The sequence below is a fragment of the Loxodonta africana genome, chromosome 11, assembly GCF_030014295.1.
Source record: "Loxodonta africana isolate mLoxAfr1 chromosome 11, mLoxAfr1.hap2, whole genome shotgun sequence".
NCBI lineage: Eukaryota > Metazoa > Chordata > Mammalia > Proboscidea > Elephantidae > Loxodonta > Loxodonta africana.
Window position 1 is genome coordinate 37,805,579 of NC_087352.1, and position 72,089 is coordinate 37,877,667.

A 72,089-nucleotide genomic window follows, 5' to 3' on the forward strand; every position below is an offset into this window, starting at 1 on the left:
AAAAACAGGGCCAGAGACCCCAACAAGAAATAGGGAATGTTTTGATAACAAAAATGGACCCAGAAGAAAGTGAAAAGACAACCTACAAAATGGGAGAAAATATTACAAACCAAAAAACCTAGACTGAAGGTTAAAATAACAGACAATAAGGAGCTAAACCTGTTGCCATCTAATCTATTCTGACACATAGCACCCTGTATTGCGCTGGGCAAATCTGCTGCAAAAGGCCTCTTTAAAGTGTTAAAAAAGCAAAGATGTCACTTTGAAGACTAAAGGTGTGCCTGACCTAAACCATAGTGTTTTCAACAGCCTCATATGCATGTGAAAGGTGGACAATGAATATGGAAGATGGAAGAATTGTGTCTTTGAATTAGTGTTGGTGAAGAATACTGAATAAACTATGGACTGTCAGAACCACAAATTTGTCTTAGCAGACGAAGTACAGCCAGAATGCTCCTTAGAAGAGAAGACGGCGAGACTTCGTCTTGCTTACTTTGGACACGTTAACAGGAGGGATCAGAGCCTGGAGAAGGACACCATGCTTGGCAGAGGGTCAGCAAACAAGAGGAAGACGTTCAATGAGATGGACTGACAGTAGCTACAACAATGGGCTCAACAGTGGCCACAGCAATGGGTACTTTGTTATGGCAGCCACAGGAAACTACAACAGAGTTCAAGTTGCAGTTCAACACAGCAACAATTGTGAGGATGGCACAGGACCTGGAAACATTTTGTTCTGTTGTACATAGGGTCGCTATGGGTCGGCCCTGACTTGACAGCACCTAACCACCACAAGGAGCCAAATTCATATGGAACACAAGTTAAAGTATTTTGATTCAGATTGCTGAAAGCCTAGGAAAAATCTAAGTTAATCAAAGTAAATCCTGTGAGGTTTTGTTTTTTTTTTAAAGAATTTAAAGGTGGAGGTGGCAGGGAGTCAGCTTGTCTCTGGTTAGCATGAGGCTGCACTAATGAGGTTCTGAGGTAGCCTGTGTCTTCAATCAATTGCCGCCACAGCAGCAGCTTTTCATCTTCCAGAAGGCTCCAGTTCTCCTCTGCTCCCTTCCCTCCCAAGTGTGGGTTTCAGAGCCACAAGCTTATAGCCTATAAGAAACCCAGCCCGGAAGCCAACTTCCCTATCCCTCTATCTTGTGGAGCGAATGAAGGAAGCTATGCTTAAGAAATTGTCAAGTACAATGAAAATTGAAAGGAAGTGGTCGATGAGAATGAAACAATAGCCTTGTTTAAAAAAGGAGAATTTGATTTACCAAGTTATAAGCTTGTAAAATCTAGTCTTTTATATAATTTATGAGGCCTGACCATTTTCTTCTCAAAATTTGTTTTTCATTAGCACCATTGTAAGCAAAGACTGGACACTAAAGCCAATGTGGTTCATTGATACCAGCTCTGGAAAATGTGGTTAGAACTTCAAGTCATTCGGATTCTACGAATGTCAAAACTTGTGATATACTACTCTGAACAAAGTCAGGTCAAAATTCATCTCTTAATTAGTTATGATATTAAAAAAAGATTTTTTAAAAATAGAACAAAATTTCAAAGAGAATGTTCAACCCAACATGTTTAAGAACTTGAAAGGCATACATTTAAATGCAGTGGATAGAATTAGAATTCTTTCTTATCCATGAAGACATTTCTAAATGACTCTACACACATGGACTTTGACAGCCTCGTTCTATTTCCACCAGATCTGAATAGAGGACATGTCTTTAAACATATCACAACCCAAACATTGCATCAACGCAGGTTAACTTTCTTTCAGTGAGATTTCATTACTGTATTGATTTAGTCTCTTTACTAGACGTTCCAGCAACTCACTCTATCCTTTATGTTAAAAGCTTTAGAATATTAGCAACAGTGACCGATTCCTCACTTGACATCTCCCATGAGATAAAACAAAACCGCAGTGACACCATTCCCCTTTTTACTAAAAGTCGCTGCCCAACTTCCTCTAATCTCAGCCTAGTTCATAGGACATCCAGAAATTACCTAGTTGACCCTATGCTAATTAAAACCCTGGTGGCTCCGTGGTTAAGCACTCAGCTTTTAACTGAAAGGTGGGATTCAAACCCACCAGCCACTCCCCAGGAGAGAGATGTGACAGGCTCCTTCCATAAAGGTTTACAGCCTTGGAAAACACTGCTTCAGGGTATTAAATAGACTACTAGGCAGGCTTTGTGAACGAAATTTTTATTTACATTGTATCTAGAGGCAGATACATAAATTCTTATACAATTAATTTCCAAAAATGTGCAAGAAATACTATAATTTGTTTACAAACCAAAACACATATTAAAATCAATGGACTTTGGATCAATCACACTGTGGTGTTCTCAGTACAAATGGTACACACCTGATTTAAAACATACAGAAAAAGTGTAAACTACAGCAATCTGGATTGCAAGTGTTAATTTCATGGCACTCCAACATGACTATAAAACTTCTTTAACCCAACATGTATATTATTACAAAATTCTATAAGAATTTTTCATCATCTCTGGATGTAGAGTTTGGGACACTTCAGAAACAGCAACTACCACGTTATGATTAATAAAAAGGATGTTTGTAAAAAAAAAAATCTTTATAGGTTTAAAAAAGTATTAAAAGAAATCATATTTTTAATTACTAGAGTACCAATACTTTATTTTAGAATTTTAAAGTTACTTATGGAACTGGCAATTGTTCCTTATTACAGTATTCAACAAAACTCTCTATTGCTGGTAGTGTGAACTCATTTTCTAATTAAGAATTCACATTCGATGAAAAGCAATTAAGATTCAAATGAAAAAAATTTTGAATCATAAAGCAACATCTCTCATCACATAGTGTGAAATGTACTATAATTTAACATTGGCATTTCTGAAAGTATTGTTAAGAAAAATATTTAGGCTTGCAGGACTAAAGAGACATTGCATATAACCTAGTTAAGATTTTAGTTAACTTATCCTATTTTCTTAATACTGGCTCAGAAACTACCAAGTATATTTTATATTTTATTTACTGTATGCCAATGATTTAGCCTTTTGGCACATTATTTTCTTTAAGGGCAAGATGGTTGTTCTGTGTAGGTGGTTTCCTTTAAAACTATTTTTAGCTCTGTGATCATTTCCTGTGATAAACATTTTTGACTTTCTAAGATTTCAGATTATTGCACCAAATAGAAAGAGAATAGTTTTCCTTAGACAGAAAGAGAAACAGTAAGAGATAGCTTTACCAAGTACTTTCTATAGCTTTCTTATTATTTGTAAAAATGCATAATAGTGTCCCAAGTAAGCCTGAAAATAGCTTCTGGCCTCCATCATGTTTTATAATGAAACATTTGGGAAAAAAAAAAACTCTGATCCATTTATTACAGGAAATTGATACAGCTTTCCTGTTTTTTTTTTCTTGCCTTGAGCGCAGAAGCACGTATTTAAAATCATAGGTTGCGTTCATATGTCATCTAAAAAACCATTCAACAGAATTCAAAACTTTTAATCAAATTGTATGTAGACCAAATTACAAAATGAAGACGAACTCTCTTTTTCCACTTCCATTTTTAATCAGACTGTTCTAAAGTCCTATACAGCCAATCCTTCACACTGTGGTGCGCTGTTTACGCCAAAGGGCTATTCCTCTATGCAAAACTAGAAAATATTGCAATATCCTTCTCTTTCGTTTTTAAATTTAATTTCTTGGCAAATACTTTGCTTTTTATCAATATACTATAAGAACCTAACAATTTCAAATTGGATTATAACAGGGCATGCTTAAGTATTTTTATATTATGAATATACGAAAACACATCAAAAATTAGCTTTCTGAATTAGAACAGTATCAAGATTTGCCCTCCAAAAATGCACAAAATACAATTTTAAAAACATTTAGATGAAAACTAGAATAATCTTGACACTAAATTGCTCGATGTTAGACACATGGCATCATGAGGAAAACATGGGGAACAGGCTATGTCCACATGATAAAGCAGGGTTCAGGGCAGCCCAAAGACCTCTGTGCACTATGATTTCACAAAGAGTACATGTAAATGCTTCTAGAAACGTGGAGAAGCCATGCCAACACTTATTATTAATACACAGTGACTCTCTGACAATACCTGCCATCTAATATAGATGCACAGGGACTTTTAACTCACCCTAGATATATTTTAAATTGTTTAAAAATAAATAGTTTTGCAAAAAAAATAGCTTAAATGTCTTGCATTAATTTGATAACAAGTTTACAACTCTGTAATAGTTCTTAATCCAAATAGCTTATAGTGAACATTTATATTATTACAGTATACTCCATATTCCATCTTACTAGGTGAAAACATATCAGAAAATGAAAGAGGAGTCTCCATAACAAGGTACAATCAACAGTCTACCAAAATTAAGTACCTTTTCCCCTTTAAGTCAAAATTTATCACACCACCATGGTGTTATGGCATTACACCTTTTCTTGACATCTCAATTCTGACCCTAAAAACAGAGAAAACAGTGGGGACACGGATATGTTTGAACGACAAAGACCCTTGTCCTTGTGTTTAAATGGGGGTAGAGATAGGAAAACTCCAAGTGACAAAGGAAGAAACACCTCGAATTACATGTTTCATCTGAAATGGAATCATTTTCCTTTAAAGCTGTGTAACTGGAAACACTTTCTGTACAGGGCAACCCAAAATGCTAGAAGACAGTATTGTGCAATGAATAAACACTCCCCATTTCAACTAAAAGTATTGGGATAACCACCACCACCACCATAACGACCAATTCAGACAGAGAAAATGATTAATTACCGATCCCAAATTACTTGAGACTCACCTAAATTAAAAATAAACCAAAGGAAAAAAAAAAAAAAAACTTTTTAAATAGCAGTATATTATGTTAGGCAATAAGACTTCCTTATATCTGATGTGGTTTTAGTGTTTTCCTTGCATCATGCTCAACAATTTACATAATCTTTCAACTAGAGTCATTTTTTTATTCGGGGGGGAGGTTAGGTGGGGTCAAATCTAGCATATTTTAATAGAATAATATAAATCCAACTTAAAAACAATGCTTGCTTTTTATCCAAATGAATTGAAAACTTTATATAAACTTTAATGCTGCAAGAGAATCCAGTTCATTAATGAAAATCAGCTGCATAAGCAAGTTCTACCCAAGAAAATGCTGACTAAGGCTAAATAAATCACAAATAAAACATTTTACCAAAGGAAAGTACAGATGACACACAAAAAAACTGCTATCACAGGAAACTATGATCAACTAGCATTTCTTTAATAAGAGCTCTAGTTCCACAGGGCTTTATATTTATGCCAATTTGTACCAGAGTTTAACGAAAGAAAAGGCAACAATTTCTAAATTGGTGGTATACATTTAAGAATTTTTAATGTAAGGCCATTTTTTAAAATAGACAAACCACAAGATAAAAATGAAAGCAACAGAAAAGTTCAACTTTTCACAACAAAAAACTACTACAATCTTAAAATTAATTAAGAAATGAGTGTTATCAAAGACATGTTGTAGCTCTGCCTTCCATTATCCAAGATGATGTCGATTCATAATTCTAAATAAATCTTTCTAAGGTATGAGATTATAAAATCTTGTTCAGTGTACATGTAAATCCTGTGTTTTTCATGACATGGGTATGCTTCTTCAACACTACCTTTTGAAAACCCGCCATTTCAAGAGACAACAATTTTCTTTCTGTAAGTTTTCATTCAACTTTACTTAGGGTTGAATACACATGAAATGTGCTTTTAATGCATAAAAATCACAGTGGATAGCAGCAAAGGACTTGGAGCGGGGATTAAGGAGAATCTGATCATTCACATTGTGATTATTCTGCACATTGAGGAAAGATAATTCACACTTCTAAAACCTCCAGACTTCCCTTTTGAAAGAACAAAAATAAACCCAAGATACCTTGCCGACACTTCCCCACACCTAGACATGTTGATGACTCTTCTACACAGAAAACTGAAATAATTACGGCAGCAAAAGATTTTGATAGCAATCAAAGTTTGTAAACCGTATTTCAATCTTTCCCTTGTTCCCAAAGTGCAATATGCAGGGTCCTCAATCTTTCAGTAGTGCTTCTCTTGTAGATAGTCCTTCATTTTGTTTGGCAAAGGCAGTTTCTGGATCAGGTCTATCCTGGTGTACTGCCGTATCACGAAACGGCACAGGTACTGCAGGGAGCGCACCTGCATGAACCGCGACACCGGATTGGTCAGCCTGACCGGGTAGGTCGCAGAGCCGGGCAACCGAGACCGCGAATAACAAAAAGCTCCGTTTTCAGAGTCCCTGATTGAATGTTCAATGAGATCAACTATCGACGTGTGTCCTTCCACATCGGGCTGCTCGTAGAAGCTAAACCTACCATTCGAGTGCTCAATCCTAGTGTGAAGTGTTTTGCCATGGGAGCGGAAGCTCAAGCTTAAAAGGTAACGGTCGTCAGAACTGTCCCGGACGAGAAAAGAGCCATCCGGCACGTTGGCTAGCTTCCCTTCTGCTTCCCAGCGAGTAATGGGTCCCCAGTACCATCCTTGTTTCGCAAGTTTTTTCAGCTCCTCAGTCAGGCTTGTCACCACCATAGGACCACTACTCTGCACTGAGTCATAGACTCTTGCCACCCCGGGAGCAGAGTTGGGATCAAAATTCAAATGACAGCGCACACTTTCAGACACATGGGCATCTGTGCCAGGGATTCCGCTGAAGTTCCTTTGGATTTGATGATTCTGCATTGGAGGTAGCAACGGTGAGAGTGGAGGGACATCCTCGTGCCTTGCTCTGGGGCTCTGCAACAGGACTCCCGTGGTGCCAATCAACAAGCCGTTCACCTGCTGGTCCGCAAAGACGTCGGGGGCTGCGCCCAGGTCCTGGTCTACCTGACTCTCCTCTTCAGGGAAAGAGCCCCCTCCCCCTGGAGGAGGGACTGCAGAGACTTCCATGGGGGAAGAGCTGTCCACACAGTAGCTCCGCGACCCTTCCAGGGGATACATCCCCTCATCTAAAGGCACAGTGTACTGGATGTAGTCCTGAGGCACGAGTCCAATAACTACAGGCACATGGTCGTCAAGGTGAAGATGCAGGTCCCCGTTCTGAGAGTCTGCGCTCTTCAGGGAGCTGGTCTGCTCTTGGCACACAGTTTCAGGCTGCAAGTCATGGAAATCCTTCCGGACCCCGTTCAAGGCTGGGGTGGGATTGGAGGAGTGGACCAGGGCTTTGACCCTCACCTCCATCTTGATGCACGTCTCCTCGGAGTTCGTGGGCCGCAGAGGCCAGGGGGTCGGGCTGTAGTGGTGACTGCGGAGCGAGGTCGACCGTATGGGCCTTTGGGCCCTCACGTCTTTGAACACGATTGGGGCTGAGGAGGAAGAGAAGGTGTCCTCATCGACCGAGCTCCCGGAAGGCGCACCACCCTTGCCTCTCTGCTTCTGTTTTGCAGAAAGCCGCCTTTTTAGCGTACCCATGAGGCTTTCACTTTTCGATCTAGTTTTTCCACTTTTTTCATCTTCACTATTGATGTCACAGCTGGCCATATCTTTACCGTAGCAGCTACCAAATAAGGAATCATCTTTCCCAAAATCACTGGCAAGTGAAGGTTGTTGTACTACCATGAAATCAGTTTCTTCTTTACTTTTATTCAAGTTAAAAGATTTCCGGAAGGTTTTAAGACTAATTTTCTTCATTATGACTGGTCACCTAATGCAGGGGGATCAATTTCTCTCTGGGATATTGTCCCCGAACATCTGAAGAGGCTGCAATGCTGCATCTATGTATTTTTCCAGCTTCATTTAACCTCTGGGGCCATTTTCTGAAGGGGAAAAAAAAAAATCACATTAAAAAATACTTCCACAGAAGTTTTACTTTACTCACAGTCTTAATCTTTTAGCTTCTGAACAATGACACCTGAGAGTTTTCTTAAGACTATAAGCTTTGTGAGGAAAGGGGACTTTTTTTCTACTGTCATCCAGCAGATCACTGCCTAATATATCGCTGGCATTCAATAAATACTTGATAGTGCTTAAAGAACAATTCCTGGTGCTGTCTTTTCGCACCTCGATTTTTGTTTTATCCTCAATATAAGGGTCTGCGTCCACGTCTTTCCTAACTCCATCCTATACAGGCCCATGCCCATGGTCAGCACAGATTCATATGCTTCTCTTCTGCCCATTCACCAGTCTACGTCCCAACAAATAGTGAAACACTCACATAGAAGAGCACGCAGACACAGGTAGATCTGGTAGAATCACAAGCATAGTCACTCCTCAACAACGTAAACATATTTTAAAATATTTAAACATCCGTAAAAACAAATAAAAAAGAGCTCCGTAATCTGATGAGTTATCTGGAGAAAGCCTAGACAATTTCCGTCTCTGCTCTTGAGTTCCACCACTTGTCTACCAGCTTGTAGTACTGTGGTGGCTTGCACGTAGCTGCAATGCTAGAAAGCTACACCATTCATATTTCACATGCCAGCAGTGTCACCCATGGTGGACAGGTTTCAGCAGAGCTTCCAGACTAAGACAGACCAGGAAGAAGGACATAGCAATTTACTTCTGAAAAAGATTAGCCACTGAGAACCTTATGGATAGCAGCAGAACACTGCCTGATATACTGCCAGAAGATGAGCCACTCAGGTTGGAAAGCACTCAAAATACAAGGGGGGAGAGCTACTTCCTAAAAGTAGAGTCAACCTTAATGACATGAATGGAATAAAGTTTCTGGGACCTTCATTTGCTAATGTGGCATGACTCAAAATGAGAGAAATAGCTGTAAACATCCATTAGTAACTGGAACGTGGAACATACGAAGTATGAATCTAGGAAAATTGGAAAGTGTCAAAAATGAAATGGAACGTTTAAAGATCTACATCCTAGGCATTAGCTAGCTGAAATGGATTGGTATTAACCATTTTGAATCAGATAATCATATGGTCTACCATGCCAGGAACAACACTGAAGATGAATAGCATCACATTCTTCTTGAAAACGAACATTTTCAAGATCTACCCTGAAGCACAAAGCTGTCAGTGATAGGGTAATGTCCATATGCCCACAAGGAAGAACAGTTAATACAACTATTACTCAAATTTACATACCATCTACTAATGCCAAAGATGAAAAAACTGAAGACTTTTACCAACTTCCGCAGTCTGAAATTGATCAAACATGCAATCAAGATATATCAATAATTACTGGTCATTGGAATGTGAGAGTTGGAAACAAATAAGGATCAGTACTTGGAAAACATGGCCTTGATGACAGAAATGACGCAAGAGATTGCATGATAGAAGACCAACGACTTATTCATCGGAAATACCTCTATCCGACAACATAAACAACAATTACACATGGGGACCTCGCCAGGTAAAATACACAGGAATCAAATCGACTAAATCTGTGGAAAAAGACAATGGTGAAACTCAGTATCATCAGTCAAAACAAGGCCAGGGGTTGACTGCGGAACAGAGCATCAACTGCTTATATGCAAGTTTAAGATGGAGCTGAAGACAATTAAAACAAGTCCATGAGAGCCAAAGTATGGCCTTGAGTATATATCCCACCTGAATTTAGAGACCATCTCAAGAATAGATTTGATGCACTGAACAATAATAACTGAAGACCAGATTAGTTGTGAGATGACATCAAGGAAAATATACATGAAGAAAGCAAAAGGTCATTAAAAAAACAGGAAAGAAAGAAAAGACCAGAATGGATGTCATAGGAGACTCTGAAACTTGCTGCCAAACACCGAGCAGCTAAAGCAAAAGGAAGAAATGATGATGTAAAAGAACTGAACAGAAGATTTCAAAGGGCGGCTCAAGAAGACAAAGTAAAATATTATTATAATGACACGTGCAAAGAGCTGGAGACAGAAAAACAAAAGCAAAGAACATGCTCAGCATCTCTCAAGCTAAAAGAACTGAAGAAGAAATTCAAGCCTCAAGTTGCAACAGTGAAGGATTCTATGGGGAAAATATTTAACGACACAGGAAGCATCAAAAGAAGATGGAAGGGATACACAGAGTCACTGTACAAAAAAGAACTAGACAACATTCAACCATTTCAGGAGGCAGCATATGATCAAGAATGGATCGTACTGAAGGAAGAAGTCCAAGCTGCACTGAAGGCACTGGTGAAAAACAAAGCTCCAGGAATCGACGGAATACCAAATGAGATGTTTCAACAAACGGATGCAACGCTGGAAGCGTTCACTCATCTATGCTAAGAAACGCGAAGACAGCTACTGGCCAAATGACTGGAAGAGAACCATATCTGCACACATTCCAAAGAAAGGTGATCCAACAGAAGGAGGAAATTATCAAACAATATCATTAATATCACATGTAAGCAAAATTCTCCTGAAGATAACTTAAAAACGGCTGCAGCAGTACATCAACAAGAACTGCCGGAAATTCAAACCATATTCAGAAGAGGTTATAAAACAAGGGATATCACTGCTGTTATCAGATGTATCTCAGCTAAAAACAGAATACCAGAAAGATGTTTACCTGTGTTTTATCGACTACACAAAGACATTCAACTTTGTGGATCATAACAAATGATGGACAACATTGAGAAAAATGGGAATTTCAGAACACCTAATTGTGCTCATGTGAAACCTGTACACAGAATAAGAGGCAGACATTTGAACAGAACAAAGGGATACTGTGCGGTTTAAAATAGGAAAAGGTGTGTGCCAGGTTTGTAGCCTTTCACCACACTTACTCAATCCGTGTGCTGAGCACATAAACCAAGAAGCTGGTCTACCTGAAGAATGTGGCATAAGGATCAGAGAAAGACTCATCAATAACCTGCGTTATGCAGATGACACAACCTTGATTGCTGAAAGCAAAGAGGACTTGAAGCACTTACTGATCAAGATCAAAGAGTACAGCCTTCAGTATGGATTACACCTCAACATAAATAAAACAAAATCTTCACAACTGGACTAATAAGCAACATCACGATAAATGGAGAAAAGACTAAAGTTGTCAAGGATTTCATTTTAGATGGATCCATAATCAACACCCACGGAAGCGGCAGTCAAGAAATCAAATGAGGCATTGTATTGGGCAAATCAGCTGCAAAAGACCGCTTTAAAGTGTTGAAAAGCAAAGATGTCACCTTGAGGACTAAGGTACCCCTGATCGACCTGAGCCATGATATTTTCAACTGCCTCATATGCATGTGAAAGCTGGACAATGAAAAAGAAAGACGAAAGAATGATGAATTTCAATTACAGTGTTGGAGAAGAATACTGAATATACCATGGACTGCCAGAAGAATGAACAAATCTGTCTTGGAAGAAGTACAACCAGAATGCTCCTTAGAAGCAAGGATGGTGAGACTTTGTCTTGCTTACTTTAGACACGTTATCAGGAGGGATGAGTCCCTGGAGAAGGACATTATGCTTGATAAGGTAGAGGGCAAGGAAAAAGAGGAATACCCTTAACGAGACTGATTGACACGGTGGCTGCAACAATGAGCTCAAAGATACCTACTGCTGTGAGGATGGCACAGGACTGGGCACCATTTCATTCTGTTACACATGGAGTCGCTATGAGTCAGAGCCGACTCCAGGCACCTAACAACAACTCCTGAGTTTCTTGAGAATAGGGTCATTCGCCTTCACATTCCAAGTCCCTAGCACCAACCCGAGGAGAGAGGAGCTGAATGCTCACAGGTTGAATAAAGTTCATTCCTATGCTGTACCCAGAACAACTAGGCATAGCTAAAATAGTTTATACCTATTTTGAAGATTAAAGCATATTTCCATCATCATACTAGTACTATTACTACTGTTATTATTATTGTTATTCCTCCTTTTTTGCAATTTCCCAAACTTTTTTTGTACACTGTTCCATTATTGAAACAATAGGATTTCAATTCAGTAAAGACTTTCTGGAAGTCATTTCAGAGGAAAAAAAAATTGGTCTCATAAATTACATTAGTTGGTTATAGTAATAATGCTTCTAAACAAAACATCCTGTTTAAACCAGTCATGATACTTTATTTCCTCTTCATGAAAATCTGTACATTACATGCTCATATTCCTTCATAATAGTACTAAGTATTCAAAATGTTTGAAAGTTGTTAGCTACAAATTCTACCACTACTAAATGATATTCCAAACTAATATAACTTTATATTAGAAGTGTATATAACATGGAAATATTTATAGAAATATTTGTAAATAAAGACACCCTACCACACACAGAAGCTTACTCATGCGTATATGGAAACCTAGCACGTGGCAGCAGGCAAACCCATAGGCAAAGTGCACCATGTAATAGATAGTGCTGAGACAACGGGTTATATACGTGGAAGAAAGAATGAAACTAGATCATACCTCACACTATCAGCAAAAATAGATTAAAGGTAAAGATCTAAGTATGAAAAGCAAAGTTTTGTTAGAACAAAATACAGAATATCTTTATGCCTTTGAGATAGGAATGGATTTCTTAAACAAGGCACAAAAAGCATAAACAATGCTTTGGCTCAAAAGACATGACAAAGTGAGAATGGGGTCCAAGACCTCGTCTGTTAATTTCTTTTGTGAAGCCAAGAAAAACATGACCACCTAACTATACCAAAAGCTCCATTAACTGCTCATTGAGGAGAAGTTTTGAGTACAATTCTTCATAATGGTAGAAACTGCATTTATTTGTCTTAACAGGCTGAAAATGGTGATCTGAAGGCTAATAAAACCTCCCTGTGTTAAGTGTTAATTTTCTGGCTCATTAGCAAAGAACCTAATTTTGTCCACCAAAAAAATGGGGGCATCAATTCACACTGAGAGTAAGAAGGCTTAATAACCAGTAGCCATAAAACTAAAGGACGTGAATATAAAACAATACTTGTAGTTCCAATAAGAGGGATATTGCAAAAAAAAAAGTACAGTTGACAATAATAATTCAAAACGAGCAAATTCTTGATAAACTAGATATGTGGCTCAACATTCATACTGGCCTATATATGGTCTATCTGGAGTGTTACCTCAATGTTTCTCAAACCGAAGCACATAAATCTACAGAGAACTTGATTTACAGTGTCAGGCCCAGTTAACTTTCCAAAGGTGACGTAAAATGTCAGTAGTTCAGTTTTGATCTTAATTATGAAGGCAATTTTGTTTTCCTACCTCTGTGCCTGGCTAATGTTACTCCCGCTCCTGCTAATGTCCTCTTCCTAATGTGTGAGTGTGTGTGCGTGTGCGTGTGTGTGTAGATTATAAGTCTCAGTCTTTAGAGAACCGTAAACAGGTAAATTCTGAAAGGTAAGGACAGAATACCAAGTCATCTAGAGCATGTTGTTGTTTTAATTGCTAGTTGCCATCGAGTCGATTCCTACTAGAGCATGTAGCCACATGGAAAGGAGGTCTTGAGTTAAGAGGCTACGCTGCAGGGCCATTCTACCTGTAAGAAGGCAACAGTCCAATGCTGTGCCCACACACACTTCGGCCTTTCTCTAATACATCCCCAAACTGCAAGAAGAATACAACTCTTAAATGGCTTTCCATCTCATTTAGCAAACAAAAGCCTTTACAGCTGTCTCTTAGACCCTAATACAAAGGCCTACAGGGCCCTGTGCATGTTGTGATCCGTCTTTCCTGTTCCTCTCGGTCCTATTCTTGCACTACTCTTCCTATGCCCAGTGGCACCTTGGGGACTTACTGCTGGCTGCAAATTTTCACTCAGCTGATTTCCTCACTTCCTCCAAGTCTTTGATCAATTGTCACCCTCATCATGAGGCCTACTCTGACCATGCTATTTTAAATTGCAACACACACTTTCAACTTTTAATCCCTCTTACCCTACTGTACTGTTTTTTCTAGCATTTTATGATTTATTATGCTCTTTGTCCTTCTCTCCCTCTTTACGTTAAAGAAGGTAAGGTTTACAAAGCAGGGATTCTTATACTGTTTAATTCACTGATGTCTCCCAAGTGTCTACGACTGTTACAAAGGCACAGGAAGTGTTCAGGTATTATTTCAGTACGTGAATTTTAGACATGCACCTCTAATCACGTATGGCAACCAGATACCCTACCTTTCTACACCCTCATGCTCTTCCTTCAGTAATAATTTACCTTTACTTAGGATAAAGTTACAAAATTCCTAACGTGGCCTCTAAGGTCCCACACCTATACCGTCTGGCCATTTCTCAATCGGTGATTTCTGCTCCAGTCACACTGAAAGTGTTCATACTCACCCACTCCCGCCCAACACGGAACTTTTTTTAACACACTGTCCTTTTGATTTGAAATACTCTATGCATTCCCCTTAGATTAGTTCTTCAAATCCCAGCTCATTTGTCTACTCCTCAGGGAACCATTCCCTGCCCTTCCTGACTAGATGAAATCCCCATAACGGGATCTTAAAATATCATATAACTCTCCTGCCTAGAACTTGTATCTCAGACATATGCTTACATTTGTTTGTATAATTATTTGATTAATGTCTATCACCCTAGCAGACTACACACTCTATGAAAGCAAAGATCACACTGATTTTTCTTTTCCCCCTCAACGTTTTGTTCCCAGCACTTAGCCAGTACCTGGCCCAATGAAAGCACTCGATAAATATTTGTTGAGTGAACACTTAACCAAGATGAATGAGAACATTTGTTCCTCAATGATAGGCTAATGAATGCAAAGAGAAAAACAGTAAAATGATACAAGGATGGAAAGGGCCAAAACCAAAGGAGACTAATTTACAGTTTTACCTGGGGCCAGCCTGGAGAATATGAGCACTCCTTCAGTGTTTTGTACAAGAAAACGTTTAGGGTAGTGCTTAAGACCAAACTATGCCACAGTAACATGGACATTTGATGCTGATGTCTGTAACTGCCCTTATGGCAGAATCAGTAACTGAGTCTCAGGGGATAAGTATTCACATTTAAATCAAGCAATTCCATTAAAATCACCATTCAAATGGTTCTATTTCTATCACACGCACACACCACAAAAAGCAAGAGATTTACAACCACAGTAAAAGCACTTGGTACGCGACTCTGACTCGTGGTGACTTCACGTGTGTCAGAGTAGAACCGTGCTCCACAGGGTTTTCAACGGCTGGTTTTTCGGAAGCACGTCACCATGACTTTCTCCTGAAGTGCCTTTGGTGGACTCAAACCTCTAACCTTTCAGTCAGCGGCAAGCACGTTAACTGCTTGCACCTCCCAGGAAATCCAGCAACTATCTACTTGATAATTACTCCTTTTTTCAACTACCAATCTACATCGAATTCAACACCAACACAGTGTAACCTGTGAAAGCTAGAACCTGTATAAGGCGGAAACCTGTCAGAGAAAGAAAACTCCAATACGTTCCACTAATGGAGTGCTACAGAAAAGCGGTAAGATCCCACTCTGTCAAAGGCAGAAAACTTGGGGGACCCAGAACAACAAGGCAGTCTTGTCGAGTTCCAGCTCTCACAGGTTTCACTGTATAACGAAATAAAATTCAATCCTAGACATTAGAAACTATAAAAAGTTCCATTAGGCCATATGGTCTTTTATGTCTTCCCTTCATTTCTGGGCAAAGATTACTCTCAAATCTTTAAGAGTATGTTTTTCTGTTTGCACTTCCAGAAATACATGCCATCTTTTTATAGGACTGCCATCTGTCTCATGCTTAAGTAAATGTTCTGGATTGGTTTTACTGCTTTTCTAATGGTAAAATTTTAAGTTTACACATATCCTTGAAAATGCATATAAAGGCTCAGAGGAAAAGGTTTTAGACGTGAATACTTCATCCATCTGGACAGAACATGACAACTTCAAATAATTTCACAAACTCTTTTTTAAGGAATGATTTGAGGCAGTCGCTCCTGTCAGTCATTATAATACCTAATGAAAAAATTAGAGAGACAATATCAAACAACTACTTAACCTCCAATTAACAAAGCAGCTTTATTATTTCTATTTTACAAATGAAGAAAATTAGTTTCGGACAGATTAAATTTTTCCTAAGAAGTTAAAATAATTTGCCACTAGGAAAAGTAGCAGATCCAGAGAACCAGGCTGCTGACTCCAAAGCTCACAGTCTGTCTCTATACCAAGCTGCCTTGCCTGTAGTTACTACTACTTAAACCAGTAGTTTTCGAACCTTTTAGTCACAGGACCCCGTCACCCTCTTAAAAATTACTGAAGACCCCAAAAAGTTTTCCTATGTGGGTCGTATCTACTGAAATTTACTCTATTGGAAATTAAAACAGAAAATTTAAAAATATCTAGTTATTAACTTATTTTAAGATAATGATAATAAACTTATTATACATTACCATAAATAACATTTTAATGAAAAATAGCTGTATTTTCCAAAACAATAAAAATTCAATGAGAAAAGTATCATTTTACATGAACATAAATCTCTTTTCTGACTGACTTAAAGAGAAAATAGCTGGGCTTTCACATCTGCTTTTGCGTTTAATCTGTTACTATATGTTGTTTTAAGTGAAGTACATGAAGAAAATCCAGCCTCCTACACTTACATAGCTGGAAAAAGGAGAACTGTTTTATGCAACTGTGGATATTCTCCTTTGATACTACACTGAAACTCAAGGAGTGGTAGTTTCTCAAAGGTCAGCTGCACTGTGGAATCTGAAACCACACCAAGACATTTTTTTTAACTCTATTACATTCCAATCCAGTGGTCTATTTTGCATATTGAATGAGTCTTTTCCTCATGCATGATTCTGTAACATCATAAAAAAACAAAACCAAACCCAGTGCCGTCAAGTCGATTCCAACTCATGGTGACACTACAGGACAGAGGAGAACTGCCCCACAGAGTTTCCAAGGAGCGCCTGGCGGATTCGAACTGCCGACCCTTTGGTTAGCAGCCATAGCACTTAAGCACTGTGCCACCAGGATTTCCTGTAACACCATATATTAGTTATTTCATTATACAACATCAAAAAATCACATTTGCTAATATGCACTGATCTCATCAGAAGTCTTTAAGCATTGGGAAACAGTTAAGGTTACAATGTGGATACTAGTTTTCCACAAGTCTAATTTTTGTTTGAAAGCCTGAATTTTATCATTGGCAACAAGACTGTTAGTTTTCTTCATTAAAGTAACAGGTTACTTTACTCATTTATGAGAAAACATCTACCAAAAATCCAAGCTGAATAACCGTAGTTTGTCCCTGTTGTTCTTTCTAGTAAAAGTGATTATTTTATGAAAAAAAAAGTAGCTCATCTAGCAACTCAATGTCCCATTAAGACATCCATCTTACTTTAGTGTGCAGTAGCAAGTGCTTTCTACATACTTCCATTTCATCTTAAAGATATTTAAAAAGATGTGTATTCATGGTCAAGATTTAATAAAATTAGTACTTTTCACTGCTAATCATCAAGTTCTTAAGCATAACTGGCAGATTCTCTTTTACTACAAGTGCTTGGTGGTAAAGAGCACATGACTATTAGCACAGCTTGGTGTCATTTTGATTTGTGTTAGGGCACCAGCAATTTTATTCACCACTGCTTTTGCACCTTCAGTGAAAATGTCAACACAGTGAAAACGGCAAATAATGTTCTAGCATTATCATAAAAAGTTTTGACCTTGTAGATTCCCTGAAAGGATCCACAGAGCACAGTCGGAGACCACTGACTTATATTATCCATGAAAGCAGTTTAAAAGAACAAAGAGAAAGACTTTTAATGTAATGTAAAGCAGCCACATAAAAAGTTAGCAAGATGAAGGCTTAATGTTGTTAAGATGTCAGTACTACAGAAAGCAATCTATAGATTCAATGCAATCCCGATCAAAACTGCAACAGCCTTCCTAGGAGAAATAGAAAACAAATCCTCAACTTTATATGGAATGGCAAAACAAAAACCAAACCCACTGCCATTGAGTTGATTCCAACTAATGGCGACCCTATAGGACAGAGCAGAACTGCCCCATAGGGTTTCCAAGGAGCGATGATGGATTTCATCTGCCAACCCTTTGGTAAGCAGTCGAGTTCTTAACAACGCTCTACGAAATGGCAAGAGGCCCCAAATAGTTAAAATAGTGTTGAAAGAGAAAAACAAAGTAGCAGGCCTCACACTTGCTGATTTTAAAACATACTATACAGCTACAATAATCAAAGCAGCCTGGTATTAGCATAACAGACACACAGACCAATGGAATAGAGTTGAGAGTCAAGAAATAAACCCACACATCTACGGTCAACTGATTTTTAACAAGGGTGCTAAGTCCACTAGATGGAGAAAGAAGACTCTTCAATAAATGGTGCTGGCAAAGACACAAGTATTAGCCCAGTAGACAAAAGGGCCACATAAAACTGAGACCAGAAGAACGAGATGGTGCTCTGCTACCACCAATGACCGCCCTGACAGGAAACACAACAGAGTCCCTGACAGAGCGAGAGAAAAGTGCTAAGCAGAACTCAAATTCACGTACAGACTTAATGGTCTGACTAAGACTGGAGAAACCTCCAAAGCCATGGCCCCAGACACTCTGTAACCTAGAACTAAAACCATTCCCGAAGCACACTCTTCAGACAAAGATAAGACTGGGCTATAAAACACAAAATAATACTGGTGAAAAGTGTGTGTCTTAGTTCAGTAAGATACACGAGACCAAATGGGCAGCTCCTGCCCAGAGGCAGGATGAGAACGCAGGAAAGGACAGGAACTGGTTGAATGAACACCTGAAACCCGGGGTGGAAAGGGCGAGTGTGCTGTCACATTATAGAGATTACAACTAACGTCACAAAACAATACATATATTTTTGTCTGAGAAATTAAAGTAAGCTGTAAACTTTCACATAAAGCACAATTTTAAAAAAAAGTACCCTTAAACAGAAAAAAATAAAGGCTGCTGGAAAATTGGGTTTCCACATACAGAATGATGAAATAGGATCCATGCCTCACATCATATACAAAAACAAATTCAAAATGGATTAAGGACCTAAATGTGCAACCTAAAACCATAAAATTCTGACAAGAATCTAGTAATTAAAGTACATATAAAATTTCGACAACTTAAAAAAAATTTTGACAACTTAAGAACAGAAAGACAACTCAATCATAAAATGGGCAAACGACTTGAATAGACATTTCACCAAAGACATTCAAATGGTCACCAAACACATGAACAGATGCTCAGTATCATCAGCCATCAGAGAAATGCAAATTAAAACCACAATGAGATACCATTCCATTCCCACTACGATGGCTAAGATTAAAAAAAAAAAAGAAGAAAATAACAAATGTTGGCAAGGATGTGGGGAAATTGGAACAGCTTACCCATTGCTGGCAGGAATCCAAAATGGTATAGCCATTGTGGAAAACAATGTGGTAGTTCCTCATAAAACTAAAAATAGAACTAGAACTACCATATAACCCAGCAATTCCTCGCCTAGGTATTTACCCAAATGACTTGAATGCAGAGACTCAAGAGACCTGTACAACAATGCTTATTACAGCACTATTCGTAACAGCCACAAGGTGGAAAAAAACCTAAATGCCCATCAACAGGTGAATGGATAAATAAAACGTGGTACATAAACACAATGTAATACTATTCAGCCAGTAGGAGAAATGAAGTCTTGATACGTGCTACAATATGGATGGAGCTTGAAGACATTATGCTGACCGAAATAAGCCAATCACAAAAGGATAACTATTGTATAACCTCGCTTATGTAAAAAATCAAGGCAAAAAAAAAAAAAAAAAAAGGTAACAAGATGAGTTTATATTGTTATAAATATTTCTCTGCACCAAAAGTTGTATTTTTAATTTCTGAGTATGTCTTCGTTCCAATTCTTGATGCTTTCCTTGGTTCTACTCCAATGTTCTGAATTTTTGAGTATACTACTTGTCATACTAAATACTAAAGGCGTTACTTAGGTATCCTGGTAGCACAGTGGTTAAAGCACTCAAGAGCTAACCAAAAGGTCGGCAGTTCGAACCCACCAGCCACTCCAGAAAACGATGTGGCAGTCTGCTTCTGAAAGATTTCAGAACCTCTATGGGGCAGTTCTACCCTGTCCTATAGGGTCGCTATGAGTCGTAGTCCACTCGACTGCAGCAGGTTTTAAAGGGGTTTACTAGATACTGAGGCTTTCTCAGAAAGGGAGATGTGGAAGGAGGGAGAGAACAAACCATGTACGAGAGGAGAAAATGATGATAACAGCATATATAACATGAAATATGATAGAGTTTAGGTTCCAACATATCTGATATACCAATAAATATAAATGGGAATAAATGCAAGTGTTAGAAGAAAAACATTTTTAGATCTGGATTTTCATGTTCTATTAGCTGAACTGTCGGAATCGATTTGACGGCACTGCGTTTGGTTTTTTGGTATCCGCTGAACTGTACAGCTACACTCTACTGCGATCAGCACCTTCTACGTCTTGGTCACTGTTATGTCCCCAGTATCCAGACTAGCTCCCAGATACACCTGACGCTCATCCAAGTCTTGTTCAATTTAAATCCACTACACAATTTAAACGTGCAAATTAATAAAATAAGCATTTTTTAAGTTATTTCTTCAAACAGAAGACACAAAACAGAAATAATGATAATGTTAATTCATTGTAAAGAATGTAACCAATGTCACTAAACAACTTGTGCACAAATCTTTAAATGGGAACCGAAACAACTGTGTAAACCTTCACTGAAAAGACAATAAAACATTATCCATATTAAGAAAAAAAGACTTATCAAAACAAAAAGTTACTCCTACAAAAACAGAGCTAGTGTGTAAAGACTAAAAAAATACAGGTTGCTAAAATTTTTTCTGTGCAATTAAGTACATGCAAAACCACACTCTAAAAGACTGGGGCAACATTACCAAAAAACCTAGAAGACTTTGTACAAAGAATGGTCTGCAAATGTAATTAACTTCTAACTCTACTTAAAAGAAGCACCAAACTGGAAATCCTATACGATATATATAAGGATACAGATTACATAATTCACAGGGATGCTGAGTTCAGTCAATGGATATTTAAAGATAAAACCTTGGTCCTACAGTGGAAATGAAAGAGTGCATATTTATTCATTTTAAAATAAAATGTTTAAAGTGCATGAATCCCTGCTTTAGGGCAGTTTTTTCAATTAACTGATAACTACTAATCTTCACTGTTTAGGAAAAACATCCTTTAACAGAAAAGAATGGGAAAAGGTATATGCTAACAACAAAATGGCTAGAGTAACAGGGATAATATGAGGCAGGATTACATTAAAGAAAAATTGGCTGAACAAAATAAAAAGGGGCACATTACAAAAGGCATAATCACAATAAAAACTGCCAAAAATTTTTGCACACAAAGAACAGCATTAAAATGTCTCTTTCAGGACAAGAAAATGTAAGAAACAAAAGAAAACTACAGAAGATCTAGATTATATAGCTATTTCATCTATTGACTAAACGGGATTCTATACCCTAAAAGAATTAGAATACATTTCCCTTTTAAGAAAGGCTCAAAGAAAAATTCAAAGCTTTAAACATTTACAAAACTAAACAGTAAAGAATTAAAAGAAACAAAATATGCATTCTATTTAGAAAGTTAGGGAAACCACAAAAGCAAGGAAAAACAGAATAAAGATAAAAGCACAAATTAACGAATTAGAAAAGAAAAAGCAGTAGTATTAAACATGACAAGAGTTGAACCTTTGGATAAACAGAAAACTTAATAGGAAAGCAAATGGCTAGCATAATTAAGAAAAAAAGGAAAAAGGAAATATAAAAAATTAGACTAATCACAAATTCATGAGAAGTTGAAATACATGAGTACTCTGACAAACTCTCTAAAAATTAACTTAAAATTCAGATGAAATGCATAGCTTTACTATAAAATATATATTAGGGAAAAAAAAGAACTCAGTAAAGTGACCAATTACAAAATTCACACATAAAAATCACTAGTATTCTACATTTTTAAAAAAGCTAGAAAAGAAATACAGTCAAACCTGCAAAAGCTGGAACCTGTGTAAGGAGGAAACCTGTCAGAGATGGAAAAGTCAAATAGTTTCCACTAAAACGAGTGATAGAAAAGTGATGTTTAAGCCTGTACCCTGTCAAAGGCAGAAAACTTGCAAGACTCAGAAAAACAAGGCAGTCCCGTTAAGTTCAGCCTCTCACAGGTTTCACTGTATAAGTCTAAAACCAAACTAAAACCGACCAATTGCCATCTTGTCGATTCCAACTCATAGTGGCCCCATAAGATAGAGCAGAACTCCCCCATAGGGTTTCCAAGGCTGTAATTTTTTTTTTTGAGGGATAGAATCAATTATTGTATTTATTGGTTGTAGCATTATGTATCCAAATATTTTTTTCTTTATTGTACTTTAGATGAAGGTTTACAGAACTAGTTTCTCATCAAACAGTTAGTACATACATTGTTCTATGACATCAGTTAACAGCCCTATGACATGTCAACACCCTCCCTCCCTTCACAACCCTGGGTTCCCCATTACTAGCTTTTCTGTTCCCTCCTGCCCTCCAGTCCCTGCCCCAGGGCTGGTATGCCCCTTTAGTCTTGTTTTGTTCCATGGGCCTGTTCAATCTTTGGCTGGAGGGTGAACCTCAGGAGTGACCTCATTACTAAGCTGAAAGGGTGTCGGGGGCCATACTCACAGGGTTTCTCCAGTTTCCTGTCAGGCCAAGAAGTCTGGTCTTTCTTTTTGAGTTAGAATTTTGTTCTGTTTTTCTCCAGCTCTGTCCAGGACCCTCTATTGTGATCCCTGTCAAAGCAGTCGGTATTGGTAGCCAGGCACCATCTCTTTGTAATGGACTCAGTCTGATGTAGTCCATTAGTCCTATGAACTAGTATTTCCCTCGTATCTTTTAGTTTTCGTCATTCTTCCTTGCTCCTGAAGGGATGAGACCAGGGGAGTAGCCTAGATAGCCCCTCACAGGCTTTTAAGACCCCAAACGCTACTCACCAAAGCAGAATGTAGAACATATTCTTTATAAACTATGTTATGTCAATTGAGCTAGATATTCCCCGAGATCATGGTCCCCACAGCCCTCAGCCCAGCAATTTGGTCCCTCAGGGAGTTTGGATGTGTCTACGGAGCTACCATGACCAAGGCTGTAAATCTTTAAAGGAGCTGACTGACACATCTTTCTCCTGCGGAGCCACCGGTGGGTCAATCCACCAACCTTTCCATTAGCAGCCAAGCGCTTAACCACTGCATCACCAGGGCTATTTATAATAGCTTCAAAAAACATAAAATTATATATGTCCAGAACTACATGAAAAACTTTAAATTCTTCAGAGGATCATAATAGATTTGAATTAATACAAAGACACATCTGGTTCTTAGATAAAACAATTTAATCATGGCAAACTATTGACTCAAGATCCCAATAAAACATCAATAAAGCTGTTGGGAGGAATGTGACAAAATGATACTGAAGTAGATAAACAAACAATGAAAACAGCCAGAAAAATTCTAAAAGACTAATGAGGGAGAATGATCCACACAAGATACTTGAACATCCTGCAACAGCTGAGAACTGGAGGGGAAATACAGACAGAGCAATAGGACAGAACACAAAATCAAGAAATCGACCAAGACACACAAAAAAATAGTATCTGGCTAAGAGGACATTTTAAACTAGAGGGAAAGAGATGGATTATTCAATAGATGATAATGAATAGGCTGGGCAACCATTTGGAGAAAGCAGGGCTCTTACATTATTTACTTCAAAATAAATTCCAAAAGGATCAAATATGCAAAAAAAAAAAAAAATCATACAAGTTGTAGAAAAAAGCTTTTTAAAAATATAATCCTGTACTCAGGAAGGGTCTCAAGAAATCCTTGTTGTTGTTATTGTTGTCTGCCCTCGAACTGGTGGTCCCTTACTCATGGAGACCCTCGGCACAGGATCAGACTGTTGTGATCTATGAGGGTTTTCGCTGACAGATTTTTTGGCAGATCACCATGCCTTTCTTCCTACTCTGCCTTGGTCTGGGAGTTCTGCTTACCACACTGAAATCATAGATATTCTCCTACATTTTCCTCTGAAAGTACTGAAGTTTTGCTTTTCACGTTTAGGTACCTGATAAACCTAGTCATGATAGGAATTCATTTATACTTTTCCCACATGGATAACCAATTGGCTTAACACCATTTATAGAAAAATACTAACCCTCATAAGAATGAAATAAACGCAAATTAAAATAGTAATGTTTTTTCACAAGACAAATAACAAAAAGGATTTTTCTAAATGGTATTTAATGCTCGAAAATGTTTTCATGTAGTTCTAAAACAATTTGGCGAAACGCAAGACTTAAAATGTTCACTCTTTGATCCAATGCTATTTTTATACACCTTAAAGAACATGAGACCAAAGTATACTGATGTTCCTTACATCATTATTTACAATAAAAAACAAATTGAAAAAATCAGAAACCACCTTATGTCCAACAGTATGAGAACAGTAAACAAATTTCTGGCACATCTACACAATGGACCTTTAGGGAGCGACGAAAATTGATATTTATATAGTTATAAATAACATGGGCGAAAAGGTCATATTGTTCATTTGTTAAGTGCAAAAACACAGGAAACAAAATTATATGTAAAGTGTGGTCTCAATTATGTACAAAGAATAGGGAGGAAAAACAGACCAAAAAGAATACAGCAGAAATGTTAACTGGATCTCAGAATTCTTTGTAAATATTATTTTCAAGATATTCTATAATGAACATGCAATGTTTTTATAAGAATGAAATCTGTGAGCTTGTTAAATTATTTCTTCAAGGGTATAGCTGAACTAATCCATCACGTTAATACAAAATGCAAGGTCTTTTCTTGCTTCCAACTATACTTTGATTTCTAGCCAAAAAATAAATCGATAAAATTTTCATTTTTGCTTTATTAGAGCTTAGACAACCTCCTCCTTCTCCTCACCACCCCTACAAAATAATTTTTTGCAAAATCTGGTATTAAAACTTTTGTATTAGGGTGTGTGTGTGTGTGTGTGTGTGTGTGTGTGTGTGTGTGTGTAGAAAGAGAGAGAACAACTTGATTGGGTGAGTGAGTGAATGTCAGGGATTGATTGGCCTTAAAAATTCAGTCTAAATTACAAGGATGGTAAACGGTAAACCTACCAGCTTTCCAAAGACTGTCTTTCCTCCTTAAAAATTCCGTGATTAATCATTACTCCCTTTACATATATCCTCAATTTCCTTGCCTCACCCTCCCTCTGAAAAACTCTTGGCAAAACCACATATTGGTTAAATCAACTCTCTGCCTATACCCCGCCTGCACCCATACGGCAGAATGGGGCTAGAGGAAACCATCACCACTCTGATGGGTCTCACCTTATATTCATGACCACAACCCTCAGGTGCACCTCTAATGCTGTCTGAGAATCAGATACACTCCCCTGGTTCACTTCCTCTCTTATTTACCCAGCCTGCCACTTCACAGCTTTCCTCACACCTCTAACTCTTTGCCCCCTCTTCAGTCTTAGCTGATGACCCAGCTTCCTATTTCACTGAGAAATAAGGCCATTCAAAGAAATTTGACTCCCACCACATCTACGCACTCAACAGCATCTGTTTCTGTCTACTTCCATCCTGTTCCTATACAGATGATCCGTGCTCCTGTCTAAAGGCAACCCTCCTCTTGTGCACTTGATCTTCTTTCCCTCCCAGAAACTTACCCTTTATTGGATCATTCCCCAAGATGTTGCTATTTTTCTTATATATAAACAAACTTGTTTTGACCCCACTCTCCCCACCACCTATGGTCCCATCTACCTTATATCCCCTTTGCAGTAAAACACCTGGGAGGAATTGTGTATACTCAAGGTCTATACTTCTTCTGTTCTCTCTTAAACCTACACCAAAGGGACCTTCCCCACCACCACTACACAGAAACTGCTCTTGTTTAAGTCCCCAGTGGTCTCCACATGGAAAAGCCAGCATCAGTCCTGATCTTAGGTGCTGCCAGCAGCATGACGAGGCACAGGGGATGACTCCTTCTTCCTTGACGTGACTTTACCATTTGTTGGAAGGACACCTCTCCCCCCGGGTCATTCCTCTGCTGGCTTCTCCTCTCCCTCCAACCTCTTAATGGTGGAGTATCCCAGCACTCAGGGCTGGTTTTCTCTTCTCCCTCTATGCCCATGCTCCTCAGCAATTTCACTCACCCTTCAGGGTTCAAGTGGTATCCACAAGCCATCCTCTTCCAAATTTCTCTCTCTTCAATTCCAGACTAGTTATAATCAACTCCCTTCTTGACATTTCCACTTGGATGTCTTACAGGTATCTGAAATGTAATGTGTTCAAAACTAACCTCTGGATCTTTCCCACCCACCCTCCAAACCTGCAGCCTTTCCCACTTTTGTTAATGGCTGTTCTTCCAGCTGCTAGGTTCAAAGCCTTCGGAATCATCCTTGACTCTTCCTCTCACACCCCATATCCAATGTTACAAAATCCCCACTGCAGCTACCTTCAAAGTAGATGCAGAATCCAACCACTTTTTACCACACATCGGTCCAAGCCATTGTCCTCTCTCACCTGCATTACTGCAACAGCCTTCTAGGTAGTTTCCTTTGCCTTCTTCTTTGGATACCTATGGCCTTTGCACAATACGGCAGCTAAACTGATCCTTTTACAATACATGTTTTATCAGGTCACTCTGCTCAAATCCCTCTAGTGGTAAAAGTTAAAATCCACATCCCCATGACCTCTCCAATCTTATCGCCTACCAACCTGCCCTCACTCACTCCAACGCAGCCATGGTGAACTCCCTGCTGTATAAGGATATACTTCACCAGGCACACTCCCATCTAGGGTTTGCACCGGCCTTTCTTTCTGCCACTGGGTAACTCTTCTCCTTAAAGTCTTCATTCAAGTGTCAGGTTTTCAACAAGGCCCATCCTGATCAATCAATTTAAAACTGTAACCCAACACCACCTGGCATCTCCAATCTACCTTTTTTCTGCTCACTTCCCCACCTACCTCCAACACTTATTACCTCTTAACATGCATACACTTTCATTAAGTTATTGGGATTATTGTTCATTGTCTCCCCCAACTCCCTTTGCAGAATGTAGGTTCCACAAATGCAGGGAGTTTAGAACAGTGGCTGGGCCATGATAGATATACAACAGAATTAAATGAATTAAAAACCTTGCTATCCCAGTTCTGGAGTTCCTGGTGATGTAAGCAGTTAATGTGCTCAGCTGCTAACCAAAGGTTGGAGGTTTGAGTTTCAAGTCCACCCAGAGGTGCCTTGGAAGAAAGGCCCGGCAATCTACTTCCAAAAAATCAAGTCACTGAAAACCCTATGGAACACAGTTCTACTCTGACACACATGGGTTGACATGAGTCAGAGTCAATTCCACGGTGGCTGTTTTTTTGTTTTTTATCCCAGTTCTATCTCAACTCACTGTGAGAAAAGAATAACCAATTAAAAACCAAAAAAAAAAAAAAAAAATTGCTGTTGAGTCGATTCCGGCTCATAGCAAGCCTATATGACAGAGTAAAACTGCCCCATAGGGTTTTCTAGGCTGTAATCTTTATGGCAGCAGATCACCAGGTCTTTCTCCCATGGAGCCACTGGTGGGTTCAAACCACCAAACTTGGTCAGCAGCCGAGCACTAACCACTGAACCAGCAGGATCCCTCTGTAAGCAACGGGGATGGTTAATTAGATTTCATAAAAAAAGCATTTCCTACTGGCTAAACATAAATTAGGAGGGAGGGTATAGATCCTTTACCAAAGAAGCTACAAAGTTCTGCGAATATTGTAACGCCCAAAAAACCGCTGCTGGGAGAAAATTCTCCATGTGTCTCTCACATTTCTATTCACATTGTTAAGAGGCACTGACGGCCTTTTGTTCTGGACATCTGTCAGCCAAACAGCCCTGAATGACACAGATGACATCTCCTTCCAGAGCAAAGGACATGTTTGTTTACTGTTCAGCGAAATAAAGACAGTGTATCCTTCTGGTCAGGCAGTCTGACTGCCCATTATAAAAGATTCAGGTTCTCTAATCTTGAGGTTCCCAATTATTTTTTCAATACCTATATACTCACGCATCACTGTCTTTCTGTATTGAATTTTTAATATATACATTTTTACACTTGTCTAGGCACTTACCTATTCAAATAAACAATTCAGTCTTATCTCTTTACTCTGTGAATGTGGCTTGAGTCTTCTCTAAAGTAATTATTATACATTTAAGCAAATTCATACAGCTTTTAAAATCCTAAGTCAATGGAGACTTGAGCAGTATAGAAAAAGGGATTAGTCTGCACGTTGAATATATGGCACTCCGACATAATATTACTAAGAGCCCTAATGGTCCCCACATACCCCGAAGCAATAACAGCAGTGATTCCCGAGTAGCTATGACCCCACCTGAGCAGCTAATGTGTAATTACAGTTGACAGGGTGAAAACATCTAATGTTGTACCGTCTCATATAAATGCATTAATCACTTCTAGAGTGAGAAGTATAAAATACTATTTAAATGCAGTTGTTTTAATATGATTCGTTTCTACATAGTCACAGCTGACAATAATAAATTACAAAATAATTATTTAGCATTTTAATAAATGAGAAGAGAATTACTTTAATAACACAACAAATTCCCAAAATATATCACCACTTTCACTGCCTATGAGAAAGTATGACACCTCACTGGTTATACTACCTGACAGGTAAAGTCCTTTAAGAATTTTTGAACAACTACAGCCAATTCAAAAGGGTCCAAAGAATATCTATATATGTGGTTTTTGTTGTTTTTATTCCGGGGTAGGGCTGCGGTTAGCAAATAGTGCTGTGATGACATTCCTCCATTACTTTTCACTACTTTCAAGATTTAAAGTATTTTATTTATACATAAAAATCGTATTAAATTGCTAAAACAACATTTTTTAACTCCGGAAAGGCAGCATCCATGTAAAAATAACTGAAAAGTAACAAAGTTGCTTTGACTACTCTCTGGGCCTTCAGACCTTACAAATGCTGCAATTTAAAAAGCAATTTGTCAATTATTCAAATACTTCTGCATGTAACACATAAACTGTTAACGATTCTTTCATTCAGTTTGCATTAGAGAATATAAGCTTTCGGTCCAATCAATCTCATTTTCTAAGGCACACCCAAATTAAGAAGGGGGTTTCAGAATAGCAGATTTTGAATATAAAAAGTAATCCCTGTAAGATGTACTAAATGTATATAATAGCGAATGTAAACCTTATCCATTGATCATTAGCATTAAAAGGAATCGTGGAGAGCAGTAATTATTCAAATCAATAATAATATAAAAATCTCACAAAATGGAAAAGAGGCTTATTTGCACTGTAAAATGATAATTTAATTGTCAAAAGTAACCACTCATTATAGGCTCCCAAAGAGGAGGTCTCTGATGCTTTTAAACTGATCCAACTTAAAATAATTCATGTTGCCCACTGCAGGTGAGCAGGCATTTCATAAATCAGGTTACCCAGAGCTCAATAATAAGGATATGGCTTCCTGTCAACATTAAGAGAAAACACTACCTTATTGAAGAAAAATTAGAATTCAGTTTCTTCCAAAGTGAAAGACCTTAATACATACATTGATGCTGGCAACACAATTTAAACAAACTATAAAAAAGAAAAACAAACTCTGGACGAGCTTGTGATTAAACACAGACTTCCTTATCTTCACTTGTCCCCAAGACACACAGAGACAATGAAAACTGGAACTGGCTTAGACAAACTGGAAACAGCAGAAATCTAAGCCTGCTGGAAGGGAAGACAAGAAAAAGCAAGCCTAAGAAAAAAAACAAAAACACCAAACCTGTTGCTGTTGAGTCGATTCTGACTCACAGCAACCCTATAGCCTAAGAAACGGTATCACAAATTGGAACAAGAGTCAGGTGCCACTCTAAAAAAAGGGCAAGTGAAGAGGACGCTTAGACGACAAAACTACCACATGTAGCCAAAATTAAAGATTCAATGGAAGACAAAACTGAGGAAATTTCTTTAAAAAAAAAAAAAGAACAACAATAACAAAAATTGACATGAAAAATTAAGCGAAAAGCTAAGAAAATTAGTTTAGGAGGTCCAATATCCAACAAAGGGGAGCTTCACACAGGGGGAAAAAAGGAAAAGAAAAAGAAAGTCTGGGAAGAAAACTATAAAAGAAATGAAAAAAAAATTGTTTCCAGAGCTGAAGAACACAAGTTTACAGACTAGAATGCTCAGGACCTCCGGAAAAAATAATCATAATAATAAAGCACACCACAAAAAAGTCAGGAGATAATACGAAGATGCTAAAAAGCTTCCAGGAAGGAATAAAATTACATACAAATGATTGGGAGACATAAAGGAGCTGACTTAGCAGTAACAAAGCAAGAAGACAGTAGATTAATGCCTTCAAAATTCCAAGGGAAGTCTCCACATGCAAAAGAATGAACCTGGACCCATACCTCACACCATATACTAAAATTAACTCAAAATGGATCGATGATGTACATATAAGAAAAAACACCATAAAGCTCTTAGAACAAAACAGGGGTAAAGCTTCAGGAGCTAATTTTGACAAAGAACCCTTAAACATGACACCAAAAGCATGAGTAACAAAAAGCAAAATAGATAAAATTGACTTCTCCAAAACTTAAAACTTTTGTACCTCAAGGACTTTACCAAGAAAGTAGAGAGACAACCTACAGAAGAGGAGAAAATATTTGGTAACCAGATATCAAAAAAGGATCTAATATCCATAATATATGAAGAACTCCAACAACCCAACAACAAAAGAACAATTCAAAATGGCAAAGGACTTGAATAAACATTTCCCCAAAGAAGACATACAAATGGCCAACAAGCACATAAGAAAACGTGTAATGTCTTTAGTCACTGTGTTGTTAGGTACCATTAAGTCAATTTTCAATTCATAAAGACGCCATGTGACAGAGTAGAAATGCTCCCATTGAGTTCTATAGGCTGTAATCTTTTACAGGAGTAGGTCGTCAGGTCTTTTTCTTCCGGAGCCTCTGGGTAGGTTAAAACCATCATCCTATCAGTTAGTGCTAACCAAAAGGCTGGCAGTTCGAATCCACCAGGCACTCCTTGGAAACTCTATGGGGCAGTTCTACTCTGTCCTACCGGGTCGCTATGAGTCAGAAATCAACTCGATGGCAACAGGTTTGTTTTCCGGTATCAGTTAGTTGCAAAGTGCTTAAGCACTGCGGCACCAGGGATCCTTCTTTAGTCACTAGGGAAATGTAAATCAAAATCACAGTGATGGCTATGATTGGAAAAATGAAAACTAATCAGTGTTAGTAAGTATGTGGAGAAACTGGAACCCTCATCCATTGCTTGTAGGAATGCAAAATGGTGCAGCCACTGTAGAAACAGCGTGGTGGTTCCTCACAAAGTTAAACACAGAATTACATATGGCTCAGCAATACTACTCCTAGATATATACCCCAGAGACTTGACAGCAGGGCCTCAAACAGATAACCTGTACACCAGTCCTCACTGTAGCATTATTTGCAATACAGTCAAATGGTAGAAACAACCCAAGTGCCCACCAACAGATGAATAGATGAACAAAATGTCGTATATCCACACATTGTTGTTGTCATTGTGTGACTTCGAGTTGATCCTGACTCACAGCGACCCTACATGACAGAATGGAACTGCTCCACAGGGTTTTCTAGGCTGTCATCTTTATAGAAGCAGATCGTCAGGTCTTTTCTCCTGAGGAGCAGCTGGTGGGTTCGAACCACTGACCTTCCAGTGAGCAGCCGAGTGCTTAACAACTGTGCCATCAGGGCTCCTGCAATGGACTATTATTCAGCCATAAAGAGAAATGAAATCCTGATACATGCTACACCATGGATGAATCTTGAAAACATTATGTTGCGTGAAATCAGTCAGACACAAAAAGACAAATACTGTATGACTCCACTTACATGAAATATCTAGAATAGGCAAATGCATAGAGACAAAACTTTATGTTTTTTTTTTTTTTTACCAGGGGCTGCGGGGAAGAGGAAATGTGAGTGTTACTGCTTAACGGGTAAGGAGTTTCTGTTTAGGGGAATGAAAAATATTTGGAAATGGACAGTGGTAATGGTTGTACAACATGGTGAATGTAATTAATGTCACTGAATTGTTCACTGTTAAAATAGCAAATATTTTGTTATACAGATTTTACCATAATAATTTTTTTTTTTAACATACAAAAAACAAAACTAAGGGAAAATTTACTTTCCACAAGAACACACATTTACAGTTCAGTGACTATCCTGGTGCTCTTCCACATTTCTTAGCATCCTCGCAAGGCCACATTTAGTTCCAGACAATGGACTGTGAACAAAAGTGACAGATGTCACTTCTGGGCCAAAGCAGTGAAGAACCAGCATGTGACCTGTCAGCTCTTCTTCATGTGTTATAGCGGCTCAGAGCCAAGTGGTAATGTGGTGGATAACAGAGGTGAAAGCAGACTGGATCCACAGGACAATGCCATGGGATGCCCCAGACCCACAGCAGGCTTTATGAGTGCAAGAAATAAACCGTCCTTTACCACCAATACCTCAGGGTTAATTTATCACTGCAGCATAACCTAGTCTATCCTGACTAAAATATTACCCAAAATATTCTATTCACAGACCATAAATCAGTATTTAGAACACAGGCATTTTCTGACAAGCAAGATCTCAAAAAAAAGAATACCCCCCCTCAAAAAACAAATGTTGATGGCACAGAAAGAAGAAAAAAGAAACTGCGTCATAGATTACTTAACGTAACTGTGCACTAGCCCTAGTAGGCCTCCCTCCAAGGTTCCCCCTGTGTGAGGAGAATAAACAATTGTTTGCTTTAAAAAACAAAAAACTCCCCATCACCTTTCTCAAGAAGTTAACAGAAAGATGTTGTTGTGTGCTATAGAGTTGATTCTGAATCAAAGCGACCTTGTGTAACAGAATAGAACTGCTTCTGGTTCCCGGTTTCCTAGGCTGTAATCTTTACGGAAGTTAATCACCAGGTCTCTTTCCCATGGAGCCACTGGATGGGAACTGCTGACCTTTTGGTCAACAGTCAAGTGCTTAACCACTGCACCACCAGGGCTCCTTACTAGGAGGATGAGCTCCATTAAACTAAGGAAGTAAACTAAGAACAGGGAAGCCCACAAAAGAAAGACGCACAAGGAACTCCTAGGATGATGATATAGGCTCCTGCTGTTCACCCTGTCTGAGATACTGTCCCTGCCTTCTAATTTAATCTCTTCCCAATCAAATTAATCAAATACAGGTTATCCTTCAAGAGCCAGCTCAACTGTCACAGGCTCCATGAAGGCACAGATCCAAATTCTGACTCCTAGGATTAAGTTAAAACATCTCTCATCAATGGCAAGACAGTATGCCTAAAAAAATAATACAAGATAATCCAAGAGATAATAAAAAGGTCTAACACATTAGACTTTTCTGGTAAAACTCTAACACATTAACCCCCATTCTTAAATCTGGCGGTAATGTGGTGTGTGACTTTGAGCAGATTCTTAGCCTTAGTCTCAATTTCCTCTTCATCCCTGTAAGAGTGAAGCTAATCTAATAAGATTCCTTCTGCAAATGTATAAAACAACAGAAATCTTAATGCAACCCTATGCACTGGTACATAATTACAGAGCCTGTCAAAGTCTGATACTGGGTCATAATGTTATTCTCTAAAAATGTTTTTTTTTTTTAAACTTTTAAATATCAACAAACACGACTACTGACAGAGGGATGATGATATTTCATTTAAAAATCAAAAATTATGTTTCAATAACAAACAACTTTATTATAATCACCAAAACAAAATTCACAAAAAGAAAATCATACAAAGTAACAGGCCTACCAGTGAGAACTAACCCTGTTAGTTCAATCATTCAGCTTGTTATTGGTGTAGTCAGAATAACATCTACCATGAAAATCAACACGCATGGCTGCCTTTCTAATAGAAGTCATGTATTCCTCTGCCTTCTGAAAAGACACTTTAAACACAAGTATGTACATTAAATATAATATCTCATGTTGTCATTAAACTGCTGTACACAGAGAAATGTCTTCTCAGATGACCAAATTTACCTGCTAGAAAATTTCGGGATGGCGTAGTGACCCCTTTAGGGTTCACTGTTGTTCAGGTCATGGTTTGCCTTCCGGGCCTTCCAAGATATTCCTTCTTCTCTTTTTAATGCCAGCTTGCTTCTTCTCTACCTCTGAAGAGTCTGCTGCTGAGGAAAACGAGACAGCCACTGCTTCCCAAATGTAGTGTCCAAATGTGATGCCCTTTTAACAATTTTAATATTTTGTGACAGCTAAGAGTGATGTGTAACTACATGAGAACAGCATGAAAACAAGAGCATCAGGCTTTGCAGAGGAGATAAGGACGGAAGCTTTCTTGGTCTAGATCTCCTGCTATCCAATCACAAGGACCCCACTGCCAAGCAATCCGACTGCTGCCCCCCATCACCACCTGGAATCCTCACAATTCTAACAGCTTGGGCCACAATATTTCTATGCGCACCCATTCTCTCTCCTCTTTTATTTCCCTTTTTCTAGTCCCTTTAGTCTCACAGGCTTTTTCCACGCTTGCTTTCTTACAAAGAAGTCAAGTCTTATGTGGACATTGCTGATGAATCAGAATATCCTTTTAACTACTCATAGTTACTGGGGTTAGTACATTTTAAACTGATTACTACTATCAGCACTTGTTATACTCCAGGCACTGAGCTAATAAATTTTCATGCATTACCTCATTTAACTTTCACACCAACTCCAGGAAGGCACTATCATTGTTTTACACATAAGGCAAATAAGACTTGAGTTTTTTTTTTTTTTTTTAAACTAGCCTATAAAATTGAAGGGGTGAAGTTCAATTCTAAATCTGAATCCCTGAGAAAAACTGCCTTCACCAGTTGAAATCTGACTCTTCCAGGTCTTTGGAGTGATTAATTTCCAAATGAGTTTTCCCTTCCTGCTTAATTCTACATCAGATAACTGAGGATGGTAGAAGGCTCCAGGTGACTGATGTTTCACCTTACTAAGCTAATGTCCAGGGAAACGCTCCTTGGAGTGGTTACTCCCCACACACTGCAAACAGTTATACCAGCAGAAGTGACGACAGCGTGGTTATCTCTGCACCAACCAGTCCTGTCCATGAGCCACCACAGACACACATGATGGCGCTACAGGGATAGATGGCCCTCTATATTTGGGCCATGCTATGAGGACTTGGGCTTTTTTAGTGCTATGATTTATTCAACTGAGCAGACCAGCTCAGACAGGGATAAATAAATAATACGAAAAACCAACAGATTTCTCAAATAAACACAGCATGACTTTGCCTTTAACGCACACCTAACGATATTAACACGACAGTTTACCGAGCTTCTACGTGCCAGGTATGGAGCTGCGCAGCACTTTCTGTGCACCACATCCCTGCTCAGGGGCTAGGCCTCGCCAGAAGTGTTAGCAATACAGAGAAGTCAGACCTCAAGACCTGTTCTCGTGGATGGCCAGACCAGCAACAAGTTATCTAAACAATTACAGACAGTCGTAAATGTTATGAAGCAGATATACAAGGTGCTAAGATAGGACTGCTTAAGTATCTATGTTGTTGTTAGCTGCCATCAAGTCACCCCTGCCTCATAATGACACCACGTACAACGGAATGAAATGCTGCCCGGTCTTGCTACCGCTCCCATGATCAGCTGTGGATCAGACTGTTTTTGTGATCCACAGGATTTTCACCGGCTGATTTTTGGAAGTACATCACCAGGCCTTTCTTCCTAGTCTCAGTCTGGAAGCTTCACTGAAACCTGTTCAGCATCATAGCAACATGCAAGCCACCACTGAGAGACAGGTGGTGGCTATGCTTGAGGTGCACTGGCCAGCACCTGAACCCATGTCTCCCACATGGAAGGTCCTACAAGGGAATCTGTACCAACACTGCCCTCATGAAGAGGCTATACAGTAGACTAATCAGGAAAGGCATCTCCAAGGTGGCGACGCCAGATCAAGATCTAAGAATGAACCAACCATGAAGAATATTCTAGGCAAAGGGAGCAACCATATCAAAAACGGGGAGGCAGGAAACAGCCTGGTACCTTGAGGAACAGAAATGTTAGAGCTTAACTTTGTGGTAAGGCACGGGGTGGTTCAAGACTGTCTTCAGAACTAAGCCAAAAAAAAAAAATTTTTTTTTTTTTCAGAACTAGACAGAAACCTTGTAGGCCATGGAAAAGATTTCAAACTCTAAGCAAAATACATTCGCAATAACTCTGGGAGATGGACTCTTATCCCCACGTTAGTCCACGTGAGGAGTAAGACTCAGAGAGAATATAAAACTTGTTCAAGATCACACAAATAGTAAAAGTATGTTCTTTATCACAGGTCTAACATCTCTAAAAATGTCTTTTATGTGTAATGTGAGAAATGAACCTTAGATGCCTTTATCTGAATACTTCTATTCTTCAAACATCAAGACCAAGATACAGGTACTCTCTTAATCTGTTTTCCAACAGCCACTTTAAAACAACTGTCCCAACTAAGATTCAATGTTTGTGTGGTATCATCAATGAAATCCCTGAGATCAGCTGAAAGTAAAACATGCCCTTGGTCCTAAAGTCTTTACCACTTATCAGCTAAGCCATCATGCTGAGCAGCATAACAAATTATCCATGAAAACATTCACGACAGCTTCACCCTCAGCACGCTGTAAAGCAGGTCCCACTGCTGTTTCTCTTCTGCTACCTGGACCATTATCTCAATCAATCTGTTCACACAAGAAGGGCTCTTCTTTTTATGACACATACCGGTATGAGGAATTTCTCCCTTGTAAAAGGAAAACTTTTACAGAAGTACTCAGAGGTACCATAGATGTAAGTGCCATTTCCAAAACTGGAAAAGGAGGGATGCAGATAGGGAACTGAAAAAGATAATCTTCCCTACCTGTAAGGCATGCTACAAACAGAAACTAGCAAAAGGTAGCCTTCTTAGCTCAGGTCATTTACCTACTTACCCTTCTCTAAGTATTTAAATGGGAGATTTACACATCCATTAGCTATAAACAAAACAAAAACCTGTTGCTGTCTAGTCGATTCTGACTACTAGGTTATAAGTAACATAGAGTATTTTACATTATATATGTGCCTGTGTTTCATCCCATTTCATATGATATTTTTAGGAGAGAATAACAACAGTGCTAGTTGCTATCAAGTCGATTCCAATTCACAACGACTCCACATGTATCAGAGCAGAACTGCGCTCCAAAAGGTTTTCAGTGGCAATAATCTTCTGCAAGTACATCACCAGGCCCTTCTTCTGAGGCACCGCCAGGTGGATTCGCACCACCAACCTTTTGGTTAGTAGTCAAGTGCTTAAACAACTGCACTACCCAGAGACTTCATAACAACTGTAATTGTCACAAATTTGGAAATGGACATAACGTTTCCCCCCTTTTCAGTGTATGACTTTGAAAGAAGATCACACAATTACTTCCACAACCAAAATAAACTGGGATCAGCAGCAAAAAAGTTTCCTGAAAACTGGCCACTTGTGAGGTATGATAACATAAAAAGATGGTTTGAAGAAGGTACTTGCTTTCTGTTCCCTAAAAAGAAAGCAATGCAAAAGAACACCTTTCCAGGTCTAAAGCAAGACCAGAGAATATCATGGACTGCAACTGCTCAGAAAGCAGTCAGCTCACCAGAGCCTCTACACCCCAACGCCTTCTATGGCATCAGATCCCTCTGCCGCCACTCCCTGCCAGTTGTGTGCCAAGGGAGGGTGGCTAGGTGACACAAGGGTGTGCCCCTGGGTGGAGGCAGAGCTTACTGCCGGCCTGTCTTCCCACCGTAAGAATGGAGGGCAACGGGCAAGGAAAAAAAAAAAAAATCAATGGTTCAAAAGAAGTAAAGGTTCAGGTGAATAAACTGGTGATCCTTACCCACATTCAAAGTGGAAAGCACTGGCCAGGAGCCAGGGAAGAAGAACCTCCACCAAGTCCACTGTCAGTCAGACAGCTTCCTCAAAGGCAAGAAGAGGGGCAGGGTGAGGCCCTACCTTGCTTACAACACGGACAGATTCTGCAACTCAGTATGTCCATACTAGGTGACAAAGGACTAAAGAGAAAATGGAAAGCAGAAGCGAATGTCAAAATACCACCGACGACTTTTTAGTTTTATCTGTTAAGCTTGGTAAACAAAGTCACGCATGCCTTAACATAAGGTTGACTCTCCATAGCACCAAACATCCTTAAAATTCACTCAAGCTAAGTGGATTTCATGTTGTGGGAGCCGGTGGGTTAAGAAGATGGCAGGATAACTTTCTGCGTACTGTAGGTGAGAACGTGTCAGATACTTCATCTTGAAGTAGATGGAAGTTTACTTTTGACTACAAATGTATCTTTATTCCGAGAACACAGTAAATCAAAATCATAGTTGGGACACACCTAGTGTCTTATTCACGTTATGAGACCACTATGCTCTTCGGTCCTCACCCACCTTAACACGTTGCCTTATCCAAGGGAGACGTTCCAAACACAAGTGGTGAGCTTAATTCAATACCACACACTTCACTCCTGGAAGCCCCAGTTCCACCATATGCCCCCACCTGGACCCTTTATTCCAAAGAAGTGGGGACAGGAACCCCAAGCCTCACGTTCTGACTACATGTAAGTTGGCATGCAGATGGCCGCACACACTCCAAGTTTGGGGCCAGGACCCGCCTCTAAGGAATGTCCAGGTTCTGCTACCCGAGCAGCCGCGATGGTGTCCCTGAAGTTGGCAACTACCGAAACCAAGTAAAGGTGAAGGCCCGCCTGGGTCCCAGGGCCGTTTAAAATCCCCAGTCCCTCGTCCCCACCTCCATGGCAGCACGCTCATGTCCGGCAGCACGTTCCATGAGGGGCCCGGCCCGCCGACCCCCAGCCCCGGCCCCGGAGCGCAGTTTGGGCCCGCCCGCCCCGGCTGCACAGCCCGGCCCGGTCCGCAGGTCCGCGGGACGAGGCGGGCGGACCTGAAGGCCCAGGCTCCCGGCTCCTGGGCCGAGCGGGCAACAAAGGCGCGGCCGGGCCTGCGGGCCGAGCCGGGTGGGCGCGCGGCGGAAGCGGCCCGGCCCGGCCCGCAGGCCTCGCCCCCGGCCCGATCGGCCCGATCGGCCCGCCCGGTCCGCCCGGCTCGGCCCCGCGCCCCCGACCCCGGCCCTGCCCGCCGCCAAGGAGACGAGCCCGCCCCCCGGGCCCCGGACGGGGACAAGGCCCTAGCAGCGCCCCCCAGACCGCAGCGCTCACCCGCGACCGGCTCCGCGTCCTCCGCCCGCGCCGGCGCGACTGCCGCTCGGCCCTCCTCCGGCACCGCCTCCACCCGCCTCCTTCCTCCTCCTCCTCCGGCAGGGGGGGCACCCGCGCTGCGGCCCGCGCGGGAGCGGAGCGGCGGCTCCTGGCGGTGGAGCTGAGCGGCGGGCTGGAAGGGGTCCCGGGGTCGGAGGGCCCGAGGGGTGGGGCGGAGCGGGCCGCAGGGGGGGTGGGGGTCAGAGGGGCCCGAGGGGAGGGTTGAAGGGGGGTGGGGTTTGGAGGGGAGCGGGGGTCCGAGGAGAGTTGCGGGGCGCGGGTCGGGGTCTGAGGGGAAGCCCGGGGGTAGGGGGACCCGGGGGGAGGGCAGGGAGTGTCGAAGGCGTTGGGGAGCGGGGGGAGGGTCCAAGCCCTGTCCGCGCCCGGCGCCTCGGCTTTCTGCCCATGATGGCCCGCGGGCCTAGTGCGCTCCGTCGCTGGTCTGTCCTTGTTCCCCCTTTTCTGACTCCCTCTCTGGGGGGGCCCAGTAACATAGAAAAGAAGGTCTTCTCTGGCTTCCGGCCCCTGGGACTTGGTGGGGCGCCTGGCTGAACCCCCAGGGCAGGGGTCCTCTCCTCGCTCGGTGACCCTGGCCGCGTCCCTGCCAGGGGAGAGACAGAAAACGGCCCAGCGCCCACGCTGAAACAGGCCACAGTTGGGGACCCCTTCCCACACCTCTCCAGCTTGATAATCAAATCTACTTTTAAAAAGCATATTACTTTTTTCAAGCTACCCATTTTTCCATTTAGTAATTTTTGGAGGGGTTTTACAGAAGTGATACTTCACTAGTGCATGTTGGTAACTTATTTCTACACAGAAATACCCGTCTGGATTTTAGAATTCGTCAAGGGTTTAGAGAGCTAGAGTTTGTCAACCTTTCTGGACTCATTTCTTTAGAAATTGGCTGAATGTGCTACTAATATTTATTAAGAACAGGAAACAATTTTGTCAACGAAATTAGGAAAATGTCCGCTCCTATTTTTAATGAAAACGGATTAAAGATAACTATCGTTAAAATCTGGAGCCCTGGTGGCACAGTGGTTAAGAGCTTGGCTGCTAATTAGTAGGTTGGCAGTTGGAATTCACCAGCTGCTCCTTGGAAACCCTGTGGGGCTGTTCTACTCTGACCTGTATGGTTGCCATGAGTCAGAATCGACAGGAGGAAACAAGTTTATCACTCAAATCTAGCTTAAGAATTATTACTGACTTTCAAAATTGTGCTCTTGAATAGTAAGGCCCTTTTAAAAGAAAAACTAAAAGTGCAAAGAAATATGGCTGGGGGGAAAGTTTTTAAGTGGTTCAAGTGTGACTTAATACCTGAAATTGGATCTTCAGGTGATCCAATCATTTTTAGAACTGAATAACATATATATTGGTTGTGTGTTAGTCACCAGTCTACTATCTTCAGTTCTTCCTTGAATTTATTAAACTGCATCACAACGGTCTAATCCAGTTGTGCATGGTGTTGCCATGAGGCGGCGCTGACTCAACCATAGCAACCATTGTTGCTACTTGCTTTGAAGTCCATTCCAACTGCTGGTGACCCCATGTATGCAGACTAGAACTGCTCTGTAGGGCTTTCAAGACTGTGACCTTTCAGAAGCAGATCACCAGGCCTATGTTCTGAGACGCCACTGGATGGGTTTGAACTCAACTTTTCACCTAGTAGTCAAGTGCCTAACCGTTGTCACCACCTAGGTTGCCTACCATTATTATTACCCTGATGTACATACAAATCAATTACCCAGTGCTGTCAAGTCGATTCTGACTCATAGCGACCCTTTACAACAGAGTAGAACTGCCCCATAGAGTTTTCAAGGAGCGCCTGGCGGATCCCAACTGCCGACCCTTTGGTTAGCATCCGTAGCACTTAACCACTACGCCACCAGGGTTCCCACAAATCAATTATCAAATACCTAATCACAGTGAACTGCAGAATGTAAATTGAAATTGAATGGTCAGAGAGGTTCATGGTGGGAACAAGCAATATTAGAAAAGCAACAAACTTTTCAAACCTTTTTTAAAACCATTTGGAAGGAGAAATTATGAGATAGATGGCACTATCAAGGTGACAGTGTCTCCTTATTTGATCTGTAAAAGACAAAAAGCAGGAGACTATGCATTATGGACAAGTGAGCCCTAAGCAATGAGGCCCTGCAAGGATGGAGGAAGATTTCTGAAGTTAAGGAGACCCACGGCTTCTGCACTGGGGCGGGGGGGGGGGGGGGGAAGGGGGGCCGGGGGACGCGGAGGGAATCACAGCTCTGACTATTCGTATGGCTTAAACAACTTTCTCAGTTGTAACCTCAATTTCTATTTTTTGTAAAAGGGTGAGGGGGTTGTTCTAATATTAACTATATCACATAGTTGTGAAGATTACATGAGCTAATACATGAAAACCACCTAACTTGATGCCTGGTTCATCAATGATTATTATTACTAGGTAATGTATATTTTGTGGGCCAGGCACTGCATCGTCCCCATGTTACAGATGAAGAAACTGAGGCTTCTAGTGTCTAAGTAGTGAATACCCAAACTCACGCTGGTACTAAGGGTCAGAGCTGGAATTCAGTCATAGATCTCTCTGATTCCACAATATGAGCTCCTAACCACTGAATTAAAATAATAATGACAACAATATCAATAACATAGCAACAGCTTTAATGTAGAGATGTTAGACGCTACTGAGTCAGTTCCGACTTGTAGTGACCCCATGTACAACAGAACAAAACACTGCCTGGTCCTGCACCTTCCTCACAATCGTTGCTATGGTTGAGCCCATTGTTGCAGCCACTGTGCCAGTCCTACTAGTAGAGGGTCATCCTCTTTTTTGCTGATCTTCTACCTTACCAAGCATGATGTTCTTCTCCAGGAATTGGCCCCTCCTAATAACATGTCCAAAATACATGATACGAAGTCTCGCCATCCTCTTCGCTTCTACGGATTATTCAGCTGTACTTCTTCCAAGAAGTATAGAGATACAAGTGTCTAAGCCTACTTATTTAAATTTCCATGCTTGGCCGAATTTCTAACATTTCTTGGCTGTAGACGTGTTTTTTTTTCTTGGCGGTCCACTATCCAACCCTTTGGGGAAATCTTATCTCTGCCCTACCTACACCCATCACAGCTAAATGTGCCCAGAACTTTGACTCTTGGGCAAATGGTGCAAACGTGGAGGACGCATGGAGGAGGAGGGGGACCAGGCTGTTCCTGCCGCCAACCCCAATAGCCTTCGAATAAATTCTTGTTTTGCTGACGGTAACCACTTCCTGTTGTTTGCAGCCATGGACACAGATTGATATACTTGCTATACAATGATAATGACAAAGAGTCATTCTGAAATCTAACTTCTGAACAGGGTGTATTAGTTTCCAAGAACTGCCATAACAGAGTACTACAATCTGGGTGGCTCAAAACAACTGATAATTATTCTCTTAAAGTTCTGGAGGTTAGAAGTCCAAATTCAGTGTGTCGGCAGGGCCATGCTCTTTCTGAAGCCTCTGGGGGAAGAGACTTCCTCGTATCTTCCAGCTTCTGGTAGCCCCAGGTGTTCCTTGGTTTGTGGCAAACTCTAATCTGGAGTTCCTGAGTCATGCAAATAGTTAATGTTTACACTCTCTGATGTTAACCAAAAAGTTGGAGGTTAGAGTCCACCTAGAGGTGCCTCAGAAGAAAGGCCTGGATCTAATTCCAAAAAATCAGCCATTGAAAGCCCTATGGAGCACAGTTCTACTCTGACATACATGGGGATGCCATTAGCCAAACCAACTCGATGGCCACTGTTTTTTTTTTTTTTTTTAACTCCAATCTCTGCCTCAGTTTTCACATGGCTGTCTTCCCTCTGCATCTGTCTGTCTTTCTGTTTTCTCTTCCTATAAAGATACCGGTCTTATGGGATTAGAGCCCATCCTACTCCGGTGTGACCTCTTGGTAACTTGTTGTTGTCAGCTCCCTTTGAGTTGATTCTGCCTCATGGCTGCACCAGGTGTGCAGAGTAGAATTGTACTGCACAGGGTTTTCAAGGTTATGACCTTTCAGAAATAGATCATCAGGCCTGTCTTTTGAGGCCACCTCTGAGTGGGTTTGAGCCACCAACCTTTCAGCTAGTAGTCAAGCTCTTAACCGTCCAAATAAGGTAACCCTCACAGGTAACGGGGGCTTAGAGCTTCAACATATCTTTTGGAGGGACACAAATCAACCCATAAAACAAAGGCAGGAGAGCAGAGTTCTGCCTCTTCCACCTAAAGTCATGGCTTCTAGAGACAGAAGGACCCTTATTGATCATCTTTAACAGTCTCATTTTACAGAGGAGGAATCGGATTCTGTGAGACCAAATGACTTGCCCAAGGTCTCCAGGCTGAAAGTAGCTGAGTCATAACTTGAACTGAAGTGCCCCAATTTCAAGTCTGGTTTGATTTCTACAATTAAGCACTTCTTCCCTCCTTCCAGAAGGGGAAGAGAGAGGAACCTTTTAACCAGTTGCTGTGGACTCGACTCTGACTCATGGTGACCCCATGAGTGTCAGAGAAGAACTGTGCTCCATTGGATTTTCAGTGGCTCATTTTTTGGAAGTAGACTGCCAGGCCTTTCTTCTGGGTAGACTCAAACCTCCAACCTTTGAGTTAGCAGCCGATTGAGATTGCATACCTTTTCCCAACCAAGAAGGCACTTATTGGCCTGTCTTAGATCATAAATGCTGTCAGGGGAATGAAGTTTTCTGACCGACAAGGCTGGGTCCTGTGTGCATACATCCCTGTAGAGTTACACATGGAGCAGGCAACTTCAACTACAAAAAATGGGTTTCCCATAAGGAAAAGATGGAAGAGCCCGAACAGTGGCAGTCCATTACAATCATAACAATCGTCCTTCCCTCATAGGATAACTGAGAGGATTAAATGATTATATAATGCACTTAGCACAGACCTGGGCTTAGTGTAAATCCTCAATAAATAGCAGCTATTATTACTTCTCTTTCAGGGCCCTTATTATGCTTGTCACTGTTTAATTATTTACACGATTATTTGTTAAATAGCTCTTTCCTGAGAGACCCTAGAACCCAAGAGCACAAAGGTTTTCTCCTTCACCTCTGACAGCTACTGAGCAAACTCAGTAAAACTTTAGTATCAAATAGTTGAATAAATGAGCAAATAAATGAGAAAAAAAAAAACTGCCAAATTTCTTTGAAATTGTTTGTATTATTTCTGTTTGCAAAATTTCCTAATATGTTTAGCAAAATTATTGCAAATTTATGAATGAGAAGCTGAATGAGTAAATTATTTGAAGAGCATACATGGAACTAATTATATAATAGTCATTAAATTTGCCAAAGTTTGCATTGCTTGTACTTTAGTCACTCTTTTACAGATTATACATACTTTCAAATAGATAGATACCTTTTGTTTACCTCAAGCCACTATTTAGAAAGACTTTCAGATTCTGGCATATAGACAAGCCTTTAAATTAGAAAGAGAACATGAGTTCAAGGTTAATGACTTTTTAAAAAACCTAATCCCTTAATTTTTCTACTATTCTTTATCAGAGGATAGTAACCCTAGGTTAAAAATAGCTAGATTGGCAACAATTATTTTACAGTAGGTTGTCTTACAATTTACTATTCAGATATATTCTTGAGAATGAATCTAGTCACAGATGACACAATACCTTAAATGTGCTACAATTCAGATTTATCTCATTAGAGAAAAACTAAGTAAGCAAGCCAGGACAAATTTATAGAATGAGTAGTGTTGCCTAAGGCCTGCCAATCAAAGATGACTTTGGATATTTAGATTAAGAGTATAATTCACAAAGAAGTACTTTTACTCTCTTCACTTGACAGCAGACATATTTCAGAAATATGAGGTTTGTGCTAGTTCAAGAAAATGATCATTTGAATGTCTTGTTGTATAACAATACCAAAAATACCTTTGGAATTGGTATGTATAAATTTACTATTCTGAGTCACATTTCAGTAGCGACAGACTGGAGATCCAAAGGAGTTCTTGAAAAAAGTGTTGCAGAAGTGTCTTTCAGAGAATAGCTTTACCCCAGCTTCCATTTTAATGTCCTGTGGGCTCAGAGCAGAGCTTTGGTTGAGGTTGAGAACAATAGGTGCTAAGTATCCTTACTTTAAGCGCTAAGTCTTCCGCATCAAACTTGCAAAAAAAAAAAAAAAAAGTGTTTCCGAAACCAGTTCTGCACAAATTAGCCTACCCACCTAGCTTCAGGGATGTAAAAGAGAAGAAGCCGAAAACTAGAAGAGGCCAGTGGGGATAAATTTATAAAAGTGAGTATTTTTAGAGTCTTCAGGGTTGCTCTGTGTCCCATCCTCTAATGAGGGATAGATGGAGATCTCCCCTCCCTCACACCTCCCCCCCACCACCCCATTTAAAGTCCAGCGATGGGCAGCTTCAAGAAAATCGAACAGAAAGCTTGGCCGGTGCCCTGGGGATTTGACTGATGCAGACTCACTCTGAAAAAGCCAAAGGACATAAGCTGTGACTAGAGCTGCCCCTGGCCTGTAGCACCTCCAGTGTGTGACAGTGCCAGGAATAGGGAGCTCCCAGGGGCCATAGTAAAAACATACAAAAGACAAACCAGCTGCCTTTGGGTCAGTTCCAGCTCATGGCGAGTCCGTGTGTGTCAGAGTAGAACTGCACCCCAACTGTTTTCAAAGCTGTGACCTTTCTGAAGCAAATCACCAGGTCTTTCTTCTAAGGCACCTCTGGGTGGGTTTGAACCGCCAAACTTTCGGTTAGTAGTTGAATGCTTAACCTGTTTATGCCACCCAGCGATTCCTGGTACAGAGTGGGCCTGCAGAAGTGAGCTAGAACTAGATAAGTTACAAAGCACTCTGCCTGGGAGAGTGACAATGTTGAACTTTACCCAAGCGCTATGATTTTGGAAAACAGCAAAGGTTAAGAAACCCCCTCGCTCTGCATCAGAAACAGCTCACTGCAAGGAACCCTCCCTGCCCCATAGGACTTAGATGAGAGTCACAGATGTCCCCTTGTTTACTTAGGACAAGGCCAGAGACAGACTCTCCAAATCCCCATTCTGTGCCTCATAAATGATTAGCTACTCAGTTTTGTGCCCACTGAGCAATGGCCCACAAAGTGCTTGTTAGTCAAATTATGGTTAAGTCTCTCTCCAACCTCCAGGCACCTGAATTTTGACCCATCCTTGGCCTAAGCCAGCACACAACTCCTAAGTCACTGCCCACTTGGTAGCCAGACTCCAAGATGGCCCCCAGTGGTCCTCACCTTCAGGTACTCATGCCGTGTGTTACCCCTCCCACAGTGAATAGAACTGACTGTGTAAACAATAGGATATTACAGAAGAGACCGAGTGGGGTTTCCGAGGCTAACTCATAGGAGGTATTGTGGCTTCCATCTTGCTCTCATAGAGCGCTTACTCTGGGGGAAGCCAGTCACCATGTTGTGAGGAGACCCAAGCAGACCATGGAGAGGCCCATATTAGGACAAACAGAGGCCACCTGCAAACAACAAGCACCACATGAGTGAACCAACTCAGGAACCCTCCCCGCAGACAAGCCCTTCAGGGACTGCAGCCCACCCACACTTAACTGCAACCTCATAAGAGATTCCAAGCTAAGCCTCATCTGAATTCCTGACTCAAAAAATTGTGCAATAAGTCTTTACTGTTCTAGGCCACTAAATTCTGAGGTGGTTTGTTTTGAGGTAATAGATAACTTGTTGTTGGTTGCTGTTGAGCCGATTCTGACTCATGGCAACCCCATGTGTGCAGAGCAGAACTGTGCACCATAGGGTTTTCAACAGCTATCACCTTTCAGAAGCAGATCTTTAGTTTCTTTCAAGGCATCTCTGGGTTGCTTTGAAACTCCAGTCTTTGGCTAGTAGTTGAACACTTAATCATTTGTGCCACCCAGGGACTCCTAAGAGATAATTAAACCAAACCCAGTGCCGTCGAGTCGATTCCGACTCATAGCGACCCTACAGGACAGAGTAGTTTCCAAAGAGATAACTAGTACACCTCATTTGACAGACAAGGAAAATGAGTTACAGAGAGGTTAAATAATTTGCCTGGTGTCACGCAGCTAAAAGTGAAAAAACCAGGATTTGAACCCACATGGTGTTGTTTTGCACGCCTCTTTAACCATTGCACTCTATGCCTCTACCACTCAAATAAATAAGTGGGTATAATCTTCCGCATGGGGTTTACGTAGGATTCCTAAGTTGCCAGTAGCTACATGATTATGCCCAAATACTTATTATATATTTTATCATGATTTTTTGCCATCAGGCCTTTGTATGCATTTGAATTTATTCAGATGCTGATAATTATGGAATTATCAGCATTCTGTGTTCCTTTCATTAAATATTTTTGTTTGTTTAGGAAGCTTTGAGTTTCTGTTTACAGTGATGGAAAATTTGGCAATGGACATTGGTGACGGTTGCACAACAGGATTGATGTAATCGGTGTCACTGAATTGTACATGAGAAAATACTGAATTGGCCAATGTTGTGTTATATACGTTTTTACCACAATTAAAAACAAAGGAAAACATTCTCGGAATGTATTTCTCTGTCCCAGATTTATCTCCCTTCTTCGGTAACGTTAATTTTGATTACACATGGACCTTGCCAGATGGAACACACAGGAATCAAACTGACTACATCTGTGGAAAGAGACAATGGAAAAGCTCAATATCAGAACAAGGCCAGGGGCCAGCAGACTATGGAACAGGCCATGATTGCTCATATGCGAGTTCAAACTGAAACTGAAGAAAATCAGAGCTTCTCATTAAACAATTAGTACACATATTACTTTATGACATCAATTAACAACCCCACAACATGTCAGCACTCTCTCTTCTCAATCTTGGGTTCCCTATTACCAGCTTTCCTGTTCATTCCTGCCTTCTAGTCCTTGGCCCTGGGCTGGTGTGCCCTTTTAGTCTAATTTTGTTTTATGGGCCTGTCCAATCTTTGGCTGAAGGGTGAGCCTCAGGAGTGACTTCAGTACTGAGCTGAAAGGAGGCCATACTCTCAGGGTTTCTCCAATCTCTGTCAGGCAAGCAAGTCTCAAAGCCAGTTTTTAATGATGTCTCACCCCTAGTCCTTTTGATCAAGAAGAGGTGGTGCTACCTCTAAGGCAGTGCTAACTTTTAGCTATATATTAATAATTATCACAACAAGTAAATACTAAGTTGGTCCCCTATTCATCTCTTTCTTCTTTTATCACTCTAAATTGTCATCATGAAAAAGGACGACTTCAAATGAGACCCAGAAATGAAAGGGTCTGTGCACTAACCTAAGAAAAGCCTTTGGCAAAAGAGAGCAGTTTATTATCTAAGGAAATAAATAAGTGCCTATTAATAAATACCTAATTATTTTAGTTGAATGATACATTTTCATTGGAATAGAGTGTATCTTTCATCATAACAGCAAACTTAACATTAACAACGGTCAATGAGTAATTTTGATCAAGATTTTCTAGAAGAATTTTCTAGCAGATTGTCCCTTAAAGATATTCCTGAGTTTGCATAAACCAGGGAAAAATATGGCAACTCTAGGATTTAACTTGCAAAAAGAAAGCAATGCAGAGAGACAGACCTAGAGAGCTACTAAGGAAACAACAGTATGAATCAGATTTTCTTTGCCACTGACTAATTTCAGGTTCAATTTTGTCTGAAAAGAATTCCACGGGGGATTATGGAGCACACAATGGCCCTTCGAGTATGTAGCCCTCCTGCCTACTGGGGGGCTTTCGCTGAGTCCCTGACAGTTACCACTGTAAATACAATCTATCTCAACTGAGTTGCTGATAAGTATTGAGTGGCAGCAGGATAAGCCTTTCATTCCCTAACAAATGCCTGGAGTGTATTTAGTCTTTGTTGCTTGTCAGTGCAGGCCACTAATAGGTTTAACTGTTGGACCTGCCTCCCTTGGGAAAGGTGAGAAACCAGACAAGGACAGGTTTGAACAGCAGCTTGGCCACAAGTTGTCCCAGGGAGCTCCAGAGGGCAGGGCCAAGACCCCAGTACCAGTTATGAATAAGTTGATTCCAACTCATGGTCACCGCAGGTATGTCAGAATAGAGCTATGCTCCATAGGGTTCTCAATGGATGATTTTTCAGATGTAGATTGCCAGACCTTTCTTCTGAGGGACTCCTAAGACCAAAACAGTTTTACTTCTATTATACTGACAAATTAGCAACAATAACAACAAAAAACTCTTTGCCATGGAGTCTGTTCCAACTCATGGTGACCCCATGTGTTACAGAGTAGAACTGCTCCGTAGGGTTTTTTTGGTTTAATCTTTCCAGAAGCAGATCACCAAGGCTTTCTTCCGCAGCACCACTGAGAGGGTTCAAACCATTAGGTTAGTGGTTGAGTGAAAACCATTTGCTCTACCCAGAGATCTCAAATAAGGAACAAAAATCCCAAACTTCAAAGCCATGCTTGAACATGGCAAACTCTTTCAGCCTAAAACATGTTTAAAGCAGATGTAATAAAACACAGAACTCAGACATTTTCTGTGAGATGAAATACACTTCCTTTATGTTTTCTAGAGCTTAATTACTTCTTTTTGGTTATACACTGGAGCCCTGGTGGTGAAGTAGTTAAGAGCTCAGCTGCTAAGCAAAAGGTCAGCAGTTGGAATCCACCAGCTGCTCCTGGGAAAGCCTATGGGGCAGTTCTCCTCTGTCCTATAGGGTCGCTATGAGTCGGAATCAACTCAACGACAACAAGAGTTTTACAAGAGTTATACACTTTGGTCAACCTTGCAATTTTGAAAAAGGAGATGGAGATCCATCTAGTAAAATGAATAAATACGAATAGCTTTAAGCTACAGCCAATATTCACAAACACTGTGATTAAATATTTTGATGTTAAAGCTGCCTTTTTAGGACGCCCCAGTGTCTCAAAAGATTTTGATTGACTTTTTTTTTTTAAATCAGGGAGAGGAAAAATCTTTTCCCTCATCTTATTTACATCTTTCAGCCTCTTAAATTAGAGGCTTTCAAGCGAATTATCTGATTTTTTTAAAAATCATTTTGTAATTCAGGATTTACAGAAATGACGTATTTCTTAAGTAATTACTCCAAGGAAGAAAGAAAATTTTCAAATTATGTTACATTAATTTGTACATCATAAAGCAAGATTTGTACTTTCCTGAGTGTCGATCTTTCTTGAACTAACTAAAAATAAAAGAATAGTAGGCAAACTTTTGACAGTTCCTTTCAGTTTACCCAGTGGAAAAAGACACATTAAAATTGACTTCAGATATAATTAAATTAATTGATACCAATAGCTAAGCTATGAAAAACCCAGGTAGGCTGTAGAAACGCTTACATGGGTTCCTCTCTTTGTAATGTTTCTTTAAAAGACAGTCTAATGTTTGTCTAAGAGTAATAGTTTCTCAGTATCAGAATAAAAATTCAAAATCTTAACATCTGGAAAGAAGTGAAATAGACTGCTTTTTAGAGGGCAGAAATTAAAACTGTGTGTCTGTAAAATATCTTTCGGCTGTTTAACGAAGCTACTCTGGGTTCACAAGAATCCTGCGTATCTTTCAAGATAAACTCCTTCTCAATCTTTGTCAGTATTAAAAAAAATCTTGTTACTGAAAATTTAGCTGGATTATAGGAAGATATCATTTAATGGCTAATTATTAAATATAAAATTCCATCATCAAATTAGAAAAAGCAAGCAACCAAAAAAAAAAAAAAAAAACACCCTTTCCTTATCTCATGGCCCAAGCCGTTCAACAATTACATCTTATTTAGGAGCATTTACAAGGTGCTCTAGATGCAAGGGGTAGCATCTCCTCAAGAAATTGGCTTCACTTTAACTATGGTTAAAATCCCTAAGGGAATTTCTGGAATAATTACCCTAAAGCCCTATCCATGACTGGCTTCCAGGACTTGTGACCACAGCAGTTGCGTTGGGCCCCATGGTCAGAACCCCCAATCCTATTGCCCTCGAGTTGATTCCAACACATAGTGACCTCATGTGTGTCAGAGTAGAGCAGCGCTTTGTAGGGTCCTTAATGGCTGATTTTTCAGAAGTAGATCACCAGGCCTTTCTTCTGAGGCACCACTAGGTGGATGCAATATTCCAATCTTTCGGGTAACAGCCTAGCATGTTAACCATCTACTCCACCCAAGGACTCCATATGTATATTACTCAGTGCCATCGAGTCGATTCCGACTCATAGCGACCCTATAGGACAGAGTAGAACTGCCCCATAGAGTTTCCAAGGAGCGCCTGGCGGTTTTGAACTGCCAACCCTTTAGTTAGCAGCTGTAGCACTTAACCACTATGACACCAGGGTTTCCTGCAAATATGTATATTAGATGTTATTTATTCTTTTGTATTCTCTTTGAGAAAATAATTATCTAATTAACATCAATCTGAATGCTTGCTTTGAGGCCATTATTATCCCCACAGAGACCAAGGTTAGGAAATTCAACTAAAATTCAAATTAGCCATTTTTGTTATTTTTTAAACCATTATATGATAGTTACTAGGTGTTTGTAAAAGTATTTTTTTAATTGTTAATTTATAAATTTTAAATGACCTGTGTATTTCATTTATCTGTATTAATTCTATTCTTTCTCTCACTCCTTTTTTCTTAACCAGGAATCTCTTGAGTTATACAAGTGTCTAAAGTGATCAGAAAAAGAATGTTACCACTTCTTTTATTAAACTACCCTGTGGTGAAATGAGTTCCTTTATGTGGCCTTTTGCTTTGGTTCCTTGGAAACACAGCTTGAGAGATTTTCCCCCTAAACCCTGAGGAGTTATCTTTGCCCAAGTTTTCTCTCAGAGGAGTTGTTACTTTTGTCCAGGTTGGTTGACATTTCCTGGGTAAGTTGTCAACAACTTGGTTTGATACTTTTTGCCTGTTTTTGGGCTGCAGCCTAGGCTGTGATTGATATGCGCCTTGCAGGGATTGCTCAATAAGCAATGCAAATGAGGTGAGTTTTAGCCCAGCTGTGTCTGCTATGCAAATGAAGTATCTGTGGCCTGCTGAGAGAGGAGAGGGGATTGGTCAGTTCATCGCCCAGGTGGGAGTGCCACGCCTTGAAATTTAAGAAGCCAGCCCCACAAAGTTTTCTCAGACAAAAAGAAGCAAGAAAAGCAGTAGCAAGAAGGAGCAGAAAATGATACATAGATAGAAAGGAGGCAAGGAACCTCTTAAAGAGCTGTAACACTGGTCAAGAGCTGTAACACTGAAGACAGCAAGCAGCTCAGAAAGGGGCCCTGTTGCAGAGCTCGTAGTGACAAACAGCAGGGCCAAGTGGAGGCTATCCTAGGAGAAGCCTGTCCTCAGGGGGCCAAGAGGAGGCCTGTCCTGCACTGAAGAAGGGAAACTTTGTCTATATACTATACTTCCTGATCCTGATTCTGAGTTGTAGCCTGTTCATCCTGATCCCAAGTTGTACCCTGTGTCTCAATAAACTACTTAACCGTAAGTACAGTCTGTGAGTTCTATGTGGCCATTGCAATGGATTATCAAACCCAGAAGAGAAGTAGAGAGTGCCATGGGAGGGACAGCTGGTGTCAGAATAGGTAAAAAGTTTGGAGGTATGTTTGATCTCTACCTTATAAAGATCAGCCTTGGGCTGCTCCTGGACATTATCTACCCTGCAGGTAGACAAGTTCTGATGACATTACTATTACTACTCCCACGATTTCAAATACTTCTAGTAAACAACTTTCTTCCATCCCAATGTTTATCAGTTAAAGGTAAGGACACTCTTTCATAGGCCAATAAAAGTCTCCTCTACCTGAGCCCATTTCTGATGGTGACATTCATTGCAAACACACAATTTTTTTTCATGTTCCCTTTGGGTAAATTTTTTCACATATTTGAAACCCATTTTTATGTCAGCCCTTCTCCTTTGTGTGTGTGTATAAAACAAAGGGTGCTAATTACATTTTTTTTTCATTTTCTAGAAGTCATTATATTCCTACTTTCATTCTTATTTTGGAATTTATTCTTTGTAATATGACTCTAATGCATAAAGTATATTGATTCATATCTGATAGAAAATATGACATCACATTTATTGTTGTTAATTGCCATCGAGTTGATTCCAACTCATGGTGACTCCATGTGTGCAGAGTAGGACTGCTCCAAAAGGTTTTCAAGGCTGTGATCCTTTCAGAAGGAAATCACCAGGCCTGTCTCCTGAGGCACTCTTGGGTGGGTTTGAACCACTAACCTTTTGGCTAGTGGTGGAACACCTAATTGTTTGTTCCATCTAGGGACTCCTCAACACAACATTAATAACACTGAGAACAAACTCTATCAGGACTGTCTTTTCTATGGATGTCTTTGCCTTTATGGATCGTATAATATTGCGAATTCTACACAAGTATTTTTATATTAGAAAAGGGGAAAAGTTTATTGTTATAAATGTAAGTATAATAAACATGACCAGCTTATCTAGGAATCTTAAGCTCTTTCACTTATTTCAAAAAGGAATGGGGGGGGCGGGGGCAGAGGAAGAATAGAAGGGGAAATATTAAAATCTTAATTTATCAATTTGTAAAATTAACTGAGAAGAAAAAATATTTGGAAAAAATTAAACTTCAAATGCTCTTTATATCCACCAGCATGGAAAATATTATTTAATGTAACTGTTAAAAATTCACTTTCTTTCCTATGTGAACTCCCTCTTAATAAGAGACAAATAAGAACATTCATATTTAAAAGAACATGCATTATCTTATTTGACTAAATGCTATTCACATTGAAACTCCTTAATCTGTCAGGATAATGGACTCGGGTTGTTAGACCATTATGGAAACTAAGCCAAGACTTTCTTCTAATTTAAAAAATCCTTTTTTTTTAATCAAATAAATATATTGGCGCAATGCTCCCTTTAGTTAAAAGATGTTTACTTTAAAAGTAATTGGTACAGAACCTAGACAGTGTTCTATTCTACTAATGTTATAGTCTATTAAAAATGCCACACTGGGAAGATAGTCCTGAGTAGCTCACTATAAACAGATGAAAAGCATGGTCAGTAATTTACTGAAGCTGAGGCTAAGTCTGTAATCAATGTAGAGTTTGTTGTGATAGGGTGGGGGCAGAGGAGAATATAAATAAATTCATAGGAAGATCATCTGATGTAAACATTAAACTTTCCAAGGTAAAATATATGTTCCGTAACTTGTTAGGTGCCATCAAGTCACTTGCAACTCACAGCGACCCTGTGTGCAACGGAACGAAACACTGCTCAGTCCTGTGCCATCCTAACAACAGTTATTATGGTTGAGCCTATTGTTGCAGCCACTGTCTCTATCCATACAGTTAAGGGTCTTCCTCTTTTTCGGTGACCCTGTACTTTACCGAGCATGATGTCCTTCTCCAGGGATTGCCCCCTCCTGATAACGTGTCCAAAGTGCATGAGATCTAGTCTCCCCATGCTCCCTTCTAAGGAGTATTCTGGCTGTACTTCTTCCAAGACAGATTTGTTCCTTCTTCTGGCAGTCCATGGTATATTCAATATTCTTCGCCAACATCACAATTCAAAGACGGCCATTCTTCTTCGGTCTTCCTTATTCATTGTCCAGCTTTCGTATGCGTATGAGGCAACTGAAAATACCATGGCTTCACTCAGGCACACCTGAGTCCTCAAAGCAACATCTTCACTTTTTAAAGAGGTCTTTTGCAGCAGATTTACCCAAAGCGACATGTTGTTTGATATCCTGACTGCTGCTTCCATGGGCGCTGATTATGGATCCAAGTAAAATGAAATCCTTGACAAATTCAATCTTTTCTCCGTTTATCATGATGTTGCTTATTGGTCCATTTGTGTTCTTTATGTTGAGGTGCAATCCATACTGAAGGCTGGTCTTTGATCTTCATCAGTAAGTGCTCCAAGTCCTCTTCACTTTCAGCAAACCAGGTTGTGTCATCTGCATATTGAAGGTTGTTAATGAGTTTTCCTCCAATCCTGATGCTTCATGCTTCATATTGTCCAGTTTCTTGGATTATTTGCTCAGCATACAGATCAAATAAGTGTGGTGAAAGGATACAACCCTGACGTTTACTTTTCCTGACTTTAAACCATGCAGCATTCTCTTGGTCTGTTCCAATGACTGCCTCTTAGTCTGTGTACAGGTTCCTTATAAGCACAATTGTTTGGGAATTCCCATTCTTCTCAATGTTATCCATAACTTGTCAAATGCCTTTGAATAGTCAATAAAACACAGGCAAACATTTTTCTAGTATTTTATGCCTTCAGCCAAGACCCGTCTGATGTCAGCAATGATAGCCCTCATTCCACGTCCCCGTCTGAATCCGGCTTGAATTTCTGGCAGTTGCCTTTCAGTGTACTGCTGCAACCTCTTTTGAATGATCTTCTGCAGAATTTTACTTGTGGGTGATAATGATATTGTTCGATAATTTCTACGTTCTGTTGGATCACCTTTATTTGGAATGGGCACAAATATGGATCTCTTCCAATCCATTGGCCAGGTAGCTGTCCTCCGAATTTCCATGGCATAGACAAGTGAGCACCTCCAGTACTACATCCATTTGTTGAAACATCTCAGTTGGTATTCTGTCAATTCCTGGAGCCTTGTTTTTGTCCAATGCCTTCAGTGCAGCTTGGATTTCTTCCTTCAGTACTATCTGTTCTTGATCATATGCTTCCTCCTGAAAGGGGTGAACACTGACCAATTATTTTGGTACAGTGACTCTGTATATTCCTTCCATCTTCTTTTGATGCTTCCTGTGTCATTCAATATCTTGCTCAAAGAATCCTTCGATATTGCATCTTGAGGCTTGAATTTTTTTCTTCAGTTCTTTCAGCTTGAGAAATGCTGACTTTGTTCTCCCCTTTTCTTTTTCTAAGTCCAGGTCGTTGTACATTTTATTATAATACTTTGTCTTCTCGAGCTGCCCTTTGAAATCTTCTATTCAGTTGTTTTACTTCATCATTTCTTCCGTTTGCTTTAGCTACTCAATGTTCAAGAGCAAGTTCCAGAGTCTCTTCTGACATCCATTTTGGTCTTTTCTTTCTTTCCTGTCTTTTTAATGACCTCTTGTTTTCTCCATGTGTGATGTTCTTGATGTCATTCCACAACTCATCTGGTCTTCAATCATTAGTGTTCAATGCATCAAATCTGTTCTTGAGATGGTCTCTAAATTCAGGTGGTATATACTCAAGGTCATATATTGGCTCTCATGGACTTGCTCTAATTTTCTTCAGCTACAAGTTGAATTTGCGTATGAGCAATTGACGGCCTGTTCCACAGTTGGCCCCTAGCCTTGTTCTAACTAATGATATTGAGCTTCTCCATTGTCTCGTTCCACAGATATAGTCAATTTGACTCCTGCATATTCCATTTGGCAAGGTCCATGCATGTTGTCGCTGATTATGTTGTCCAAAAAAGGTATTTGCAACAAATAAACCCTTAGTCTTGCAAAATTCTATCATGTGATCTCCGGTGTCATTTCTGTAACCAAGGCCATATTTTCCAACTACCAACCCTTCGTCTTTGTTTCCAACATTCATATTCCATTCATCAGTAGTTATCAACTAATTATCTTGATTGCATGTTTGATCAATTTCAGACTGCGGAAATTGGTAAAATCTTTAATTTCTTCATCTTTGGCATTAGGGGCTGGTGTGTAAATTTGAACAATAGTATTAATCAGTCTTCCTTGTAGGCGTATGGGTAGTATCCTATCACTGACAGCATTGTACTTCAGAATAGATCTTGAAATATTCTTTTCGACAGTAAATGCAGCACCATTCCTCTTTGATTTGTCATTTCTGATATAGTAGACCACATGATTGTCTGATTCACAATGGCCAATACCAGTCCCTTTCAGCTAACTAATGCCTAGGATATCGATCTTCCAGTGTTCCATTTCATTTTTGACTACTTCCAATTTTCCTAGATTCATAGTTAGTGAATTCCACATTCCGATTATTAATGAATGTTTGCAGCTGTTTCCTCTCATTTTGATTTGTGCCACAACAGCAAATGAAGGTCCTGAAAGTTTTACTCCATCGACTCTACTTTGAGGAGGCAGTTCGCCCCCGGTCATCTTTTGAGTGCCTTCCAAGAGAAGGAGCTCATCTTCTGGCGCTATATCAGTGCCGGAAAAATTCATAAATTTTTCACTGGCCAGTGTTTTCAGAAGTAGACCATCAGGTCCTTCTTCCTAGTCTTTCTTAGTCTAGAAGCCCTGCTGAAGCCTGTCTATGATGGGTGACCCTGCTGATATATGAAATACCGGTGGCATAGCTTCTAGCATCGCAGCAACATGCAAGCCACCACAGTATGACAAACTAACAGATGCCTGGTTGTACATAGCTTACTATAAAGTAAATTGATTTTAATTGTGTGGTATACATTCCACAGTTCCCCAAAATATAGGGTAACATGATAAACAATAATCCTAAAACCATAGTAATTACCTAGATTAAAACAAAACAAAAAAAGTACTGAAAGGAAGCAGACAACCATGACAAAAATTAAGCAACAACAACAACAAAAAGAAGCAGACAACACAAGAGTTTCTGTTCTTTTTTTCAATGTGGTGGTGAGGAAGGGAATCATTTGCCTTACAGGTTTTCTTCCTTGCTCAGTGCAACAGTTTAAAAGAAATATTTCAACAGAAGATGAAAATTACCAGGTAATATTTAGACCAAGAATATCTAGTGGAATTCCAGAAATAAATAAAAGATAAAGCACTAATATCCTCTCCAGGAAAACAAGGTTGTTAACTTATTCTTTTAAAAATAAGATTGATGTTATTAGATTTTTAATTGATAAAAGTTGACTTCAGTATTTTCTATTTTACAACATTTACATCATCCTTCCACATATTGTGATAATATTAAGCATATTATTTTTCTTGGATTAAACACCTAGCTTTTCTCTCCATATTAAAATTATTTATGTATTCACTTTCATAACCTGATAGCCTGAAGCATGGATGTAGGCTTTTAACTGTCTTCATATCTTAAAATAAACCAAACAAAACATTTAAATGGATCAGGATGAGCATATTTATGTGTCTTTAAAATCTAGAACACATATGTCACTCTATTGCTTTCGGCAACATTCATTCACTATGGAACTTTTGGGTATTGCACTACCAACTGAATTGCCCACATGAATTCAAAGACCAAGTTGGTGTTGTTTTCAGTCTAGGAAAACACTTCTTTATAAACACTTCTAGGGTTATAGTCACTGAGCCTTTTCTCACTCATATTTTTTAATTTATGAAGTAATGTCATGTCAATTCTACTGCATGAGTTTTCACTTTAGAATGTAAAGACAATACAAATATTTTAACACATCAATTTATTTTCAAGATTGTCTAACATTAAATTACCGATTGATTCATTTAGTTGGAGCCTGTTAATAGATTCCTTCTTTCTCTTTTTAGATAGATATATAGACTTATCAAACATCACAAAAAGCTAGCAATGCAGAAGCATTTCTTAAAGAGGCTTCAGAACAATTATTACAAACTAACTATATTAAAATTTTAAAAGCAGGTTTGAATAGGACTGACTTTAACATTTTTGCCTTAGAAAATTGTAAGTGCTATAAAATAATGAGAACTTGCTCAAAATATATAACAATAGATTTAACATAGTGTAGTAAAATCCTAGATGATGGAGAAAGAAGGAAGCCCAAGAATCAGAGTCAACTGGACTGTAAGACTAATAGTCTCCATAAACCACTACATCCTCTTACATAAGACAAGAAGAACTGGATGGTGCCTGGCATCTATTACCGAATGCTTCGAGCAGAAACACAGTAGATGGATCCTGGTAGAAAGGAAGAAAATGTGGAACAGAACTTCAAATTTCCGAAGAATCCAGACTTACTAGATCCATTGAGGCTAGAGGAACCTCGGAGACTATTGCCCTGGGATATTATTCAAACGTTGAAACTAAATTATCCCCTGAAGTCATCTTTCAACAACGACAAAATTTTAGCAAAAAAAGTAAAGAATATGATCCTTGAGTATTGCACTTTAATAAAAAAATTATCTATGTGAGACCAACGGAGTAACAGTAACTCTAAAGCATAGATGAGAAGTTTGGGGGCAATGGTTCTAAATTAATGGGGGTGAAACAACTACAGCAGAAATAATGAGAATGGTGACATAATGTGAAGAATGTAACTGATGTCACCAAACAATATGGGCAGAAACTGTTAAATGGAAGCATGTAGCATACCAGCCATAATTAACAATACACAGACATCAGAAGGTAAGCTAGATAAATGAGATCACCTAAAAAATAAATACTTATGCTCATGAAAAGACTTCACCAAAAGAGTAAGAAGAAAACCTACAGACTGGGAAAGTTTTTTGGCTATCACACATCTGACAAAGATCCAATCTCTAAAATCTATAGGAAAATCCAACACCTCTACAATAAAAAGACAAATAATCCAACTGAAAAAATGGGCAAAGGAAATGAAGAGACACTTCACCGAAGAAGGCAATCAGGAGGCTAACAGCAAATAAGGAAAAGCTTGAGATCACTAGCCGTTAGAGAAATGGAAATCAAAACTACAATGAAATACTATCTCACTCTGACATTATTGGCACAAATAAAAAAAAAAGCAGAAAATAACAAAATTTAGAGAGGCTGTGAGGGGATTGGAACTCTTATGCACTGCTGGTGGGAATGCAAAGTGGTACAACCATTTTGGAAAACCATATGGTGCTTCCTTAAAAAGCTGGAAATAGAAATACCATACAATCCAGCAATCCCACTCCTAGAAATATATCCTAGAGAAATAAAAGCTGTCACACAAACAGACACATGCACACTCATGTTCATTGAGGCATTATTCACAATAGCAAAAAGATGGAAACAAACTAAAAGCCCATCAACAGATGAATGGGTAAAAAAATTGTGGTACATACACACAGTGGAATACTATGCAATGATAAAGAATAATGATGAATCTGAGAAACATCCCACAACATGAATGAATCTGGAAGGCATTATGAAATAAGTCAATTGTATGAGAACACTATTACAAAAACACATGAAAAGGTTTCCACACAGAAAGAAACAATCTTTGATGGTTACAAGAGAGGGGCAATGGTAGATAAGTGAAAACTTTGGTGAAGGGTAAGACAGTACACGATACTGAGGAAATTAGTACAACTTGACCATGGCAAAGTTGTAAAAGCTTCACAGACAGACACATCCAAATGCCCTGAGAGACTGAGCTACTGGGCTGAGGGTTGGGAACCATGATCTTGGCGGACATCTAGCTCAATTGGCATAACATAGTCTACACAGACAATTTTCTAGATCTGACTATGGCGAGTATTGACTGGGGCCTTAAAAGCCTGTGAGCAGCCATTTAAAATAGACCTACTGGTCCCATCTTGGCTGGAGCAAAGGAGAATGAAGGAAACCAAAGACACAAGGAAAAGGTTAGTCCAAAGGACTAATGGACCACAACTACCAAAACCTCCACCAGACTGAGTCCAGAACAACTAGATGGTACCTAGTTGCCACCACCAACTGTTCTGGCAGGGATCACAATAGAGGGTCCCCGACAAAGTGGGAGAAAAACGTGGAACAAAATTCAAATTCACACACACACACAAAAGACCATGCAGGCTTGCTAGTTTGGCAGAGACTGGAGAAACCTCAACAGTATGGCCCCCGAAAAACCTTTGTAACTCAGTACTGAAGTTACTTCTGAGGTTCACCCTTCAGCCAAAGATTACACAGGTCTATGGGGCCAACAATAACACACATAAGGGACGTGCTTCACAGTTCAATCATGTATACGAAACTAATGGACACACCAGCCCAAAAGCAAAGACGAGAAGGCAGGAAGGGACAGGAGAACTAGACGAATAGAAACTGATTCTGGGGTAGAGAAAAAGAGAGTGTTGATACATCACAGGGTTGGCAACTCATGTCACAAAATGATTTGTATATTAACTGTTTAGTGAGAATTTAATTTGCTGTGTAAACTTTCACCTAAATCACAATAAAAATAAAGAAATGGGAACATGTTTTGATATGTATATTTTCACAAAAAAAAAAGCCAAAAACCTAAATGAAAGGATTTCTCTTAAAGTTAAATATACTCATCATTGCCATTTATGATATTGTTATGCTTCTAACAATATTCATCCATGATCAAAACACAATAGAAATTTAGAAAATATTTAAATAACCAAGAATTACAACTCAGTATTTTTACCTGAATTTTAAAGTAGTTCTCTCTAAACACATACCTTTTTTACTTTTTCAGAACATACTTTTGCAATGTGGATGAATGAATTGCTTGACAGCAGCTTGTAAACTCCCTGGAAAAGAAGCCATGGCCAAAAGGCTGTGGAATTTCACTAAAAACAGGTAGTGTCACACTAACCTCATTTCTTTTTCATACAAAGAAACTATAAATGAGTCCCAAAGAGGCATGCCCACCACTTGTCTGTCATTTTGTTGTACTGTATTGGCTTGCATGTTGCTGTGATGCTGGAACATATGACACTGGTAATTCAAATCCCAGCAGGGTCATCCGTGGTCAACATGCTTCAGAGAAACTTCTAGGCTAAGAAAGCCTAGGAAGAAGGACCGACCTGGCAGTCTACTTCTTAAAAAAACTGGCCAGTGAAAACCTTATGAATAAGAGTAGAGCATTTTCTGATATAGTGCCAGAACATGAACTCCTCATGTTGAAAGGCACTCAATACGACTCGGGAAGAGCTGCCTCCTCAAAGTAGAGTCAACCTTAAAGACGTGGATGGAGCAAACCTTTCAGGACCTTCATTTGCTGATGTGGCACAAATCAAAATGAGAAGAAATAGCTGCAAACATCTGTTAAAAATTGGAACATGGAATGTATGAAGTATGAATCTAGGAAAACTGGAAATTGTCAAAAATAAAATGGAACACTTGAAGATACATATCCTAGGCATTAGTCAGCTGAAATACACTGGTATTGGCCATTTTGAATCAGACAATCATGTGGTCTACTATGCTGGGAATGGCAAATTGAAGAGGAGTGGTGTCCCATTTATCGCCAAAAAGAATATCTCAAGATCTATCCTGAAGTACAGTGCTGTCAGTGATAGGAAAATATCAGACCAGTTAATACAATTATTATTCAAATTTAAGCACCAAACACTAAGGTCAAAGATGAAGAAACTGAAGATTTTTACCAACTTCTGCAGTCTGAAATTGATCAAACATGAAATAAAGATGCATTGATAATTACTGGTGACTGGAATGTGAAAGTTGGAAACAAAGAAGGATCAGTAGTTGGAAAATATGGCCTTGGAGATAGAAATGACACTAGAGATAGCATGATACAAATTTGCAAGACCAACAACCTACTTTTTTGCAATACCTTTTTCAATAACATAAACAGTGAATACACACATGGGTCTTGCCAGATGGAATACACAGAAATCAAATCCACTATTTCTGTGGAAAGAGACGATGGAGAACCTCAGTGTTATCAGTCGGAACAAGGCCAGGGCCGATTGTGGAACAGACCATCAATTGCCCATGTTCAAGTTCAAGTTGAAGCTGAAGTAAATTAAAACAAGTCAACAAATGCTGAAGTATTACCTTGAGCATATCCCACCTATAGGGCCGCTATGAGTCGGAATCGATTCAATGGCAACAGGTTTTTATGGGGTATATGCCACCTGAATTTAGAGACCATCTCAAGAACAGATTTGACACATTGAACAGTAATGACCAAAAACCAGACCGTTGTGGAATGACATCAAGGACATTGTACAAGAAAGATCATTAAAAACACAAGAAAGAAAGAAAAGACAAAAAATGGATGTCAGAAGAGACTACGAAACTTTCTCTTGAATTACAGTAACTAAAGTGAATGGAAGAAATGATGAAGTAAAAAAGCTGAACAAAAGATTTCAAAGGACATCTCAAGAAGACAAAGTATTATAATGAAATGTGCAAAGACCTGGTGTAAGAAAACCAAAAGGGAAGAAAATGGTCAGCATTTCTCAAGCTGAAAGAACTAAAGAAAAAATTCAAGCCTCTAGTTGCAATAGTGAAGGATTCTATGGGCAAAATATTTTATGGCACAGGAAGCATCAAAAGAAGATGGAAGAAGTACACAGAGTCACTGTACCAAAAAGAATTGGTGGATATTCAGCCATTTGAGGAGGTACCATATGATCAAGAACTAATGGTATTGAAGGAAGAAGTTCAAGCAGCATTGAAAGCATTGGTAAAAAATAAGGCTTCAGGAATTGACAGAGATGTTTCAACAAATGGATGCAACGCTGGAAGCACTCACTCGTCTATACTAAGACAGCTACCTGGCCAACTGACTGGAAGATATTCGTATTTGTGCCAATTCCAAAGAAAGGTGAGCCAACAGAATGTGCACATTATTAAACAATATCATTAATATCATCCACAAGTAAAATTTTGCTGAAGATCATTCAAAAGCAGTTGCAGCAATTAATCAACAGGAAACTGCCAGAAATTCAAGTCGGATTCAGGAGAGAACATGGAATGAGGGACATCATTGCTGATGTCACATGGATCCTGGCTGAAAGCAGACAATACCAGAAAGATGTTTACCTGTGTTTTATTTGACTATGCAAAGGCATTCAACTGTGTGAATCATAACAAATTATGAATAATATTGCAACGAATGTGAATTCCAGAATACATAATTGTGCTCATGAGGAACCTGTACATAGACCAAGAGGCAGTCGTCTGAACAGAACAAGGGGATACTGTGTGGTTTAAAGCCAAGAAAGGTGTCAAGAAATAAGTCACCATACTTATTCAATCTGTGTGCTGAGCAAATAATCCAAAAAGCTGGATTATATGAAGAGTCCTGACTGAAGGAAGACCCATGAACCACCTATGATATGCAGATAACAAAATCTTGCTTGCTAAAAGTGAAGAAGGCTTGGAGCACTTAATGATGAAGATCAAAGACTACGGCCTTTAGTACAGATCTGCACCTCAACATAAAGAAAACAAAAATCCTCACAAGCAGACCAACAAGCAACATCATGATAAGAGAGAAATGATGAAGTAAAAGAGGATTTCATTTTATTTGCGTCCACGATCCATGCCCATAGAAGCAGCAGTCAGGACACTGGGCAAATCTGATGCAAAAGACCTCTTTAAAGTGTTAAAAAGCAAAGTTGTTGCTTCGAGGACTAAGGTGTGCCTAACGGAAGCCATGGTATTTTCAATAGCCTCATATGCATGGGAAAGCTGGACGATGAATAAGGAAGACTGAAGAAGAATCGCCAGTTTTGAATTATGGTATGGTCGAAGAATATTGAATATACCATGGACTGCCAAAAGAATGAACAAATCTGTCTTGGAAGAAGTACAGCCAGAATGCTCCTTAAAAGTGAGGGTGTCAGGATTTCTTCTCACATACTTTGGACACGTTATCAGGAGGGACCAGTTCCTGGAGAAGGACATTATGCCAGGTAAAGTAGAGGGTCAGCAAAAAAGAGGAAGACCCTCAACGAGATGTATTGAAACAATGGCTGTGTCAGTGGGTCCAAACCTAGCAATGATTGTGAAGATGGTGGAGGAGTGGGCAGTGTTTCATTCTGTTGTACATAAGGTCGCCAGGAGTAGGAACCAGCTGAATGGTACCTAACAAGAACAAGGGGTGTGCTGAAGACCCAGGGTATTTGGACTTAAGCAAGGCATTCGACAAGTCTCCCAAGTGACATCTTCGAGAATTACATAGTGCCATGTTTTTGTATCTTTGATGATACCAGTAAAACCCAGTGCCATGGAGTCAATTCTGACTCATAGCATCTTTGATGGATAAATGTGAGCTTTACAGGCAAGGACATTTTGATAGATTGAGCCCCGGGTGAATGATCATAATCAAGAAATGCCGAATAATCATGATCAAGGGAAAGCTCTATCCTTGGCCCTTTGCTGATCACATTTCTTAATGACTTGGATGAAAATATGGAGCTCTTTAGATTTATGCTCATCATGAAAAAGGGAATAACAAACAGATCTGGACAACTAGGCTGAATGTACTGAGATAAAATTAATACGGTAAGTTCTTGAAACTTGGTCTTAAAAAGATTGAATAAGTGAGGTTGGAGGAACTTTAGCTGAGCAATTTTAGTGAGCTGTGAGGAAAATATGAGTCAACAGTAACATGTGACTCGTAGCAAAGTTATACTGAACTTGGGCTGCATTACTAAAACTATACTGTCCAGAATGAAGAAGGCAGTTATCTCAACCCACTCGGTCAGACCACACTGGGAAAATTATATTTTCTGTGTGCAAACTGAAGCTTATTAAAAGACAGTGACTAGAATGGTGATGGAATTTCAAAGCATGTGATATGAGCAGCAGTTAAAGAAACTGGGGGTATCTAATTGGGAGAATGAAAAAGTCCAAAATGGCAGCTTTAAAATATTTGATGGACAGCCATGAAAAGAAGAAGGATTAGATTTGTGCCCAGGAAAGCTGTAAAACTGAGACCATTCTTTGTCTAGAAGAGGAAAACATTTTGTGCAGATCAATGTTAGCTTATAAATGTGGAAGGACTGATACAATTAGAAAATCACCATTGTAATATTTAAGATTGTATGTCAACTTGGCTGAGCCATGATTCTCAGTGTTTATATGTGACCATCCCCAGGATGGGATCTGCTGTGGGTAGCCAGTCAGTGAAAGGGAGTTTCCTTGGGTGTGTGGCCTGCCTCCAAATATAAGTGGGCGTTCTGGCTTTTGCCTGCTCTGGGTCCTGCAACTAGCTCTTCTTCGTCTGACCTGTGGTTCTTGGGAATTGAGCTAGCAGCTTACCTGCCAATCTTGGGATTTGTCGATCTTCACAGCCTGTGAGCAAGAGCCCTGCTCTCCATACTACCAATCTTGAGTTCCTCAGCCCTTGCAGCTATGTGAATCAGGAGAAGGCTTTATCCTGATCCATGGACTTGGGACATTCTAGCCTCTACAATCGCATGAGCCATTTCCTTGATATAAATTTCTCTCTATATATATTTATATGCTTTACTGGTTTTGCTTCTCTAGAGAACCCAGCCTAAGAAAACCATTTTGCAACTCCCATGAAAATAATTTATTTAGGCAGGGAAGATCAGGATGCAAAACCTACAAGTAAAAGGTTGGTGAGAAACAGGACATTCCTATGGAGTCAATGCTTCAACCCAGATTACAATTTGCTACAGTACTTGTTTTGATATTGTAATTTTGTTCCAATGAGATTGATATAATAGGGAATAATTTGAACATAATGTAAATTTTGCTCTTGCAATAAGGGCTCCTTATTGTGATTATACAGAATAGTCTTTTTTAGAAGATGTGTACTGAAATAGAGGCTTCATAATGTGTGCACTGTGGGTGTCCATCTTACTATCCTTTAAAATTTTTGTTCTAAAAATTTTACAATAAATAGTTGAAAAATAATAAAAATAACATTAAAAGTGGACAAGAAGGTCAGGAAGGAGATATCATTGATAACATTTTCAGATTAAATAGAAAAATATAATTTTTGTGGTCTAGTCACATGTGAAATTTCTGTGTTAATTTTATATATACATACACATTTTTTTGTACATATATATATATATCCAATGATTGATTATTATCAAGTCAACATTAAGGTACCTGGTATTAAAAAATATAGCACTGGAGGCAGAGCCAATATGGCACAATAGTCAGATGCTTTCTGTGGTCCTTCTTACAATAAAGATTGGAAAAAACAAGTGAATCATTTATGTATGACAATCTAGGAGCCCTGAACATCAAAAATAATGTTTAGAAGGTAGACTGAGTGGCAGGGGGAGGGAGAGACAGTTCAGAAGCAGCAAGGGTTTGTCAGACGTGATCTGGCCAGAACCCTGCAGGCTGGATCGGCTGGTGCATGTGGGCTGAAGTAAGCAGTAGCACTCAAGACACGTTTTCCACGTTGGGAGAAATTGAGTGCAGAGAGTTTGCAGAAGCCTCCGGAGCCAGGGGGAAGCAGTACGGGATCAGCGAAAGTTAAATGCAAGCCTCTACCTACCACCCAAGCCCAAGCCAAGCCCAGTGCTGCGGAGTCGATTCTGACTCATAGCAACCCCATAGGACAGAGTAGAACTGCCCCATAGAGTTTCCAAGGAGTGCCTGGCGGATTCGAACTGCTGACCACTATGGTTAGCAGTCGTAGTACTTAACCACTATGCCACAACCTACCACAGAGGATCAAAATAACCCTTCATCCTCTGGGAAGTTCCTCACACCCCATCATCTGCCCCCTCTCCACTCTGCTCCAGTCCTGGTCCAGCTTCAGCGATTGCCACACCACTCAGGATGGAAGTGGGACACGTCACACACTCCCAAGCCAGGCTCCCAGCTTAAGAAATGGTATGAACAAACAGATAACAACCAGGAAAAAATAATCTGCCAGCTCCCCTAAGCCAGGACCTCAGGGCAGGTATTGCACGTTTGCCAAGGCACAGGCATAAGGACTTCAAGTGCCTTTCACCCCTGCCTAGACCAGTGTGGGCCCATTCAACATTGCAGACCCTCGTTAGCATAGTGCAGCAGAGAGTATACCTGAAGCCTATTTTCAAGTACAACAGCTAAGGTGGAGTGAGAGATTCATGTCACTTGATACTGCCCTGCTCATTAAACAGGGTCCTTACCTACCCACATCAGGGGCCTGAGGATTGGTGGCTCCACCTACTCCACAAAGCCATCCACGACAGAAGTCCAAGAATACGTGGTGCTTCCCAGTCCTTACAGCAAACAGCATTGGGTGCCCAAAGTCCCACTGCAAAACCCACCTGCCTACGTGCTCTAGGGAACAGAGACACACTAACCACCCAGACACTCAGGAACAGCCATCAGCCCCCTACCTTGCTCACTACATGACCCCCTACTGCAGCCAGATACCTGTGCCTGCTCCAATCACCCCTATAAAGCCCCTGCACTTCTAGGACTGTAGGTGAGAGCCTGTACCACACACTTGGTGAACAATGACCTGGACACCTGAGTGAATGCACACAAGAAAAGTAATGTACTCCTGTGCTCACCAGCTCTGCCCACCTGGTGACAAGACATGAGAGCTTCAAAGACACCAATAATCAGGGTAATTCACATGACCAGCCTATCTGGCACAGTAAGCAAACATAAAATAAATACAATAGCTTATTGGTGGCACAGAGACAACAATCAATATCAAATCACATAAAGAGGCAGACCGTGATAGCTTCAGCAATTGACCGAAACAGACACCCAGCAAACCTCCCGGAGGAAGAGAAGGTCTTGGAATTAACAGAGGTAGAATTCAAAAGATTAGTATACAGAGCTCTTCAAGAGAACAGGAAGGAGATCAAGCAAAATGCGGACCAAGCCAAAGAGCACACAGACAAAGCAACAGAGGAATTTAGAAAGGTTATACAAGAGTGAAATGACAAATTTAACAGGCTGCAAGAACCCACAGAGATGCAGCAAATAGAAATCCAAAAGATTAACAATAAAATTTCTGAATTAGACAACTCAATAGAAAGTCAAAAGAACAGAATTGAGGCGATGAGAGAGAGAAATAGTGAGAATGAAACTAAAGCACTTGACACAAATTTATTGGAGGAAAAATCAGATAAAAGAATTCAAAAAATTGAAGAAACACTAAGAATTATGTGGGACTCTATCAAGAGAAATAACCTAGGAGTGACTGGAGTATCAGAACACAGGGGATAACAGAAAATACAGAGAGAATTGTTGAAGATTTATTGGCAGAAAACTTCCCTGATATTGTGAAAGATGAGAAGATATCTATACAAGAAGCTTATCAAACCCATACAGGCTAGATCCCAAAAGAAAGTCACCAAGACATATAATCAAACGTGCCAAAACCAAAGTTGAAGAGAGAATTTTAAGAGCAGACAGGGGAAAACAAAAAGTCATCTACAAAGGACAGTCAATAAGACTAAGCTCTGACTACTCAGCAGAAACCATGCAGGCAAGAAGAAATGGAATGACATATATAAAGCCTTGAAGGAAAAAAAGTGTCAGCCAGGTATTATATATCCAGCAAAACTGTCTCTCATATATGATGGCAAAAATAGGGCATTTCCAGATAAACGGAAGTTAAGAGAATTTGTAAAAACCAAACCAAAATGACAAGAAATACTAAAGGGAGTCCTCCATTTAGAAAATCAATAACGTCAGGAACAACTCAAGATTAAAACACAGGACAGAATAGCCAGATATCAACCCAGATAGGGAATTCACAAAAATAAGTCAAACCTAACACACTGAAAATAGGGCAACAGAGATGTCAGTATGTAAAAGACAATATTAAAACAAAAAAGGCACTAAATAATACAGTCATAGAACTTTCATATGGCGAGGAAGTTAAGGCAATATCAAGAAATAAAAGATTAGTTTAAACTTAGAAAAACAGAGGTAAATTTTAAGGAAACTAATAATCCTACACATTAAAATAAAGAACAAAAAAAAACATAAAGACTCTGGAAATACAAAATCAACAACAATGGAAATGATGAAAAGAAAATGCATAATGAAAATGACTCAGCACAGAAAATTAAGTGGAATAAAGAAACTGTCAATAATACACACAAAAAAAACATCAAAATGACAGCACTAAACTCATACCTATCAATAATTACACTGAAGGTAAATGGGCTAAATGCACCAACAATGAGACAAGAGTGCCAGAATGGATTAAAAAAACACGATCTGTCTATAGTTTGCTCACAAGAGACACACCTTAGACTCAAAGACAAAAACAAACTAAAACTCAAAGGATGGAAAAAAATATATCAAGCAAACAACAATTAAAAAAGATCAGGAGTGGCAATATTGATTTCTGACAAAATAGACTTTAAAGCAAATTACACCACAAAGAATAAGGAAGGACGCTACATAATGATTAAAGGGTCAATATAATAAATATTTACACCCAACGACAAGGCTCCAAAATATGTAAAGCAAACTCTAACAGTAGTAGGAAACTTCAACACATCACTTTTGATGAAGGACAGAATATCTAGAAAGAAGCTCAATGATGACACGGAAGATCCAAATGCCACACTCAAATAACTTGATCTCACAGACACATAAAGAACACTCCACCACTCAACAGCAGCCAAGTATACTTTCTTTTCCAAAGCACGTGGAACATTTTCCAGAATAGATCATATATTAGGCTACAAAACAGAATCCAAAACACCAAAATATTACAAAGTGCCTTTTCTGACAATAAAGCCATAAAAGTGGAAATCAATAACAGAAAAAGCAAAGCAAAAAAAAAAAAAATCAAATACATGGAAACTGAACAACACCTTGCTCAAAAACTACTGGGTTATAGAAGAAATCAAGGATGGAATAAAGAAATTCACAGACTCAAATAAGAATGAAACCACATCCTACCAAAACCTTTGGGACACAGCAAAAGAAGTGCTCAGAGGCCAATTTATAGCAATAAATGCACAAATCCAAAAAGAAAAAAGGGCCAAAATCAAAACATTAACCCTACAGCTTGAACAACTAGAAAGAGAACATCGAAAGAAGCCCTTGGGCATCAGAAGAAAGGAAATAATACAAATAAGAACAGAAAGAAATGAAATAGAGAATAGAAGTTAAGACTAAACGCTGGTTTTTTGAAAAGATCAACAAAATTAATAAGCCACTGGCCAAACTGACAAAAGAAAAACAGGAGAGGAATCAAATAACCCAAATAAGAAATGAGATGGGTGATATCACAACAGATCCAACTGAAATTAAAAGAATCATAACAGAATACTATGAAAAACTGTACTCCAACAAAGTTGAAAACCTAGAGGTAATGGACAAATTTCTAGAAACACACTACCTACCTAAACTAACACAAACCAAGGTAGAACAACTAAATAAATCTATGACAAGAGATTGAAGAGGTAATTAAAAAGCTCCCAACAAAAAATGTCCTGGCCCCGGCGGCTTCACTGGAGGATTGTACCAAACTTTCAGAGAAGAGTTAACACTACTACTACTAAAGGCACTTCAGAGCATAGAAAAGGATGGAATATTCCCAAACTCATTCTATGAAACCAGCATACCCTGATACCAAAACCAGGTAAGGACACCACAAAGAAAGAAAATTACAGACTAATATTCCTCATGAACATAGACGAAAAAATTCTCAACAAAATTCTAGCCAATAGAATTCAACAACATATCAAAAAACTAATTCACCATGACCAAGGGGGATTCATACCAGGTGTACAGGAATGGTTCAACATTAGAAAAACAACCAATGTAATCCAACACATAAATAAAAGATAACCACATGGTCTTATCAATTGATGCAGAAAAGGCATCTGACAAAGTCCAACACCCATTCATGATAAAAACTCTCAGCAAAATAGGAATAGAAGGAAAATTCCTCAACTTAATAAAAGGCATTTATACAAAGCCAACAGCCAAAATCGTCCTAAATGCAGATTCTGAAAGCATTCCCCTTGAGATCAGGAACCAGACAAGGATGCCCTTTATCACCACTCTTATTCAACATTGTGCTGGAGGTCCTACCCAGAGCAATAATGCAACAAAAAGAAATAAAGGGCATCCAAATTGGTAAGGAAGAAGTAAAAGTATCCCTATTTGCAGATCATATGATCTTGTACACAGAAAACCCCAATGAATCCACAAGAAATCTACTGGAACTTTTAGAAGATTTCAGTAAAGTATCAGGATACAAGATAAACATACAAAAATCAATTGGATTCCTCTACGCCAACAAAAAGAACTTTGAAAAGGAAATCACCAA

The 72,089-nt window shown here is 39.6% G+C and overlaps 1 protein-coding gene across 3 annotated transcripts; it reads right to left on the reverse strand.

Annotated features, from left to right (window-relative positions):
• Positions 1-1,080: 1,080 nt before the first annotated feature.
• On the reverse strand, positions 1,081-39,361 carry SOCS6 (suppressor of cytokine signaling 6). Of its 3 annotated transcripts, none has more exons than XM_064294405.1 (2): positions 39,268-39,361; positions 1,081-7,815 (listed from the first exon to the last, which is right to left on the reverse strand). In XM_064294405.1, the coding sequence occupies exon 2, from the start codon at positions 7,688-7,690 to the stop codon at positions 6,083-6,085; it is 1,608 nt and encodes a 535-aa protein (XP_064150475.1). In that variant the 5' UTR covers positions 7,691-7,815; positions 39,268-39,361; the 3' UTR covers positions 1,081-6,082. The 3 variants fall into 3 exon arrangements, with proteins under 3 accessions (XP_064150475.1, XP_003406300.1, XP_023399502.1); XM_003406252.4 differs by lacking the exon at positions 39,268-39,361 and adding an exon at positions 34,062-38,891; XM_023543734.2 differs by lacking the exon at positions 39,268-39,361 and adding an exon at positions 26,140-26,248.
• Positions 39,362-72,089: the final 32,728 nt, after the last annotated feature.

What these genes read in the sequence shown, in the direction of transcription:
- SOCS6 (XM_064294405.1), bottom strand. Translation starts at nt 7,690, where the DNA reads ATGAAGAAAATTAGTCTTAAAACCTTCCGGAAATCTTTTAACTTGAAT.